The sequence below is a fragment of the Pinus tabuliformis genome, chromosome 1_1 (genome assembly GCF_031772625.1).
Source record: "Pinus tabuliformis cultivar Carrire ecotype Pingquan chromosome 1_1, CPIR1, whole genome shotgun sequence".
In the NCBI taxonomy this organism is placed as follows: Eukaryota; Viridiplantae; Streptophyta; class Pinopsida; order Pinales; family Pinaceae; genus Pinus; species Pinus tabuliformis.
The window spans coordinates 522,012,386-522,084,474 of record NC_142297.1 but is presented as its reverse complement, the minus strand read 5'-3'; the positions used below and the strand labels follow the sequence as shown (position 1 = coordinate 522,084,474).

Below are 72,089 nucleotides of genomic sequence, written 5' to 3'. Positions count from 1 at the left end.
GGCATCTGACTATCTGTGGTACACTGGTGGACTGCCAATTCGGCCCTAATCAGAGGTACGCAGGTGATTAATGGTGGAAGTGTGTGGGTACGCAGAGCAGAAAAATGAGAACTGTGTGGGTACGCAAAGCAGAAAAAGGAGAACTGCGTGGGTACGCAGAGCAGAAGAAGGAAAACTGCGTGGGTACGCAGCGCGACAGAGGTTCAGGTGCGTACGCACAGTAAAAGTACACGGTGCGATAGTATCTGTGGGTGCGTGGCTACAGTAGCAGTACGCGGCGCGATAGTGTCTGTGGGTGCGTGCCTACAGTAACAGTACGCAGCGAGATTGAAGAAACAGTGCGTGGGTACGCGGTGCAGCAGAAGGCTCTCTGCGGGTATATGTAGGGGAGCAAAAGGTGAAGTGCGTAGCGACGCAGGCCAGAGAAAGAAAAACTGTGTAGCTGTCTTAAGATCTTTTGTTGACTGAATTTTTCTATTGATAAGGTGTTCTGGGTTTAGTTTGTTGTTATTGTGGATCTGGTTACTGCAATTCACTGGGTGATTTACTTGTACTTGATGATAATTTGATGTTTATGGATCCAGTTTGAAAATTTATGAAAAGTGGTCCTTGAACGAAAAGAAGTAGGGGGTTGTAGCTCCCTTCCAGGAGAGACTGAAAACGAGAGAGAGTTGTAGCTCTCTGCAGGTTGCAACCTGCGTACTGGTAAAGGACTGCAGCAGTACAAAACCATTGTAGAAGGAGTTTCTAATTTGAAAGAAGATAGAGACATATTGCAGTAGGTGGTTTTCACCCACATTGGGTTTCCACCTTACATCTGGTGTTCTTTGGTGTGACTATCTGTTTTCTTTGTTCATGCTCATTATTTTATGGTACTAACATGCAAAAATAATTCAAAGTATAAATAAGGAAGATTTATTAAAAGAACTTGATAATACTGATTCACCCCCCCTCTCAGTATTATTTCCAACACATATTACACTTAGAAATTTGTTGTTCTGATCTGAGACAATGGAATTTGGGATCCCAAAGTACATCCATACTTGTTGAAAGAAGAGTTTAGCATTGGCTTTTGTTGTGATACTCTTCTTGTAGGATGCCATAATGGCCATCATAAAGAATCTGTCAACAACCATGAAAACACAGTCATTGTCATGCTTAGTAGAAGGGAGACTCAACATGTAATCCATGGAGATGGATTCGCAAGGTCAGCTAGGAGTAGGTAGAGGAGTATATCGGCCTTGCTTCTTGATGGTTTATTTGCCAATGGTGCAGGAAATGGAGGATCTAATGTACTTCCCAAGATCTTGACGAAGGTTGAACCAATAAAAATACTTCTACAATACTACCATTGTTTTCTCTACACCAAAATGTTGACTATAGTGCGCCTCGAAAATCATCTTGGCACACTCACTTGAAGGAACACAAATGTGTCCCAGGTGGCATAACATAGCATCTTGGAGGTGAAAATATGGAACTTGCTTACCTTCGAGGAGTGGCTAGTTATGAGCCTCATAAATGGATAATTATATGGGCTCATTTTGCCTCCTAACCTAGTCAAATCAACCATTCTCTTAGCTTATTACATGATTTTCTGATTATATTTATGCGTATAGAATGATTTGAGTTAGTTATGATGTTGTGAGGTCTAATATGTGTTTAATGCTGAGTATTGATGATTTTTGTGGTCAATGTCAAGGATCCAGTGGACAAATGGCAACAATAACTCGAAGTGGACAAAGGAGAGGACTTATAGGAGGGAACCCCCTCATTTATTACTCCTCACTTCGAATTTCCCTTCATTCATCTCATAGTACAAGCAACCAAGTCATGCATTAGCAGGAAGTCGAGAAAAGTGGAGGATAATTGATGTTTATCTCACGTTTTGGGAGCGAAGCCTCCTTGATTTTGAGGAAGCTATTGGGAGATTCATTTGTATAAGTAGAGAGGCCTAGGGCCTCACTAGGGAGTTGGTCGAATTTTTGTTGAACTTTTTTTGCAGCATTTCTTATGTAAACTCTGCTCAACTTCCAGCTTATTATCTTGTGACAGTTCATGTAATCTTATTATTGTTTTGAGAATAAAGATGGAATCCTTTTTTAGTTAGCACTGAGTCACCTCAGAGGGTTGAAGCTCCTGGGTTAGGGCCCAATCCAAGCAACCAAGATCCTCTTTACTTGTATTTGTATGTTTCATTTCAGTTTGTAGATTAGGTTGTTGTTAGATGCATTTGTTTTATGGTTAAGAATAGGTTGCTTTTGATGATTCAGTAGTTTGTTTCCATTTTTGCTTCTATATTAAGTTAAGTAGTGATAAAGAAAAGATCCAAAAGGCTAGCAGTAGTGCCTTGGCCTCTCTTCCTCCCTTTGGGACAATTATTTGAGGAAAAAACCCTCTTTCTACCCTAAAAACACAAATTTTCCTCATTCATAGGACTTCTAGTGTTTACAACTTTCTAGTTGGTTCATAGTCTAGTTTGCTTTGCTTCAGAACTTCTTCATCATGCTCATTTCCTTATTAGAAATAGTCTTCTTTCATGCTTTTCTTTCATGCAATGGTTATCAACATTTCCTTTCATAGATCATAGTTTACTTTGATGCAAAAACTCTGTTTTTTAGATGCACTTATTTCCTTGCTTGCTTAATCTCATTAGTTGACTATCAGTTTCTTATGTAGAAGATATCTTCTAGTATAAGTATAGCCTATCAGCCATTCCACCCTCCATCTGATCCATGCCCTATAGGTCACCCATGTGTCCCCTCAATTCTACCTTAGTTTCCTACATTTTCCATAGACTTTCCTCTCTCTCCTTGAGCAAATCCAATCATATTTCTCTCTCCTAATGATTCTTGGTAGACCCTAGGTGCCCTAACACTTCATCCCAACCTTCATCTACCTTCTCCACCTATTCTCCCACCTTCAAAATAGTGAAAACTGCTCTCGGCCTCCTCCTGTAGGCATCTTGAAGAACACTGTTTTTCCTCCTCTAGATTTCCTATGTCCTCTTGTAGATTTTCCTGTAGGCTTCCTTTTGAAGGCTAAATTTGGGAGAAGCCTCCAGAAGGCCACCTGAGACCTCCTAGGACCCATCCACACGATCCTACATCCTAAAACCGCCCTCCATCGCCACCTATTCGCTGCCACATTCACAAACAAATAAATTACATGCATGACAAATTCACATAAAAATACATAAAAATCCAAAAAGATTATTTTTGCTCATTTTCTCCCAGAAATAGCTTAGTTAGATGTTGTTTACTTCCTCAAGTATGTAGTGGCATTCCTTTCATGATTTTCGTAGTGATCTCTGAAAGAGTAGGATTAGTGGTTAACTAGGATTTCCTTGGTTTGCTTTACATTTCAGTCTTCCTTTCTGCAAGTAGAATAACATCAGTAGAGTAATCTCTCTTTTTCCTTTCATCGCATATAGATCTTCTTCTGGAATCCATAGAAGTTGGCTTGAGCTCCTGGTGATCTTTTGCCGGCTGACCAAGTGACAACCTGCAATAAGAACTAGTACTTGTGCATACAACACCATTGCTTCCAAGTTTGTTACAAACTACTGGGTTGATAAAAGTAAAGTAGGAAGCCCAGGAGTTGCAGCATTGTTGTTGCAATACTGGTGCTCACCACTTTTTGGCGTCATTGTCAGGGAAACGTCAAAGTATTATGTGATTACTACTTTCTTCTTCTTTCTCTTGCAACATTCCGCTAATAGTTTATTTCAGCAAAAGTAGAATAGACATTTCCTTTCTTTCAGTTATGCATTTCTTTTGCTTTCTTTTTCAATTCTACAATTTCCATTTCATAAAAAGTAGAATATTTATTTCCTTGCTTTCACTTCTGCATTTCCTTTCTTTCTTCTTTAATTCTGCAAATTTCATTTCAGCAAGCTCATTTCAGTTAGTTGCAATTTGTTTGTTCAATCAATTTCAGTTTTGTAGGTACTATCAATGTGGGGAAAAAGAAACAAAAACCAACCAAAAATATTTCCTTTCATGCCTCGTAGGAATAGAGATAATTCAGGAAAAAAATTTCCCAACACCCCTACTGTGCCACACAGCCAACCTTCTCTCCTCGTCCGTGGCTGGGATCAAGAAGAACCCTTAGGTGAATAGCCCGACATATTTGAAGAACCTATAGGGGAAGAAGAAGAATATAACATTCCTTTAGAACCAATGGTTGGACACAGAAATTCTAGGGGAAATGGACAAAGAATGTAGGGTACCTTTCCCATTCGAGAGACCAATGGGGACACCAAAATGAATAATATAAGCCCTTCCACCCTACCTCATTTCCATGGTCTGGCTACAGAAGATCCTGACACCTTCTTGTTTGAATTTTTTGTTATCTATCGAACTTATGACTATGCAGAAGATGAGCAAAAGTTGAAACTATTCCCTTCTACTCTCAAGGATGTAACATTGTGCTAGTTCATGGGATTACCTGGAAATAGTATCACAACTTGCGCTCAGATGCAACAAGCCTTTAATAATATGTATTGAGACTATTGTAGGTCAAAAGATACTAAAGAAGAAATTTTCCGAATGACTATAGGAAGTGATGAGTCCCTGGAAGACTATGAGGAAAGGTTCCAGCTCAGTTACAAAGGTGTCAGGTGTACACTTGACCCTGAGTCTCTGAGGATGGTTCTGCTCAGGGGAATTCGGGAAGATCTTTTAGACACACTCCATCTACTGGCCGGGAAGACATATACCAACTATCATATGAAGACATAAAGATTATTTTTAGAAACCATTCTAGAGCATCCAGAAAGAAAGGTAGGGGGAGTCAACCCATAGCCAGAACCTCTTCCTCTAACTCATCCATAAATTGAGAAATTGGAAACATGTTGGAAGACTTCAAGAGTGAGATGTTGCAGACTCTTTCCATGCAAATGGATACCTTGCATATCAAAAGGAAACAAGAGGAAGCAGAGAGGGCTTTGGCCATCTTTTTCCCTAGATGCACTAGGAGGCATCCTAGGAACGAATGCCCATTGAACTCTATAGAGGTTTGTTCAATCTGTGAAGGAAATCATTCCACAAATAAGTTCCCTTCCTTACCCGGACTTAAAGCTATATAGCAATAGGCTGAGGGAGTCACTGAACAACTCTATTACATAAACCAAAGAAGGCCGCATGGACCGAGACCATACCAGCAGGGGATGCAAGGGACATCCCAAGCATACTACCACCTCAACCAAGTCACTTCCATACCTTCTTGAGGTCCCCTTGCTCATCCTTCCTAGCCCACGCCTCCTCCTTGGTCCTTCACATCTGAATATCATGACCAACCAGCCAATCATTCATTTCAATCATATGCTCAACCATCACCTCAATGGAATGCACCTCATCAGGGGTGGAGGCCCCAACGAAACTCTCTTCCCACTCTTTTTCCTCCACCACCTGCCCAACCACAACTGTTACCTCCTACTCCTCCAAAGCAACCCCAAATGCTTACCCAGCCGAATCCGAACCCAAACAATAGACAGGCTCAACAAGTGTATAGTGGGGAACCATCATGCCCAACTTATGTTGTGGAGATTCAGGAGATCAACTTTCAATCGGGAAATTTCTACCAGATAGTCAGCCTCCACCTAGGGAGGTTGAGGAAGATAAAGAGGAAAGTGAACCAAAGGCAATTCCACCCTTTCCTGAGAGACTATTTGTGACAGTCCAGCCTACCCTAGAAGAAACTGAACTGCTGGGGGAATTGAAACATCTATGTGTAAAGATACCACTTCTCCAAGCCATAAAGGATGTTCATATCTACAATAGGTTGATTAAAGAGAAGTGCTTTAGGCATCCAATAAGGCACAAGAGAGATGCCCCAACCATCAATGTCATAGGGCAACTATCCGACCAGATGTTGGGGCGGGTAATCTGTCCAAAATATCTAGACCTTGGAAGCCCAGTAGTTGATGTCCACATCAATGGCACCATGATTCCACATAATTTGATTGGTTTGGGAGCCGCCATTAATGTTATGACAAAGGACACAATGCTCAAACTCAACCTTCAGGGCTCCTTTAGGAAGACCACAACCGTGCTACAATTAGCATATCGCTCCACCCTGACCCCTAAGGGGATTGTGGAAGATGTGATGGTCTCCATTGATTATTGGGAGTACCCTGTTGATTTCATAGTTCTCTAGCCCAAGGCAAAGCTCACCGGGTATCCTCTCATTTTGGGAAGACCTTGGTTGTCTACTGCCGATGCCTACATTAGCTGTCGAGCTGGGAACATGACCATAACGAACGGGCATATGTCCAAGTAGTTAATCCTATATCCTCCTGCCCAACCTTTGTTCGAACATGACCTACCTCTCTGTTTGGAGGAGGAAGATGAGGATGAAGTTTATTATACACTACTTTGTACATTAGAAATCGCCATCGGAGGGAAACAACAAGATGAGGATGATATGATTGAAAATATGATTCAAAATCCACCTCCCAGTGTATCACCTTTAGAGGACATAGTAAGAGAAACCCAATGCAGCCCCTCAACTGATCTCTATGTAGTCGAATCCACTTATATCCATGTTAAGAATATAGAGTTCGGTCTAGAAAGAACCTTGAAAATCAATCCATCCCTATCTGCTTCCTAGGAGAAGGAACTGTGTAGCCTACTGAGAAAGAACTTAGATGCCTTCACCTGGAGTTATAAAGGGATGAAGGGAGTGCACCCTTCAGTTTGTACTCATGATATATACATCAAGGAAGGTTGCAAGCTAGTCAGGTAGCCTCAAACGAGGATGAACCCAACACTTAAATATATTGTTAAGGAAGAACTGCAAAAATTGCTTGATGTGGGGTTCATCTATCCCATCTCTGACAGTGAATGGGTCTCTCCTTTGGTGCTAGTGCCACAGAAAAATTGTAAGTGGAGAATCTGTGTTGACTATTGAGAAAACAAAGCCACTAAGAAGTATCATTTCCCTTTACGTTTCATATATCAAGTGTTAGACGATCTGGCAGGGAAAATGTTATTCTCTTTCCTAGATGGGTTCAACGGGTACAATCAAATTCAGATCAGCCCAAAAGACCAAGATAAGACCACTTTCACTTGTCTGTGGGGTACCTTCACATATTGGGTCCTTCCTTTTGGCTTTTGTAATGCTCCAACCACTTTCCAAAGAGTAGTACTGAGTATATTCTCTGAATTAGTTCATGATGCAGTAGAGATATACAAGGATGGCTTTACTCCTTATGGCTCTGATTTTCAGGAAGCTTTATCTAACCTAGGAAGAGTTCTTGACAAGTGTATTGAGATGAACCTGTCCCTCAGTTCGGAAAAATGTGAATTTTTTATGACTAAAGGGACCTTGCTAGGGCATGCAATATCTCAACAAGGATTGCAGGTGGACCCCAACAAAATTGCCATCATCCAACGGGTCCCACCTCCTCAAAATGTGAGAGATGTCAGAAGTTTCCTAGGCTTAGCTGGATATTACTGAAGATTCATTAAAGATTTCAACAAGTTATCCTCTCCATTGTTTGGTATTTTGGGTAAAGATGTCGAATTCATATGGTTGGAAAACTGTCAAGAAGCCCTAGATACCTTGAAAAGCAAACTTGTGACTGCCCCGATTTTGAGGGGCCCAAACTAGGCCCTACCTTTCCACATTCACATAGATGCCTCTAACAAAACAATAGGAGTAGCCTTAGGACAAATCGATGAAAAGTTACCTTATGCCATATACTTTATAAGCAAAAACTTGTGAAAGGTAGAGTTGAACTATACGGTAACTGAGAAGGAACTCCTAGCTGTCGTGCATTCCTTAAACAAATTCATACATTATATCATAGGCTATCAAACCTTTGTGCACACAATTCATGATGCCATTAGATATTTAATGAACAAACCAGATGTGAATGCTCGCATGATTAGATGGTTGCTTTTACTGCAGTAGTTTGATTTGACCATTGTTGATAAGCTTGGTAAAGAAAATGTTGTTGCTGACGTTTTCTCTAGAATAAATTTGCCTGCAGGTGAAGAAGGAATGGTGGATGATTAGATGCCAGATGAACACCATTTTTCTATCTCAGTACTCTCTCCATGGTTTGCTGATATAGCAAACTACTTGGCTTCAGCATAGTTCCCACCGCACTTAACCTCAAAGGAGAAGAGCAAAATAGTGAGGAAAAGCATCCCTCTCACCTGGATTAGGGGAAATCTCTTCAAACTTGGCCCAGATCAGATCTTGAGGAGATGTTTCAGGGAGGAGGAAGTTTTTGAAATATTCCTGACTTGTCATGATAGGCCTTGTGGAGGTCATTTTGCAGCAAAAATAATTGCCTTCAAGATACTGCAAGTAGGCTACTATTGGCCTAATCTTCATCAGGATGTGAGGAGATATGTCAGCTAGCGATCGGTGTCAAAGGATGGAAAAACCCACTCCAAAGGATGAAATGCCAATCCAGCCTCAAGTGACCTTTGAGCCATTCAAGAAGTGGGGCATGGACTTTGTGGGGCCTATCAGCCCTCCTTCAAAATAGAAGCAATACATCATTGTGTGCACTGATTACCTGACAAAGTGGGCAGAGACAAAATCAATTAAAGCAGTGACAGAGGAAAAAGTAGTTGAATTTTTGAGAGAGAACATATTCTACAAGTTCAGGTATCTAAGAGAGTTGGTCATAGATCAAGGCAGCTAGTTCACTTCTAATCTGATTGAAGACCTACTCACACATCATAGAATCAAGCACAGGACTTCCACCCCTTACCATCCACAAGCCAATGGGCAGGTGGAGGTCACTAATAGAGCATTGGAAGGGATCCTGACAAAGGTAGTGAGCAGCAGTAGAAAAGACTAGGCGGACAGATTAGTTGAGGCCACTTGGGCCTACAACACAACATGGAAGACCACTACAAGGTTCACACCCTATGAGCTGGTCTATGGGAAGAAGGCTTCACTATCAATATAATTTGAAATCAATACCATGAGGATGTAAGCTCAGATAAACCTAGACCTTAGCCATGCACGTTAAGAAAGATTACTCCAACTCAATGGATTGGATGAACAGAGAATGCAAGCCCTTCTCCATACAGAGGTAGTTCAGCTTCAGAAAAAGATATGGCATGACAAAAACATCAAAGAGAAGAAATTTCAAGAGGGAGATTGGGCACTACTCTATGATTCAAGATATAAAGATTTCAAGGGCAAGCTAAGGACAAGATGGTTAGGACCCTACACTGTGGAGAAATTCAATGACAATGGCTCAGTTATGATTAGAACCATTGATGATGAAGCCATCCCCATGCTTGTCAATGGACACCGGTTGAAAATCTACAAGAAACCCCTCTCCAAGCAAGAGTTCATTGAAGGATTGAATAAGTCAGTGATGGTAGTGGAGCATATCTTAGCCTCCACTTCACCCAATCACTGAAGAGAAAGAGAAAAAAAAAGACAAAAAAATAATAAGGACTCAAGTGAAAACCTCCATGGGGCACTTGAGTCCCATAATTGGGTTGAAAACCTCTCCTTAGGCGGCCCAGTGGTATCAAAAAAAAAAGAGAAGAAAGAAAATAAGATCCCTGGGTGAAAACCTCCCTTGGAGGCACCCAGGGTAGGAAAAAAGGGTGAAAACCTCCCTGAGGTGCCCTGGTTGTTTTCAAAAAAGAAAAAAAGAAATAGAAAAGAGAAATAAAAATAAAAATGAATTTCCAGTTCTATTGCAGGTGCAGGAGGAGTACAAGAAGCAACAAAAGGTGCCAAAGGAGCTCTGAAACCAATACCAACACCTATCCTACCTTCCCCTACCTTTCTCCATCATTCTTGACATTATTTTCACCTCACTGTGCTCCTTTTTCGAAAACTATGTTTTCTACAGGAGGCCCTATGTTTTCTATAGGAGGCTCCTGTAGAAATTACAGAGAGACAGAAATGGATTTTAAAAGCAATTTGAGGAACAGGGAAGATTCATAAAGGATTTATAAATCCTCCTGTAGTCTTCAAACCTCTCTTCCATCATTGCTAGACCTACATAACATCCCAAGCAGCATTCTTCTCCGTGCCAAGGGAAAAAGAACAAAGAAATAGTTTTCTTAGAAAAAGAAAAGAACAAAAAAATAAAAAAGGAACAACACCATTCACCTCACCTGAAGCCTACCCCTTACCTCTCCATCTCTATCTGCATTTTTGGCATCATCCTCACAACTCCAAGCACAGAAAAAGCTAAAATTTCAAAGGGAGAAGCAGCTACAGGAGCTCCTGTAGGAATTCCTGTAGCAGCTGATCCCATTAAAATCTAGCATTAGCAGCATGAGGGTGCAAATCTAAAGGTTGAAGTAGACACCTGAAGATCAGATCTAGCTAGAAAGGAACATGCACACAACACAGCCATATATCGGTAATAAGACAAGCATGCATCAAAAGAAATAAAGGCATGAAGTAGAAGGAAAGGCCATAACACCTCACAGCAAACGCATTTGGATCCCAGGTAAGTGACTAACCTGCTCCTTTGTTTGCATTGGTATAATTAGAGAGCATGCAACTACAATGAGATGGTTGAGGCTAGTTGGGGTTGAGGTGGCCAGTTAACTTGGCCAACTTCATCCAGTTGACTTCACTCATCCGAAGATGTCACCACACATGCTCTTAGTCAAACTCAAGAGAGATGTCAAGGACAAGTAGTGGAGGCGGTGGGAACTCCGATGCAATCATGAGGGGTGACTACAAGGAAAGGGAAATTATGAAAAGGTAGGTGGGGAACAATGGTCCAAATGGGGCCAATGTACACTTGGCCAACTCACCTTCCATCACTAGAAATATCCATAAAAAGACATAAGTACTCCTCGCTGAAGCACTCTCACCACTTTCTCCTTCATTCTTTCCTCAAAACTCCACTCCTGCTACCTTCTCGTGCCCCTCTAAGCCTCGTACCCATTGTTCTCCACTGATCTCTCTAATATCCCTGCTCTTGGCATTCTACAGGAGAACTTACAGGTTCTATAGGAGAACTTATAGGTTCTACAAAAGAACCTACAAGAATCCTACAGGAGGGCTGGCAGTGTTCTACAGGAGGGCTAGTAAGCTATTTTGGAGAGGAAAAACACGGTTTTTAGCACAATTCTCAAGCTGCAGAGGTAGGTTCTTGGCATACCTCCATTGAATATCAAAATATATTAACAATGGTTTATTTTTTGAGGAGAAAATAGAACTGTTGGGTGGAGGAATTTCATAAAAGAATTTTTGCTTATTTCTTTAAAAAAAACACAGTCTCTATCTCTCTGTTTTCTTCAAAAAAAAAATTATCTCCATTTCCATAGTTTGTTTTCCAAGGAAGCATATACAAAATGACAAGAGGTTTTATGAGGAAGGAGCCCACCAACTCCTCCAGGCTCCATGCACACCCCCAAGTAGTGAACATATTCACAAGAGCGAATTGGATGAACTTTTTTGAGAAATTCTGAGGGTTTGATGAGGAAATTGCTCAAGAATTTGCCCACTCTTTGGTCCCTCACTCCAGAACACATGCCACTATCACTTTTAGAGGCCTTTCCATGGAGATAACCCATGAATTCATCAGTAGGGTCACTACCCTTCCTCTTGGGTTGCCTTGGAGCAAGGATGAAAAACTAATTGGCCAGGCTACCAAGAAAAACTTCTTCCAAAACAATGAAACCCCTATAGAAGATAAGAATGGCGTAACAAGAGCTAGCATACCATACCCTTGGGATGAGGTTAGCTATCAAATCATCAAGTATATTTCTTGTGAGGGGAGGTATATCATTGTCTATGGTTACCACATTAGAATCATGCAGGAATTAAGGTATGGCATGGACACTCTAGCCCCTCAAAAGCTCAACATTTATTACTTCCTCCTGTAGTCCCTGATTGACTCCAGTACTAAAGTAAAAGCAAGAAATCCAGACCAGCTAGCTCACCATGGGTTAATCAAAATTTTAGTGGAAGAAGCCCTCCATACCTTTACAATCCCTATAGCATGGGAAATTTTTCGAAACATGACTATTGAAGATGACCTCAAGGCCCTGACCTATGATATTAGCCCCATTGGTAGTGAGGAGGAAGAGCAACAAGGGGGAGAAGGAGAAGAAATGGTGATTTAGAGGAACAAGAAGGGAAGAAGGAAGAAACCAAAACAGAGAAGGGAGAAACAAAATAAATAGAGATAGAGAAAAAGACAGAAGGAGGAGAGAAAGGGGCAGAAATGACAGAAGTGTCTCCTAAAACCCCAGAAAGAGAGGCAGCAACTGCTCTCACTGCCCTCAGCGCCCCAATTAAACCAAAACAAAAGAGGAAGAGGCAGACCTCAATGTATTTCAGGGCTAGGAAGAGCACAAGGATCAAAATAGGGAAACCCTGGCCTTCTTATAAAGTTCCTATTGTTATTGAAGATTCACCCTCTACCCAAGGAAAAGAATCCCCTTCCAAGGCACCTATTACTTATGAAAGGGGGACCCCTAGATCTCCCAAATGGAAAGAAAAATTAGAACTATAGGACTCAAAAACAGTTCTACAGGAGGCACAGACTGTTCTACAGGAGACCCTATCAAAACTATAGGAGACTGAAAAACTTGAAAAAAGGGTATAAGGACAGCCACAGGGGAAGGAGGAAGAAGCAGAGGCACAAGAACCTGACCTCTAGCCTAGTCTTGGCTCTTACTAAAATCTTCTTGAGGGAGGGAGAATCATTCCACATTTTCAATTCCACTATTCTTTGAGTTGGAGAAAGAAATAATAAGGAGCCATAGGTGGATGAAAATAGCCAAATCCAAGGGATTTGAGGATATTTACGACATGGAGAACAAACTTAGAGAAATGGGTAGAGAATTAAGCATTGTTAGACACAGAGAAGAAATCACAAGAAGTCACTTGGAAACTAAAAATGAATTGCTAAGAAGACAGCTGCAAGAGTAAGAGACCCAACTGGCATGCATGGCCAGTTAGTCCATGGAGGCATTGCAATGTAGGACACCAGAAAAATCCTATGGCCAATATCTCAAAGACTAATGGATGCAATTTCAGATCAAGACTTTGCCACAAAGAGGCACAATGCCTTTCCAAGATTACAGGCAGTTTATGGACCTGTGTGAACAAAGCACATCAGAAGATAAGGCAAAGATGGCAGAATTCTATCTGCATAACATGGCCCTCATAGACATGAATGTGTGGGACCCCAACGATAGGCTAGGGGACCTACAACTAATGGCCATGGCCTCATGGATGAACCATGAAGAGTTAAATGCAGCATAAATAAGAAAGTTGATGATAAAGGAGCAGAATGAGCCCTTAATGATCAGAGCTGAGCCATCAGACCCCATGGAACTCATCAGCACAAATAACCTGCTTGCACATAATCCTCAGATTGCCCCTAGATATATCAGTGATCAGGCTCAAGCCATTGCACATTTTGAGGATATGGAAAGGTTACTGGGGGATGACTGTGTGCACGCTTGTATGAGGAGATAGAACACCTTACCACACAGTCTACAGATCAAGGAGTATCACTCCCCAATGAGGATGAAAGAGGCATTAAGGAGAGTGCTAATGTACAAGTGCTCCATGCAGAGGCTGCAGGTCAAATGGATTGGCCTCAAATCGAGTCCCCCACTGCTGTTAGGAATGCTAGAAGGTAGAAAAGAAGAAGAAGAGAAACATCAATGACAAAAGGTAGAAAGAAAGGTAGGATTCTATGACAAAGAGGAGGAGACCACATCAGAAGTATGGGATGCTAGGGAGGCCACCAGAGCCATCAAAGATGAGGAGATGGACTAAGTTTCTTAGAGGATGAGCAACACTTTCAGTAGGGGGGTGATGATGAGCCTCATAAATGGGTAATTATATGGGCTCATTTTACCTCCTAACCTAGTCAAATCAACCATTCTCTTAGCTTATTGCATGATTTTCTGATTAGATTTATGCTTATAGAGTGAGTTGAGTTAGTTATGATGCCATGAGGTCTAATATGTGTTTAATGTAGATTATTGATGACTTTTGTGCTCAAAGTCAAGGATCCAGTGGAAAAATGGTAGCAACAACTCGAAGTGGACAAAGGAGAGGACTTATAGGATGTAATACCCCTCGTTTATTACTCCTCACTTCAAATTTCCCTTCATTCATCTCGGAGTACAAGCAGCCAAGTCATGCATTAGTAGGCAGCCGCTCAAAGTGGAGGGTAACTGATGTTTATCTTGAGTTTTGGGAGCCAAGCCTCCCTGATTTTGAGGAAGCTGTTGGGAGCTTCAATTGTATAAGTAGAAAGGCCTAAGGCCTCACTAGGGAGTTGGTCAAATTTTTGTTTAACTTTTGCTGCAGCATTTCTTATGTAAACTTTGCTCAACTTCGAGCTTATTATCTTGTGATAGTTCATGTAGTCTTATTATTGTTTTGAGAATAAAGATGGAATCCTTTTTGAGTTAGCACTGAGTAACGTCAGAGGGCTAAAGCTCTTGGGTTAGGTCTCAATCCAAGCAGCCAAGATCCTCTTTAATTTTATTTGTATTTTTCATTTCAGTTTGTAGATTAGGTTCTTGTTAGATGCATTTCTTTTATGGTTAAGAATAGGTTGCTTTTGATGATTCAGTAGTTTGTTTCCATTTGTGCTTCTATAGTAGGTTAAGAAGTGATAAGAAAAGATCCAATACGCTAGTAGTAGTGCCTTGGTCTCTCTTCCTCCCTTTAGGACAATGATTTGAGGCAAAGACCCTCTTGCTACCCCAAAAACACAAATTTTCCTCATTCATAGGACTTCTAGTGTTTACAGCTTTCTAGTTGGTTCATAGTCTAGTTTGCTTTGCTTCAAAACTTCTTCATCATGCTCATTTACTTATTAGCAACAATATTCTTTCATGCTTTTTTTTCATGCAATGGTTATCAGCATTTCCTTTCATAGATCATAGTTTACTTTGATGCAAAACCTCTGTTTTTTAGATGCACTTATTTCCTTTCTTGCTTAATATCATTGGTTGACTATCAGTTGTTTATGCAGCAAATATATTCTAGTAGCAGCCTAGCATATCATCCATTCCACCCTCCATCTGATCCATGCCCTATAGGTCGCCCAATTCTCCCCTCAATTCTACCTTAGTTTCCTACATTTTCCATAGACTTTCGTCTCTCTCTTTGAGCAAATCCAATCATCTTTCTCTCTCCTAATGATTCTTGGTAGGCCCTATGTGCCTTAACACTTCATCCCACCCTTCATCTACCCTTTCCACCTACTCTCCCACCTTCAAAACAGAGAAAAATTCTCTCGGCCTTCTCCTGTAGGCCTCCTGTAGAACATTGCTTTTCCATGACTCACACAAAGATATCTCAAATCGTGAAATGACATCATAACTCAAGGAAACAAGGGTTTCCTCTAGTGGGGGAAGTGCTGGAAGCACAAGGATCTTCAGATCTGATCAGTGATAATCTCAGCAGAGTAATTCTCTCTCTTCTCTCCTACTTAAGGCCTTCCCATTGAAGCCTTTTTATACTTCTCCCAGAGTGGTTTTTTTGTTGGGAATTCATTGGGAACAATTGGGCCATGGGAACTAATAGGTAATCAATAGGTAAAACTCATGATCTCCACCCGAAATTAAGGAGATTTTTTTTTTTAAGTGTTTTAAGACATATACGCGGGTTGGGTATACATTGACCCATGTAAACACGTGTTTAGCTCAGAGCAATGTCACGTACAGGGTGTAAAACACTGTTTTTTAAGTATTTGGACCAAGTATAGAAGGAGGGGTTGCCCTGGGCCATAAATGCAGCATCACAAATATCAAGGGTGAGATTTGGAGCTATAACACTGTGTCCTCTTGTAGATTTTCCTGTGGGCTTCCTTTTAAAGGCCAAATTTGGGGGAAGCCTCAAGAGGGCCACCTGAGACCTCCTAGGACCCATCCACACCATCCTACATCCTCTCACATCCCGAAACCAGCCTCCATCACCACCTATTCGCTGCCACATTCATAAACAAATAAATTACATGCATGAAAAATTCACATAAAAATACAAAAAAATCCAAAAAGATGTTTTTTTTTGCTCATTTGCTTCTAGAAATATCTTAGTTATATGTTGTTTACTTCCTTAAGTATGTAATGGCATTCCTTTCATGAATTTCATAGTGCTTTCAGCAAGAGTAGGATTAGTGGTTAACTAGGATTTCCTTGGTTTGCTTTACATTTCAGTCTTCCTTTCTACAAGTAGAATAGCATCAGTAGAGTAATCTCTCTTTTTCCTTTCATCACATATAGATCTTCTTCTGGAATCCATAGAAGTTTACTTGAGCTCCTAGTGATCTTGTGCCGACTGACCAAGTGACAACCTGCAGTAATAACTAGTACTTGTCCATACAATAACGTCGCTTCCAAGTTTCTTACGAACTACCGGGTTGATAAAAGTAAAGTAGGAAGCTGAGGAGTTGCAGCATTATTGCTGCAATACTGGTGCTCACCAGCTAGTATGTCCTTCCAAATTCTGGATCACTCTTCTAAAGATGTGACTACCTTGAAGTATCGTTCCCACAGGAGTCGAGCAAAATGATCAACGCCGTGACTGGTGGTTGATTGAGGCAGTCTGCAACATTATTGGTGCTACCTTTCTTATAATTAATGTTCAAATGAAACTGTTGCAGGTATGTGGACCATTTATGGACATCATTCTGCAACTTCCCTTGTGTCTATATGAATTGCAGGGTTCAGTGGTTTGTGTGGATGATGATTTCCTTCCTAAGAATGTAATGCTTGCATTGGAAATAGGCTTGCACAATGGAATATATTTCTTTGTCATAGGTGGGATACTTTCATACTATGTATGAAAGTGTCTCACTATGGTAAGACAATGGATGCCCCTGGTGAGTAAGAACTACACTAATAGCATAGATGGAGACATCTGTATCAATCTAAAATGGCTATTGTGGGTCTGGTAATGTGAACACTGGGTAGAGAAGAGGCGATGCTTTAACTTGACAAACTCCTTATGTTGGGTTATAGACCAAAATAGCTTTATTTTCACTCCAACCTTCGTGACTTGACTTAACTTCCGAAGTGATATGAGAGAACCCCAACACAAACCTGCATAGAAATTGGCAAGACCCAGAAAGTTATGGGTCTTTGTTATAGTGGTTATGGTTGGCCAATCCTGAATGATTTGTATCCTGGCTGGGTCCACATGCACACCCTACTCATCAATGATGTACCCCAAATATTGAACTTGTTTCATGCCAAAAGTGCATTTCTCCAAATTAGCATGCAATTTGTGTTGTCATAGGGTTTGGATGACTTGTTAAATATGGTGGAGGCTCTCTTCCCAACTATAGTTGAAGATCAAGATGTCATCTAATTAAATATACCACCATGAATGCATTGGTGAATGCTCACATGTTGTCATCCATCAATCCCATGAAGGTTACGAGGTAATTCGTCAACCCAAAAGCCATGACCCATCATTCGAAAAGGCCCTCCTTAGATTTAAAGGCAGACTTCCACACAATGGGGGCTTCGATAAGCACCTGGTGATAACCGAAATTCAAGTCAATATTTCTAAAATATTCGACCTCTTTGAGCTGGTCCAAAAGGTCATCAATCTATGAGATTGGGTACCTATTTCAGATAGTGATCTTGTGTAACACCCTCCTCCCATATCTACCCAAGCAACTGGAAAACCATGGTAAACATGTGACGAGAGGCCACTATGATATGATTTGACCTCCTAAGTCACGTTAAGGAAGTGGAACCAACAAAAACACACCATACAAAATTCCACATCATATACAAGACCTTTAGGAACCAATACAATACTTTAGATAGCTTGCCTTGGAGTCCCATTGAACTTTTGGACAACTTAAACCTCAGTCACTCTCACAAGTTTATTTGGTAGTGACCAGAGACAAAATTTGTCAGTGCTATTCCAACAACTCTGGGATTTGAGCCACTTTTCCAAGGCCAGAGCCCAGGTCATTACCCAGAATTGAACCATCTCTTCAAATTAATAAAATAACATGGAAATGATAGAACTAAAGCAAAGACTTGTTCAAGACCTTAACTAGACCCCTACTAGCCATGATAGGCATTTCATCAAACATATTGTGAATATGTAACTTATAGGTGTAAATAACAAATTTGAGCATAAGGGTCTCATACTTAGTTGAGATTCATTAAAAACCATTGATTCCCAACACATCAACTGTCATTCCATCCATTAGGTCATAAATACATTGATCATTCAATTACAAGTAAAAACATTAAGATAGCCACACATGGACATCGTCATAAAACACATACATAACCAACATAATAGCAACAAAATAACTAATATTCAAAGTACATCCATATAAACCATATATAATCCATCAAAATTCTCATAGAAATACAAGGAGAAATAACTTTTCATTAATGATGCAAAATTCAAACCTGGGATGGGACTTCCACGTTCCACCCGATCGTACTATGGCTGAGCCAAATCTCTCTTTAGCCATTCACCCCCATGCCATATTCCAAGCATGAATGTGGGATCTCATAGAACACATCAATCAAAACTCATCTAGGGCTTCCATAGGCCAACCACCTCAACCAATAAAATAATGATTCCACCTCACGGTTGGACATCATAAAAACATCATCAGACTAGTCTCTATCCAAACCTTCTAGGGCTTGCAAAGTTTTTTTTCCAACCAAGGCTTCTAGGACTAGTAACTCAACCCACAGTTATCGTCAAACTTCCAAAGAATTTTTCCAACCAAGGTTTCCAGGACTAGTAACTTAACCCACCAAGGGTTTCCATAGCATTTTTCCAACCAGGGCTTCTAGGACTAGTAACTCAACCCAAGTTGTTACAACACTTCAATAGCGTTTGTCAAACCAGGGCTTCCAGGAAATGGAAAGGATAGGAAATTAACTATCAATGACGAAATTTGTCCAACTAGGGCTTCCAGGAAATGGCAAGGATAGGACCAACCAAAACAAATAATGAAAGTAAACCCAAAATCACCATGGCTATCCAGGAAATGGAAAGGATAGGAAATTCACTATCAATCCTGGCCATCCTCCATGCCAATGATAGATCGCAATCGAGAAACCACATGCATGTTCCATGCATGCCAAAAGTAGTGAAGGAAACATACATGCAACTCAGTACCTGCAAGAAACTCTAATGTATTTGTTGGATCCTGATGCCTTCTTGCACTTTCCTTCTCTTCCTTTTCCTTATTTCTGCAAAAATCCAAGTATGCCACACCCACCAAGAGTGCTCCAAGAAAAATCTAAGTTTCCAAGAGTATGAGAGAGAGAGAGAGAGAGTAATGAGAGAGCTCCAACACCAAACTGACAAAAGGTTACCAACTGATCCTCGTAAGCCTTTCTATGAATGAGGCCTCCATTTTCTTCATTCCCCATTATTTTCCTTCATTTTCCTCCTCACATGAAACTTGTGACCTTTCACCTCCTTTTTCTCCTAATTTCCATTATTTTCATAAATAATTGTGCCAAAAATGCCATGTTTCCTTTCCAAAGCCTTAGCCATTTCCTTTGCCAATTTCCTTAGTCATAACCAATCACAAGTGATCTCCATCACTAGGAGTTTCCCATTCAGCCTGGAATAAGTGCCCCATCATCCGTGGTTATTATTTTTCCTTTATTTACTTTTATTACATGTAATTTTCACCAGGTTTGTTACAGAACCCTCCCCTTTGGGGGAACACTGTCCTCAGTGTTTGACAACACCTATAACCACAAAATTGTTGTAAGAAAAATATTTTTTCAATGGAGCTTTATAACTTAGCTCAATGAAGTATTTACAATGGTTGACCTGCTAAAAAGTGACGAGGCTCATTAATGGGTAAATTATATGGACCTTATTGCATCTCCAACTTACTAAAATCAACTTTTCTCATCATTATTTACATGTTTTAATTATGTTTCGCTTAATGAGGAGAGTAAATATGAGATGTCATGTCTAGTGGTCTAATGTGTATTGATTCCGGTTTTTGGAGAAAATTTTGGATAATTAAAGTGTAGGAACTCGAATGGAGACAAGATCTGCCTACTTAACTCCTCACTCACTCGAAGATTCCTCAATCAAATCTCATCAGCTCGGAGTTGCAAGCAGCTAAGTCATGAATTTCATTGGAACCCAAGTTATTGATAGTTGAAGACCAGTTTATCTCAAGATTGGAGCCAAGCCTCCCTAAATTTAAGCAAGTTGTTGTTAATTTCATTTGTATAAATCAATATGCCTAAGGCCACATTAGGATTCAGATTTTTTGTTCAAGATAGCTAAGCAATTTTCAAGTTGAAGCATTGCAACCAAGCACTCTTGTGTATTTCTAATTTCTTTAATGAAAATGAGTAGCATTCCCTTGATCCAAAACTCAGTTGACTCAGAGGGATAAAGCTCTTGGTTTAGGGCCCAACCCTGTTGAAAATAATACTGAGAGGGGGGGTGAATCAGTATTGTCTAGCAATTTAACAAATCTTCCTTATTTGATCTTTGAATTATTCTTGCATATCAGTACCATAAAATAATGAGCATGAACAAAGAAAACAAATAGTCACACCAAAGAACACAAGATGTAAGGTGGAAACCCAATGTGGGTGAAAACCACCTGCTACAATATGTCTCTATCTTCTTTCAAATTAGAAACTCCTTTTACAATGATTTTGTACTGATGCAGTCCTTTACCAGTACGCAGGCTGCAACCTGCAGAGAGCTACAACTCTCTCTCGTTTTCCAGTCTCCTCCTGGAAGGGAGCTACAACCCCCTACTTCTTTTCATAAAGCATCAAATGATCAACAAGTATACAACAGTTACAGTCCACTACAGTTATCAGATCAGTAATCACAGAACTAACCCAGAACACCTTATCAACAGAAAAATACAGTTAACAGAACATCTTAAGACAGGGACGCAGTTTTCCCTTCTGTGGCCTGCGACGAGACGCAGTTCATCTTCTGCTCTCCTGCGTCCACCCGCAGAGATCCTTCTGCTGCGCTGCGTGCCGACGCACTGTTCCTTCAACTGCACTGCGTCCTGTTGCTCCAGGGACGCACCCAACAATACTATCGCGCCGCGTCCTTTTGCTTCAGGGACGCACCCAACAACACTATCGCGCCGCGTCCTTTTGCTTCAGGGACGCACCTGAACCTGGTCTGCCCTGCGTCCCCACGCAGATCTCCCGTTACTGAACTGCGTCCCGGACGCACCTGAGCCTGGTCTGCCCTGCGTCCCCACGCAGGTCTCTCTCTACTGCGCTGCGTCCCGGCGCACTTGCCCTTCACTGTACCTGCGTGCCTTCGGGTATGAATGATTCCAAGACTTTAAGAGTAACCCAAACACTCAGATCTACAGATCTGATCATGCGCCAAAGAGATCTTAGTCCTTCAGTAGATTCACCTTCTTTAGATCTAGACTAGATCTCACCCAATAAGATATTCAACCGAAGACATACTTAGCCAAATGATCTCCTTGCTTTATATAGGCAAGCTCCTCCTCAAAACATGGAACAATACCACGAGCCGACACCATAGAAACACAAAACCGTCGGCTAGATACCACACAAGAAACCCCCACGTGCTTTTCTCTGCCTTGAAATGTGTGCACTGGGTGGACGCACCCCCTGAACGGCTGGCCTGCGTCTCTGGACGCGGACCCTGCATGGTGTACCTGCGGGTACGCACCTTCTGAACTGGTTTCCTGCGTCCTTCTTAATTTTCAACAAACTGAGAGCCTTGCCACGGGAGTTGCCATCAAGTACAACATCTGTAACATACAGCCATACCAGAAAACATAATGCCAACAATCTCCCCCTTTGGACTTGATGGCAACCTCACAAACTTCAGCTTCATTCTCCCCCTTTGACATCAAGGGCAAAGGGGTATGCTCCCCCTAAGATCATGCTCCCCCTGAATATGAACCAGATCTGCAGCGACGAACCATAATCCACCATGAAAGAGATAGAGACATATTGCAGCTATTTCCAAGATCTCCTTCTGACCATCCTCCATAATGCCAACAATGCATTATGTGCTCCCCCTGAGCCTGTACCACCAATAAGAAGAGGTTCAACAATAAGATGATGCATCAACAACCCCCAGCTTTTGCCTGAGGTATTCAAACGTGTCCCTGGGCAATGGTTTGGTGAGAATATCAACAACTTGTTCCTTGGAAGGAACATACTCCAACTTGACTTTCTGTTCAAGCACTTGTTCCCGGAGAAAATGGTACTTGATTGGTATGTGCTTGGTTTTTGAATGCATAACAGGATTCTTTGAGATGCTGATTGCACTTGTATTATCACATAAGATGGGGATTGGTGGAGTACAAGTGATTTGAAAATCCTGCAAAGTCTGCATCATCCAAAGGAGTTGGGTGCAACAAGATGGAGCAACAACATATTCTGCTTCAGCTGTAGACAAGGCAATTGAACTCTGTTTCTTGCTGAACCAAGATACCAGTCTGGAACCCATAAAGAACGCACCACCACTTGTGCTTTTCCTGTCATCCACGCTTCCGGCCCAATATGCATCTGTATAAGCATGAAGAGTAAGATCTGTATCTCTAGGATACCATAAGCCATAATTTTGAGTCCCTTGAAGATATTTGAAGATTCTGTTCACTGCCTGAAGATGAGTCTCCTTCGGATTTGCCTGAAATCTTCCAACTATTCCAACTGCATGCATGATGTCCGGTCGGGTACCTGTCAAATAAAGTAAACTTCCAATCATAGATCTGTAGGTTGGTTGATGTACTACTGCAGATTCATCATTTGTACTGAGGCTACATCCTGTGACCATGGGTGTACATACTGGTTTTGCATCTTCCATGCCATATTTCTTCAAAATCTGTTTGAGATACTTGGTTTGAGATAAAAAGATTCCTTCTTCCTTTTGTTGGATTTGCAAACCAAGGAAATATGTCAGTTCTCCTAGTAAGGACATTTCAAATTCTTTCTGCATGACCGAGGCAAAGCTTTGACTCATAGTTTCTTCATTGCTGCCAAAAATAATGTCATCTACATACACAACAAGTATTAGCAATTTCTCATTTTCAACTTTTATATAAAGATTGCTATCTGCTGAACCTTTTGAGAACCCTTGTTGATGAAGATATTTGTCCAAGCAGTAGTACCAAGCCCTTGGAGCTTGTTTGAGACCATAGAGGGCCTTTTTCAATCTGCATACGAGGCTTGGATCATTTCCAAGAATAAACCCATCTGGTTGTTCAATGTACACTTCTTCTTCCAAGTCTCCATTCAGAAAGGCTGATTTCACGTCCATTTGAAATACTTTGAAGTTTTGAAAACTTGAGAGAGCAAGGAACATTCAGATGGCCTCAAGTCTTGCAACAGGAGCAAAGGTTTCTTCAAAGTCTATTCCTTCTTGCTGTGCGTACCCTTTACAAACAAGTCTGGCTTTGTTTCTAATTACTTCTCCATTTTCATTCAATTTGTTTTTGAAGACCCATTTTGTCCCGATAACATTCTTATCTTTTGGGTCTAGGAACCAGCTCCCAAGTGTTGTTCTTTTCTATCTGCTCAAGTTCTTCATCCATTGCTTTCACCCAACATTCATCTTTGCACGCTTCCTTCACATTTTGTGGTTCAGTCGAGGAGAGTAATGCCAAATAGCTTGAGGCTTCTGCAACTGTTCTTCTAGTTTGTACACTTGCTTCTTTCTGTCCCATAATCTGAGATTCTGGATGTTTTTTCTGAACATATCTGGATGGAGTCTTTTCTTCTATTATTGTTTGCTCCTCTGGTTCTTCTTGAGGTTCTTCTTCTTCATCATTCTGTCTTTGAGGGTAGCCTTCATCTTCTTCGATATCTTCCCGATGTAATTGCCTAGGAATGTCTCCCTTCTCATCAACCACCACATCAATGCTATCAACAATTCTGCCAAGTCTTTTATTGTAGCACTTGTATGCTTTGCTATGTGGAGAGTAACCAAGAAGAATGCCTTCATCTGCTCTAGGTTCAAGTTTGCCAAGCTGCTCATCAGTATTCTTGATATAGCATTTGCTCCCAAAGATTTTGAAGTGCTTTACCGAAGGAGTTTTACCACTCCAGATCTCATGAGGAGTTTGAGTGCTATTTACCCGGACATTTGTTTTATTGAGAATAATAACCGCAGCATGTGCATCTTCACCCCAGAAAGTTGCGAGAGTTCCTGATTCATCAAGCATAGCACGAGCCATTTGTTGGATTGTTCTGTTCATTCTTTCCACAACTCCATTTTGCTGGGGAGTTCTTGCTGTAGAGAATTCTCTTCTTATCCCATGTTCTTCACAGAAATCGAAAAATTCATTTGAAGTAAATTCCCCACCTCTGTCGGATCTGAGGCACTTAATTTTGTGACCTGATTCATTTTCAACCAAGGCTTTGAAGGATTTTAATTTTTCGAATGCTTCATCTTTGTGCTTCATAAGTCCTAACCAAACAAACCTGGAGAAATCGTCAATGAATAATATCAAGTATTCTTCTCCTCGAGGTGTCATTTTTCTGAAGGGACTGCATGTATCTGTATGAACTAGCTCAAGAGGCATGCTAGCTGATCCTTCTTTCTCTGGAAAGTTAGTTCTGGTTTGTTTTCCAAACTGACATGATTTGCATATGGTGTTGTCAGGAATTTTGATATCTGGAAGATCGCGAACTGCCTGATATTTGCATGCTTTCCTTATTTTTGGGAAGCTTAGATGTCCCAACCTTCGATGCCATAACCAGTGCTCTTCATCCTTGCTTAGATAGCATTGTTGTTGTCCTTCTTCAAATATGTACAGATTATTTGGAGTTCTTTTGCCTTTGAGCACTGTTTTACCTGTATCAAGATCACGAACAAGACATCCATTTGATCTGAATATAACCTCGGTTCTTTGATCACACATCTGGCTGACACTTAGTAGATTATGCTTCAATCCATCAACATACAAAACATTTCCATCCTTGACCTTTTCTTTTAAAGGAGCAATACCTTTTCCTTTTATACTTGCAGGAGTATCATTTCCAAAAGAGACTTTCTTTCCCTTTTCTAAAGTAGAATAAGACTCAAGTTTTTCTTTATCACCTGTCATATGCTTCGAACATCCACTGTCAATGTACCATAGATTTTCCTGTCCCTCTGCATAAAATGCTATCCCACATCTTTCTGTTTGAGGTTCCTTTATTCTCCATGTTTTGGTGCTTGAGACTTGTTCCTTTTTCTGCTCTTGTTCCTTTCTCTCCTGAAACCTGCTCCTGCATTCAGAGTCTTCATGACCAAAATTATTGCAAATAGAACATTCAACTTCATTTTCAAGAGCCGAAAAGTTGTTATAGGTCCTTTTTGTAATCCCTGTCATACTTCTTTGTTTTTGAGCTTCCCTAGTCATGATTGTTTTATATGCAACACATTGAGCTGCTTTGTGACAAAAGTTATGGCAAGAAAAGCATTGTCCATTGAAGAAGCTTCTGCGGTTATTGAATCTACCAGCCAACTGATTGTAATTTCTATTTTCATCTATTCTTGAACCAAACTAAGAAGATTTTACTTGTGGCTGGTTGTAGCTTTTGTTCACACTTAAGATGGATTTCCCCTGATAGTTTCTGTTTGTAATTCGTCCCTGCTTTACCTAATTATCTTCATTGTTCTTCTGCTCATTTCTTCTTGCCGCATCAAGATAACTTTTTGAGGTGGATGCTTGAGAGGTTTCTCCATTATAACCCAAACCTGTCTTGTTTAGAGGAGACCGCTGCACATTGATAATCTCATCCAAAGTTTCAGATCCTTTGACAAACTTAAGATTAATAGCTTTTGTTTTCTCAATTTCTTTTCTGAGACCAACAATTTCACCTTCTAGTTTTTCAAGATGTTTTTCCTTTTCATCAATTTGAAATTGTAGAGTATCAATGATCACATTCTTTTCTTCTATACATCTCTTGAGTCTAGTAATTTCATCATAGAGGTTATCCACATCTACAGCATCCTCATAATCATCATCTTCAAATGCCATTAACAACTTATATTTATTACCTTGTTCATCTTCATCACTATTTGATAAACCATCACTATCTTCATGGGTGTAGTAGCGTTTCTTATTTGTACTTTGTTTCTTGTTCCATCTAGCAGGTTCCTTTCCTTTATCCTTATAGGGACATTTTGCAGCATAATGACCTACTCTTCCACAAGCAAAGCATTTGAAAGGTAGCTTACCTCTGAACCTTCCAGAACCCCTTGGAAGATTTCTGACAAAATTTGATTCTTCTTCCTCTTCTTCTGGAACATGGCTTGCTTCATAATAATCTTCTTTGCCCGATGCCTTGAAAGCAGCTTCCCTTCTATCTGATGGACCTCCCTTTCTCATTTCATAAGCAGTTAGAATTACATGTAGCTGAGACATAGTGAGAATTCAGAGATTTTCCTTTTCTTCTATTGCAGACACTTTAGATTCAAACTTGGGGGACAATGATCTTAGAACCTTTTCAATTACTGTAGCCTCTTTTATTTCTTCACCCAAAATTTTCATACAATTAACAATCTCATCTACCCGAAGGAAATAATTAGCCACACTTTCATCATTATACATCTTGAGAGTCTCATACTGAATCCTGAGAGTTTGAAGTTTAGCACGTTTTACCTGTTCATCTCCTTCATAGCTTGTGACCATTTTGTCCCATATCTCTTTTGCGGATTTGAAGTGCATTACCTTCATGAATTCTGTTTGGGATATACTTCCTAATAGAGTACTAACTGCTTTCGCATTTGTTTCATACTTCATCTTCTCCGCTGCATCTGTAGGAGTAGCTGAAGGAAAAGCGTAGCCTGTTTCTACAATGTCCCAAACTTCTGTACCAAGAGATTGAAGATATGCAGTAACTCTTACCTTCCAATAATTGAAGTTTGTCCCATCAAAAACGAGTGGCCTGATTGATGCTTCTCTCTCGTAGTTGCTCATGATTAACGATCTACCTTCAAGTGATCAAGCTTCTCTGAAGGACCTGCTCTGATACCAATTGTTGAAAATAATACTGAGAGGGGGGGTGAATCAATATTATCTAGCAATTTAACAAATCTTCCTTATTTGATCTTTGAATTATTCTTGCATATCAGTACCATAAAATAATGAGCATGAACAAAGAAAACAGATAGTCACACGAAAGAACACAAGATGTAAGGTGGAAACCCAATGTGGGTGAAAACCACCTGCTGCAATATGTCTCTATCTTCTTTCAAAGTAGAAACGCCTTTTACAATGATTTTGTACTGGTACAGTCCTTTACCAGTACGCAGGCTGCAACCTGCAGAGAGCTACAACTCTCTCTCGTTTTCCAGTCTCCTCCTGGAAGGGAGCTACAACCCCCTACTTCTTTTCATAAAGCATCAAATGATCAACAAGTATACAATAGTTACAGTCCACTACAGTTATCAGATCAGTAATCACAGAACTAACCCAGAACACCTTATCAATAGAAAAAATACAGTTAACAGAACATCTTAAGACAGGGACGCAGTTTTCCCTTCTGTGGCCTGCGACGAGACGCAGTTCATCTTCTGCTCTCCTGCGTCCACCCGCAGAGATCCTTCTGCTGCGCTGCGTGCCGACGCAATGTTCCTTCAACTGCATTGCGTCCTGTTGTACCAGGGACGCACACAACAATACTATCGCGCCGCGTCCTTTTGCTTCAGGGACACACCCAAAAACACTATTGCGCCGCGTCCTTTTGCTTCAGAGATGCACTTGAACCTGTTCTGCCCTGCGTCCCCACGCAGATCTCCCGATACTGAACTGCGTCCTGGACGCACCTGAGCCTGGTCTGCCCTGCGTCCCCACGCAGGTCTCTCTCTACTGCGCTGCGTCCCGACGCACTTGCCCTTCACTGTACCTGCGTGCCTTCGGGTATGAATGATTCCAAGACTTTAAGAGTAACCCAAACACTCAGATCTACAGATCTGATCATGCGCCAAAGAGATCTTAGTCCTTCAGTAGATTCGCCTTCTTTAGATCTAGACTAGATCTCACCCAATAAGATATTCAACCGAAGACATACTTAGCCAAATGATCTCCTTGCTTTATATATGCAAGCTCCTCCTCAAAACATGGAACAATACCACGAGCCAACACCATAGAAACACAAAACCGTCGGCTAGATACCACACAAGAAACCCCCACGTGATTTTCTCTGCCTTGAAATGTGTGCACTGGGTGGACGCACCCCCTGAACGGCTGGCCTGCGTCTCTGGACGCGGACCCTGCATGGTGTACCTACGGGTACGCACCTTCTGAACTGGTTTCCTACGTCCTTCTTAATTTTCAACAAACTGAGAGCCTTGCCATGGGAGTTGCCATCAAGTACAACATCTGTAACATACAGCCATACCAGAAAACATAATGCCAACAAACACTAGTAGCAAAGGTTCGTCTTTTTGTATATGTATGCTTAGGTTATACTCATAGTTAGTTGTTAAACTGATTTTGGTATTGTTAATTTGAAAGTATTGGTATATTTAATTCGTTTGCTTCCATTTGTGGATAGTGTTATAGACATTTTTGGGCACTTCAACCCCAAGTATAAAATGTCCATAAACCAAGGGCTCCTAAGTCCCTAAAAGTGTTGTTCTAACCCCTAAAGGAACAAGGTCAACTGATTATAGCTTCTCCCAGAAGTTCTCCATGAAAAACTGCTCAGAACTGGTCAAAACAGGATAATTTCAGCTGCTCCATAGGCAAAGTGTGTTGCATCTCACCTAAATACACTGTGTGGGTGCATTTCATTTCAAAAATCCCTTCTATGGGGTGCGATGGGCGAGAAGTGACAAATGGCAGTGTCATTCCGCGAGGTGGAGAGGCATGGAATCTTCCAGAAACTTCTCCTATGACACTTGCCTCTCTGAATTTGACCAAGGATGAGTAAGAGATCATCAATCTCCAAGTGGAAGCAATAGAGACAAGACACTAATCAAATCACAAGATGAACCATCTCCCTTACAGATATCTATATATGGATCCCTCATCCCAGAGATCCACGAGGCTGGAATTTTGCATATTGTAAGGAATTGCTGTTGGTTTCTTGAGACAACATCATAGTGTTGGGTGATCTAAGCTTTGTATGAGGTGAAGAAGGGCTTACTTGCTGAGAGGATGATGCTGGGTCAGAACAACTGGTTGTAACTCCCTTGGCTCTTTCTTGTTTATCAATAAAAGCTATTCAAGTTTTCCTCCATACTCTTGTGCCATTTATGTTTTATGCATTTGTATGGTCAATTTACATATGATCCTAGATTGTTTATGATTATAGATCCATGTTCTTGTCTAGTGTTATGCTATTGTGATCCTATAGGCACTCTGTGAAGCTGGGCGTACAAGGGAGCAAGTAGCGAAAGACTATCAAGAGAGAGAGGAATCGAACTAGGAGATTAGCACAAGACAGAGGTTGGTCTTCTTTGTTCTTCTCTCATCTATATTTCATAAAGTAAAAATGAAAGTAGCTTTACTTTGTTTGTTTCTAAGGTAGCTACCACACCTTAGTGGGATAAGCAGTTCTGTGTAGACACTTTTCCTTGTAACAGATAGTTCTAACAAAATCATTGTAGTGAAAAGAATATATTCCAAAAAGGATGATAGCAAGTGGTTTTCACCTCATTTATCCCTTGCAAGGATCATGGTTTGAGGAACACTTCTCATACAGCCCAAAAAGACAGAATTCTTGTTTTTTGTGAAATCTAGGGTTTTCTTGCTAATTACGTCATTATCTTTCATTTTCATAGATAAGCTTCAATTGGTATTTTCTGATCTCTTAGGTTCTGCATTGATCTCATCTTGCTTCCATATTGGTTTCAAGCACTTCCATGCATGAATTTAGCAAGTAAATGGTGACAACTCTGTTTTTTCCTCTATTTGAATAAACCCTTCTTGTCTTTGATGAGTTTATGTATGAATGTCAAGAATGATGTTTTTTGTTGTAGGAGATTCTAAATTATAGGGATACCTCATCTCATCAGCCTCATCCAAACCATATCCACCCATGACTTCCAAAAGTCACTAAGGTCTCAATTCGAATTCTTGTCTTATGAGGAAAACTTGCCATCTCCGTTGAGAAAATCCAACCATCTTAAAGCTTTGGATTTAGTTCTAAGTAAGTACCTACCACTCACATGCCTTATTTCCTCCTCATTCACCATTTCCAAGCTCCATCCCACCTTCTGGACCATTCCCCAAGCTTTCGCTCTATTCCTGTAGTAAAATAGGGGATCATGTGGGTGAGATAGTACTTCCTATAGACATCTTGTAGGAAACATGTAGTAAGCTTGTTTTGAGCTCGATTTGAGAAAAAATATTACTAAAGGCCTGGATTAGGTCCCTAATTTCCCTCCAAGTCATATGAACCATTATACTCATTTTCCTTCACACCTATCTCCCTTGCTAAAGAACCAAGTAAGATTAACATTTACATTTTTCAAGCGAAAATATAAAAAGAAAAAGTTATTTTATATGTATTCTTGCACATAGTAGTTAGCACTCTCTAGATCATATTTCATGCTTAGATTAGTTAAAACCTCACATGTTTTCAAGTAGGGTTCTTTTGCAATAAAAGTGTGTTAGAAATTAGATAAATGATTTCATGTTATTTTGCAAGCATTTCGTTCAGTCTTTCTGTTATCTCAAAATCAAGCCCTAGAAGGCTGCAAACCAGGAAGACTTCAAGTAACTGTTTCAAACCAATGTTTTAGCTAAGGCTTAGCCTCCTTAGCCTGAGAGGGCTCTCTCAAAGGATTAAAGGTTTCTAATTATGATCAAGATGGCTAACTCTTTGTGAAACAAATAAAAATGAAAATGGTGGAAACAAAATTAACAAGTATCCATTAGGCTTATGAAGTCATATGTGATTTAGTATTAACAGTAGAATTGGCTTTGCATAAAAGTCAAGGCATTCAGATTTCAATATAAATAGGGCACACCAAACACAAGGAAGATAGTCTACGAGTCTGTGAAGGAAATTAGAACACTGCAAGTGATTTCTAAGTAATCAAATACTCATAACACTGTGGATAACATGAAAAGACAACAAATGAAACTCATACATTGAACTCTCTATGATTCTTGAGAAGCATAAGCCAGCACTGTATTGCCAAAAAAATGGAGTCTTTACATAAGCCAAATATCAGATATTTTTTACATAAATTTGCAACCCCTATTACCTTTTTCTTTCTCCTATATATAGAGTTCTTCTACCTAACTGAGATTCCTCCTCAAGCATGAGGGGAACTCGAAATATACTTCTAATGACACCTATTCAACTTTTAACTGCCTATTAAATATAACAAACTGCTACTAGACTTTATAGAGATCTAAATCAAATAGGTGTCTAACTCCACATTATGCTAATAATAGCCTTAATTACAATCATTCTCGTTCTTTGAAATGTGGTCCTATTTAGTTTGGCTGTGGTGGGTGTTCAAAGCTCCATACTAGTCCTCAATGTCACATCTTCTCCATTGCCCCTGAAACATAGGAAACTACCCCTATTTATCAGCCTTTGGTTTTCCTAAAAAATGTTCGAATCCAATGAACCATGCCCTTCATCTTTGATTATCCAAAATATATCTGAATGCCACGTCCTTGATGTGCTGTCAACCTCTTTCCTGTGTGAAGGAAAAAACTTCTTCAAGTTGTCTGACATATCTTGGACTGTAGTAAATGTGATCACTTTATGACAAAAAGTTTAGAGTTGGATTTGAATACATGTTTCCTCCACCTGTCTTGACCTTATTGAAAGTTGATACCTTTTGATGATCCCTTGAAGATATTCCCTTTTCAAAAAATTTCCACTTGTATTTCAAAATCGGTTGACTGAGATTAGATTGTGTAGCTTCAACAATTTCGTAGTGCGCTACGAAACTGTTGTGCGTTAGTCACCTTCTTCGACAGTCTCGTAGCGTGCTACGAAACTACTGTGCAGAAAACACAGTTTCAACCAAAATTTTGCTATTTTAAGCTTCTTTCTATTTAAATTTTCTTCAACTGCTCCAAGGCCTTTCAAAACTGAATGGAAATGTATGATTCTTCAAGAAAGATTATACCAAGCAAAACCATCAAAATTTGAAACATAGCCTTACTTGAAATGGGATTTCTTTAAGGAGATTCTTTCTGCTGGCCTAACTGTATCTTTAAGTATTCAATTTGTTTCTTCATGCCTCTAATCCCAACTCTCGGATGTAGTTTTCACTGGAGAAGTACATTGCAGAATCAATACGCACAATTAATATACTAGGAATTTTGGAGACATCAAGGTATTGTTCAATATTCCTGAATATATTTGTTCCAGGAATTCTCCCATGTAGGGCTGTACGTGGCCTTGTCACTTGTAGAAGAATTTTTCCGAAGGATAAGACGACTGCAATCAAGAGTCCATATCCGATAGATGCAAACACTACACCAAAAAATTCTCCCATGCAAGCAAGAAAGTCTAGCTTATCAGTTTTCCAGATGAGAAGTGCTGCCTTGATGTCAATCAAACTAATAACTGCAGCAATAATAATTGAAGCAAAGATTGCATTTGGAGTATATTTGAAAAGTGGTGTGATCACTATAGTGTCAAAAGAACCACAAATGACATCACAACATTGGAAACTGCTGACTGACAGCCTGCATTATAAATCATTGCTGAACGTGAGAAGGACCCTATTGTAACATAGCAAGAAGTCAATGAGCCAGCTATATTCATAACACCCATTACTAGCATTTCTTTGTTTCCATCCAAGTGATAATCATTCAAGGCTTCAAAAGTTCTTCCTACAGCAACGCCTTCCGTAAGAGCAATCCAAGCAGCCACAAAATCAATTTTAAGGCCTTTCGCAAGAAGACATCCACTGAAAGTAAGTTCAGATACACAAGATGGATTTATTCCCTTTTTTATATGATTTACAATTTGTACACCGCGTTTGTCTGCACGAGTTAAATAGACAATGAGAGTTGCCAATATGACCGAGGTTAAAGGAGCCACATCAGGCACCCAAAAAAGGTGCCTGTATTTCTTGCCAATATATTTTGCAGTGAGAAGAAAAATCAGAAAGAATACTCCAATCAAAATAGTTTGCCAATTTCATCCATGATGAACTGCACCCCATACAGACTTCATTACAGAGATTATATCTGTATTTTTAGTGAATTTTTGTATGCCAAGCAACCCTTTCAGCTGTTGTAGTGCAATTGTAATGGCTACACCTCCCATGAAGCCAACAATTGAAGGATGTGATAGAAAATCAACCAGGAAACCAAGCCTGTAGATTCCCAGCAGTGCCTGAAAAATACCAGCAAAAATGTTGATGTGAAGATAAGTTGGTGGTAATCAACAGACTTAATATCGTCTATTTCATTCCTGACCAAGGTGCCCAACAAGATGGAAACAATGGCTACTGTACCAATGGCAATAACCCTGGAGCTTCCCATCACAGCATATACCAATGGTGGTAAAAAGCTCGAATAAAGACCATATTGAGGATCCATGTTAGCTAACTTTGCATAACCAATATCCTGAGGAATGTAGAGGCTTGCAATTATTAAACCTGCAACCAAATATCCTTTTAATTGTATTAAACGAAACAAATGCAACAAGCATGATTGTCTCAGGATCTTTTAGTAACCGTTCTCGTTCTTCTCCTATTTTCGTAACCAAAGTGTCAATTTCTGTTGTGTAAAAGTCAATGGCATCCACTCTTTCACCCCAAAAATCGAGAAAACCTTCCTTTGTTGTGGGCCTCTTTTCAAGATGTCTTGAATACTTGATCTGGTAGTAATCAAGCCAGTTTTTGAGTTTCTCCTTCTTCTTAACAAGCTTGGCAAGCTTATTTGCATTGTAGACAACTAATTGTCTCATCGGTATTTGGAGGCACATTTCTGACTAGGACACTGAATTCATCGGCACGACGACGTTGTGAAGCCAAGAAATGCAGCCTCATGCTTGCTATTTTGTCATACTCTACGTAAAGCACAAAACATGTCCACGCTGAAAACACATACGCCATTAATAGATGAGCCCAAAACCTTTAAGAACCACTCTGGACATTTGATACTGAAAGTCTGTCAATGTCACTAAAGACCAACTTTTTCTTTAAGTTTACTAAAGTCCCTCCTGTGGCATTTACTGGAACAAGGATTGCACAAGCAAGAATTTCCAAAGCGTGTTTTCAAATGTTGAGGACTTCCAAGACAACAGAGCCGCCCCCCAACCATAATTCCAATGCATGTACAAAGGGCCTGTGCTTCATTCATGCTATGTGTTGTCAGGATAACTGTTGTTATTCAATTTTCATTATAATCACGAGCAAAGACATATGGCACACAGAGTGCTGTCAAAAGCTTTACGAGTATTGATGATAGAATTTGGCGAAGCAACCATAATCCACATAAGAAAGAAAACCCATCTGCTTTGACTTGATATAGCTAAATACATGGAAGAGTTTTACTCTCCAGTGTTTCAGTTTTTCTACGAAGATCAGAGGCAATTTCAGTGGCAGTGGTCATCACAATATCATAGTGGCTCTGAACTCCGATGCAGTCAAAAAAACTCAAATATCAAATAAGACAAATGATTGGCTACATTGGAAATTTCACATTGATTGAGCTGAAAGAAGTTTGAATTGAAAGGGTAGGTAGGTAGGAAAATGCAAATAAGCTCAAGGTTGACTGAGCATTTTTCAGTAGATGTAGATTTCTTTCTCCTACAGTGATCATCAAGCATAAGACCAAGGTGAAGGCCCAAGAAGCTTGAAGAGGATGCTTGTCAAGCAATTGTCTGTTTGTCATAAGAGGATGAAGCACTGCACCTGCGAGTTCTTAGCATACTACAGGAGCACACTATCCCAAGTGGAGCCACCTATTATCACCTAAGAAACAATTTCTAAATTGTTCACATCAATTTGATTGTAAAGGTTTGGTGTTAGTCCGAGTTTAGTTTTCTTTTGAAACAGGGCTTTCTTTAGTGACCACCATGCTCTGCTTCAACTCAGCAATGTTTTCTTCAATTCTGCGGCTTCCAATTACCCATGGCATTAAGTGCAACGATCTTTATGCCTTCAATATCGGATGTTATGTCATTTGGGCTGCGGCAGCTGGAGTTGGATATTTAGTGGACTATTTGAGAGTTCATAGCTTGAGAGTTCTTTTCATGAAGTTCATAAAATGGTCTTTAACAGTTCTGAAAAGTTGTATTCTTCTATCATTATGGATCATCGTGACACTTGTTTCATCAGACCTTTGTTTGATCTTCTGGTGGTAGTCTCTTTGTGGGTTCTTGTGGATAAAAGTCCCATGTTTCTTCTCTATCAACATTGGGTTTTTAGGCTTATATTTCTTAAGATATGGACAAAATTGGTATTTCTGGGTCAAATGGCACTCCTTACAGATGACAGTTGGCGAATAAAGTTCAAGCAAGTCAAAGCAGATGGGTTTTCTTGCTTACGTAGATTATGGTTGCTTCGCCAAATTCTGTCATCAATACTCGTAAAGCTTTTGACAGCACTCTGTGTGACATATGTCTTTGCTCGTGATTATAATGCAAATTGAATAACAACAGTTATCCTGACAACACATAGCATGAATGAAGCACAAGCCCTTTGTACATGCATTGGAATTATGGTTGGGGGGCAACTTTGTCGTCTTAGAAGTCCTCAACATTTGAAAACACGCTTTGGCAATTCTTGCTTGTGCAATCCTTGTTCTAGTAAATGCCACAGGAGGGACTTCAATAAACTTAAAGAAAAAGCTGGTCTTTAGTGACATAGACAGACTTTCAATATCAAATGTCCTGAGTGGTTCTCAAAGGTTTTGGGCTCATCTATTAATGGCGTATGTGTTTTTAGCGTGGACATGTTTTGTGCTTTACGTAGAGTATGACAAAATAGCAAGCATGAGCCTGCATTTCTTGGCTTCACAACTTCGTCGTGCTGATCAATTCAGTGTCCTAGTCAGAAATGTGCCTCCAGATACTGATGAGACAATTAGTTGTCTACAATGCAAATAAGCTTGCCAAGCTTATTAAGAAGAAGGAGAAACTCAAAAACTAGCCTGATTACTACCAGATCAAGTATTCAAGACATCCTGAAAAGAGGCCCACAACAAAGGAAGGTTTTCTCGATTTTTGGGGTGAAAGAGTGGATGCCATTGACTTTTACACAGCAGAAACTGACACTTTGGTTACGAAAATAGCAGAAGAACGAGAACGGGTACTGAAAGATCCTGAGGCAATCATGCATGTTTCATTTGTTTCATTTAATACAGTTCAAAGGAGATTTGGTTGCAGGTTTAACAATTGCAAGCCTCTGCATTCCTCAGGATATTGGTTATGCAAAGTTAGCTAACATGGATCCTCAATATGGTCTTTATTAGAGCTTTTTACCACCATTGGTATATGCTATGATGGGAAGCTCTAGGGATATTGCCATTGGTCTAGTAGCAGTTGTTTCCATCTTGTTGGGCACCTTGGTCAGGAATGAAATAGATGATATTAATTCTGTTGATTACCACCGACTTATCTTCACATCAAAATTTTTGCTGGCATTCTTCAAGCACTGCTCGGAATCTGCAGGCTTGGTTTCCTGGTTGATTTTCTATCACATCCTTCAATTGTTGGCTTCATGGGAGGTGCAGCCATTACAATTGCACTACAGCAGCTGAAAGGGTTGCTTGGCATACAAAAATTCACTAAAAATACAAATATAATCTTGTAATGAAGTCTGTATGTGGTGCAGTTCATCATGGATGGAATTGGCAAACTATTTTGATTGGAGTATTCTTCCTAATTTTTCTTCTCACTACAAAATATATTGGCAAGAAATACAAGCGCCTTTTTTGGGTGCCTGTTGTGTCTCCTTTAACCTCAGTCATATTGGCAACTCTCATTGTCTATTTAACTCCTGTAGACAAATGTGATGTACAAATTGTAAATCATATAAAAAAGGGAATAAATACATCTTCTGTATCTGAACTTACTTTCAGTGGAAGTCTTCTTGTGAAAGGCCTTAAAATTGATTTTGTGGCTGCTTTGATTTCTCTTATGGAAGGCGTTGCTATAGGAAGAACTTTTGCAGCCTTGAATGATTATCACTTGGATGGAAACAGAGAAATGCTAGCAATGGGTGTTATGAATATAGCTAGCTCATTGACTTCTTGCTATGTTACAACAGGGTCCTTCTCACGTTCAGTAGTGAATTATAATGCAGGTTGTCAGTTAGCAGTTTCCAATGTTGTGATGTCATTTGTGGTTCTTCTGACACTACTAGTGATCACACCACTTTTCAAATATACTCCAAATGCAATCTTGGATTCAATTATTATTGCTGCAGTTATTAGTTTGATTGACATCAAGGCAGCGCTTCTCATCTGGAAAACTGATAAGTTGGACTTTCTTGCTTGCATGGGAGCATTTTTTGGTGTAGTGTTTGCATCTGTTGAATATGGAATCTTGATTGGAGTCGTCTTATCCTTTGGAAAAATTCTTCTACAAGTGACAAGGCCACGTACAACCCTACTTGGGAGAATTCCTGGAACAAATATATTCAGGAATATTGAGCAGTACCCTGATGCCTCCAAAATTCCTGGTATATTAATTGTGCGTATTGATTCTGCAATGTACTTCTCCAATGAAAACTACATCCGAGAGCTGGGATTAGAGGCATGAAGAAACACATTGAAGACTTAAAGATATAGTTAGGCAAGCAGAAAGAATCTCCTTAAAGAAATCCCATTTCACGTAAGGCTATGTTTCAAATTTTGATGGTTTTGCTTGGTATAATCTTTCTTGAAGAATCATACATTTCCATTCAATTTGAAAGGCCTTGGAGCAGTTGAAGAAAATTTAAATAGCAAGAAGCTTAAAATAGCAAAATTTTGGTTGAAACTATGTTTTCTGGAATAACACAATAGTTTCGTAGCGCGCTACGGAACTGCTGAAGAAGGTGACTAATGCACAGCAGTTTCGTAGCACGCTACGAAACTGCTGAAGCTGTGCAATCTAATCTCAGTCAACCGATTTTGAAATACAAGTGGAAATTTTTTGAAAAGGGAATATCTTCAAGGGATCATCTAAAGGTATCAACTTTCAACAAGGTCAAGACAGGTGGAGGAAACATGTATTCAAATCCAGCTCAAAACTTTTTGTCATAAAGTGATCACATTTACTACAGTCCAAGATATGTCAGATAGCTTGAAAAAGTTTTTGCCTTCACACAGGAAAGAGGTTGACATCACATCAAGGACGTGGCATTCAGATATATTTTGGATAATCAAAGATGAAGGGCATGGTTCATTGGATTTGAACATTTTTGAGGAAAACCAAGGATGATAAACAGGGGTAGTTTCCTATGCTTCAGGGGCAATGGAGAAGATGTGACATTGAGGACCATTATGGAGCTTTGGACACCCACCACAGCCAAACTAAAAAGGACCACATGTCAAAGAACGAGAATGATTGTAATTAAGGCCATTATTAGCATAATATGGATTTAGACTCCTATTTGATTTATATCTCTAGAAAGTCTAGTAGTAGTTTGTTATATTTAATAGGTAGTTAAAAGTTGAATAGGTGTCATTAGAAGTAGATTTCGAGTTCCCCTCATGCTTGAGGAGGAATCTCAATCAGGTAGAAGAACTCTATATATAGGAGAAAGAAAAAGGTAATAGGGGTTGGAAATTTATGTAAAAAAGCTCTCATATTTGGCTTATGTAAAGACTCTGTATTTTTGGTAATACAGTGCTAGCTTATGCTTCTCAAGAATCATAGAGAGTTCAATGTATGAGTTTCATTTGTTGTCTTTTCATGTTATCCACAGTGTTATGTGTATTTGATTACTTAGAAATCACTTGCATTGTTCTAATTTCCTTCACATACTGGTAGATTGTCTTCTTTGTGTTTGGTGTGCCCTATTTATATTGAAATCTGAATGCCTTGACTTTTATGCAAAGCGAATTCTACTGTTAATACTAAATCACATATGACTCCATAAGCCCAATGGATACTTGTTAATTTTGTTTCCACCATTTTCATTTTTATTTGTTTCACAAAGAGTTAGCCATCTTGATCATAATCAAAAACCTTTAATCCTTTGAGAGAGCCCTCTCAGGCTAAGGAGGCTAAGCCTTAGCTAAAATATTGGTTTGAAACAGTTACTTGAAGTCTTCCTAGTCTACAGCCTTCCAGGGCTTGATTTCGAGATAACATTTTGGTGCATCTGCTGGGAGTCTAAGTATTATTCATTCCTGAAACCAAGAGACTGAACTTCTGAAGGTAGCAGGAGCTCAGAAGATTTTCGAGGCTGCAATCTACCTTGGCGACTCCATTGTTGAAGAATTTGAAATTCATAGATTCATGGTGATTCCACTGGAGTTATGAAGGACCCAGATGCTACCATTCTTATTTCAAGGTATGTATGCATAAATTTTTCAGGAATTCATGGTTTCCCAAATCATTTTCCCAAGGATGCTTATTTTCTAAGGAATGGCCCAAAATTCAGTGGAGAAGATTTGAGTTTAGCTTTGAAGCATATATAAGATTTTTGTGATTTTACCGAGATTCTTAGAGTTAAACATGAGGATGTTTGCATTATGTTGTTCTATGATTCATTTCAAGGGAAATGTAAACGGTGGATTGAAAGCTTTCCTACCAAATCCATTAAGTCATTTGAAGACTTTTGGCTTATGTTTTTGGAGGAATGGTTAGATAGATCAGATGTGGTGGCAAACTCTCCTTCAATTCAAGGTTTCAAACAATGGAATAATGATAATATTAATGAAGAAATAGATGAAAATTTTTCTTTGTCCTTGTCTTCTTATCTAAAATCATTTCAGTGCAAGATAGAAGATAAGATGAAATTTTTGGACGAAGTTACTAAGGACATTGAGAAAGACATTGAAGGTATACACGGTCAAATTCAATCATATAGTCTTCATGGTTATGATCATTCTTTTCAAAAGATTTCTATGGTAGAACACAAGGAGAGGGTGTTGCTTCCTTTCTCTTTCGTGATTAAGGAAGAGTACATTGTTATTGAAGATTAGTTTGCACCACCAGAAAGTTTTCTTGAAGAGGATGCTTGTCAAGCAATTGTCCAAGAAGCCCAAGAAGCTTGAAGAGGATGCTTGTCAAGCAATTGTCCGTTTGTCATAAGAAGATGAAGCACTGGACCTGCGAGTTCTTAGCGTACTACAAGAGCACACTATCCCAAGTGGAGCCACCTGTTATCACCTAAGAAACAATTTCTAAATTGTTCACATCAATTTGATTGTAAAGGTTTGGTGTTAGTTTGAGTTTAGTTTTCTTTTGAAACAGGGCTTTCTTCAGTGACACCATGCTCTGCTTCAACTCAGAAATGTTTGCTTCAATTCCACGGCTTCCAATTACCCATGGCATTAAGTGCAATGATCTTTATGCCTTCAATATCAGATGTTATGTCATTTGGGCTGCGGCAGCTGGAGTTGGATATTTAGTAGACTATTTGAGAGTTCACAGCTTCAGAGTTCTTTTCATGCAGTTCATAAAATGGTCTTTAATAGTTCTGAAAAGTTGTATTCTTCTATCATTATGGATCATCGTGACACCTGTTTCATCAGACCTTTGTTTGATCTTCTGGTGGTAGTCTCTTTGCGGGTTCCTGTGCATAAAAGTCTCTTGTTTCTTCTCTATCAAGATTGGGTTCTTAGGCTTATCTTTCTTAAGATATGGACAAAATTGGAGACTTTTTGGCTCAGCTGCTGCTCTATTTGCAGACTGTGTATATTTTTAACCTAATGCAGATTTCTACTTAGACAACTCAAGATTCATGAAGAGTTCTTGTATGTTCTTGTTATGATGGCATCTTCCAATACTTACATTGTAGTGGTGTTTAGTTATGATACTTAGAATTCATCAATGATGCTCTGACTTCCTTCATAGATAAACTAACTATGTTTCATTGTTTTGTATTTTCATTTCTGCACTTGAACTCTATAATGCCTTGACTTCCATGCTAGGTATAATGATTTGGCTTCACTATTCAGGATTCAAAGAGAGTTTTTAGTGTCATATTGTCTCATGGCTTTCCTTTTTCACTTACTTGCAGTGGTATGAATACATGTTACTTAGAACTCATCAATCATGCTCTAACTTCCTTCATGTATTTATAAACTGTGTTTCCTTGCATTGTATCTTTGTTTTGTTGATGGATAAAAACTCTCTATGCCCTGACTTCATGTTAAGCTGATCTTGATGTGGTACTGAAACATACTTTGACTCCATAGTCCAATGGTATCCAGCCTTCGTCTTTCAACCTATAAACATATACAATTACAAACCATAGAGTTAGCCATCTATTCATATCTTTAATCTAAATCATTAACCCTTTGAGAGAGTCCTCTCAGGCTGAGGAGGCTAAGCCTTAGCTAAAAGATTGGTTTGAAATAGTTACACCGAGATAGTATGATCAACAGCCTATCAGAAATAACAAGAGAGTCTGCAATAGAGTTTTGGTCTCTAGTTTTGATACTAAAAGTATGAGCCTGAAACGTTTCCAACATATCCAACACTAAGTTTCTATATGCCCTCACCCTTACATCCTTGGTTTGATAAGCACCTTCCACTTGTTTTATTACCAATTCAGAATCTCCACAAACAACAATGTTTCTAGCTTTCAACTTTAACAAAGCTTCTAATCCCAAACTCAAAATGAAGCCCTGGAAGGCTGGAGACCAGGAGGACTTCAAGTAACTATTTCAAACCAATCTTTTAGCTAAGGCTTAGCCTCCTTAGCCTGAGAGGGCTCTCTCAAAGGATTAAAGGTTTTTTATTATGATCAAGATGGCTAACTATTTGTGAAACAAATAAAAATGAAAATGGTGGAAACAAAATTAACAAGTATCCATTGGGCTTATGGAGTCATATGTGATTTAGTATTAACAGTAGAATTGGCTTTGCATAAAAGTCAAGGAATTCAGATTTCAATATAAATAGGGCACACCAAACACAAAGAAGATAGTCTACAAGTATGTGAAGGAAATTAGAACACTGCAAGTGATTTCTAAGTAATCAAATACTCATAACACTGTGGATAACATGAAAATACAACAAATGAAACTCATACATTGAACTCTCTATGATTCTTGAGAAGCATAAGCCAGCAATGTATTACCAAAAAAACAGAGTATCTAATGTGATAGAAAATCAACCAGGAAACCAAGCCCGCAGATTCCCAGCAGTGCCTGAAAAATACCAGCAAAAATGTTGATGTGAAGATAAGCCGGTGGTAATCAGCAGACTTAATATTGTCTATTTCATTCCTGACCAAGGTGCCCAACAAGATGGAAACAACGGCTACTGGACCAATGGCAATACCCCTGGAGCTTCCCATCATAGCATATACCAATGGTTGTAAAAAGCTCGAATAAAGACCATATTGAGGATCCATGTTAGCTAACTTTGCATAACCAATATCCTCAAGACTGCAGACGCTTGTAATTGTTAAACTAGCAACCAAATCTCCTTTGAACTGTATTAAATGAAACAAATGCAACAGGCATGATTGCCTCAGGATCTTTCAGTTTAGCTTGTCATTGGGCCATGGAGTCAAGGTGTGTTTCAGTACAACAATGAGATTAAATTCACGTGGAAGTCAGGGCATAGAGGGATTTCACATAAAAGTAGAATAGAGATATAGTGTAGGAACACAGTCCACAAATACATGAAGGAAATTAGAGCATCTTCAAATGAGTTCTATGTAACATGTATCTGTACTACTGCAAGTAAGTATAGGAAAGAAACCATGAAGAAAATCAAACATTAAAAACCCTTGCTGAATCTTGAGTAGTGAAATCAACTCCTTATATTATCCTGAAAACATACAGTCACATACAGTAACACAAAGTCCTCTATTTCTTTGAGAATTTCCAACCCTTAATACATTATTTCTTCTCCCATATATAGAGTTCATATATATTCCTTCCTCAAGCATGAGGGGAATTCAAATTCCTCCTAATTTGACACCTATTGACACTTAAAACTAACTATTTAATACAAAGGACAACTAACTAGGAGTCCTAGAGACCTAATACAACTAGGAGTGTAACTCCTTATTATGATTACAACAACCTTATATAAAAATTTAAAACATTCTTTGACACCTAAAATTCCATGAAGTCGAATTTGATGGTGCTCATAACCTTCCAGCTGGCCCTTGATGACTCATCATTTTGTTGTTCCTAGAAACTAGGAGACTATCCCTTGCTCTGTTCTGGCTGAAACATAGGTCTTGGGACAGAACTCATAACTTCTAAAAAAAAATGTATTTGGAAAAAATGAAGGAGGCTTTTGTGAACCAATCCATGTTGAACAAAAAACTCTCTTTGTTTCTTGAAACATCTTTCCTACCGCCCAGAATGAGTCTTTGAAAAACAGGTGTTAAACAGGAGAAATATGTTTGTGAAAAACTGCACCTACAGCAGTTTCGTAGCGCAAGTTTTGTCATCCATTTCTCCCAGATCATAATGGATTTGAAGAAACTGAATTTTTTTTTTATATATTTCATTAGGTTAGGAATAAAAACCTCTTTCAATTTTCCAAAATATTCTTTCAATTGCTCTAGAGACCTCCTGGAAGTTGACTACTTAAAAGAGTTTTTCTCCTGAAAAAGGCTGCTTCAGTGATTTCGTAGCGCAAGGTTTGGTATGTGTATATGTCTTCATTTCTTGAATTTACCTTTTGATTAGGGCTCAAACTTCTCAAGTGATCTTATTACACCTCTGCAGCAACATCCCTTTCAAAATAATCCTCTCTTTCTTTCAAGGTAGATCCTCAAAAACAAAACTGTCACCTTCAGCAGTTTCGTAGCGCGCTACGAAACTGCTGTGTGAGTCAAAAACACATAGTTCTCTTTTTTAAAATTGTCTTTCTTGGGATTTCAGTGACTGCAGATATAACCTCTGGAGAGATTGGTAATTCAAGCACTCCAACCTTTGAATTAAATACTATGAAATTGGAAGCAAATTCTTTGGTGACTTGCATGTGACCTCCTTGAAGTTTTTCGCAGAGTCTCCAACAGCCAACCTATTTGAAAGCTTGTTCAATATTAGACACCTGCCTGACCTATGATCCTTCTTTTCTGTAAACAACTCCATGGAATTCCTGCAAGATGAAAATTGAAAGAGCTTGCACCATCTTAATCTCGATCATTGCCTCGCTTGAAATGAAAATGGAAGCTACTTCACGTGGACTTCAAAGAATTCTGATTAAGTGCTTGTCAATTTTCTTCTCATAGATGAACCCATACATAATAATAACTGAAAATACTTGGCTCCTTTTTTGAAATTTGAAACTTGAGTGCACCAAGGCACTTAACTAACCTAATGATAATAATGAGCAGTTGAATGTGATAGGCAAGGTGTATGGATTGACAATTGATGATGAAAATCTAACAAATTCTAGTAGATTTGACAGTTGGATGACATTTGAAATGGATCTGCATGAATCCCTGATTTCGTAGCGCAGCCAGTGCAAATTCTGGGTTTTGCGCTATGAAAACCCCTAGACAGTTTCGCTGCGCATAAGAACTTTGAAATAGGATTTACATATGGAGCTTAGGTGTGATGTGAGACCAGTGATGGATGAAAACAGAGTGTTGACCTTTATTTAAACATACCAACAAGACTCCTAGGACTTAGACACTAAAGAAAACATGGAAAAATTAAACCTAGACTAACACCTAACCTTTACAATCAAACTGATGTGAACAATTTAGAAATTGTTTCCTAAGTGATAACAGTGGCTCCACTTGGGATAGTTTGCTCCTGTAGTAAACTAAGAACTCGCAGATCCAGTGCTTTATCCTCTTATGACAAATGGAAATTTGCTTAACAAGCATCCCCTTTAAGCTTCTTGGGCCTTCACCTCAGGCTTAAGCTTGATGATCACTATAGGAGAAAGAAATCTATATCTACTGAAATATGCTTAGTCAACCTTGAGCTTATTTGCATTTTCCTACCTACCTACTCTATCAATTTCCACTTTAGGTCAAGCAACATGATCTTTCCAATAAAGCCAATCAATTTTCCTTTCTGATATTGGAGGCTCTTGACTGCATTCAACCTCAAAATAACCATGATAGTGAGATGACCAAATCAACTTATAATGTATATGATCTTCATAATGCAAATGAAAATGAAATACTGATGTGCAAAACTTTGCCATGTATTCATTTATAGGGTCAAAGAAAGCATGGTTATTTTGATAATCATCATAACATTCTATCTCTTCAAACAACTGATCCTCAGCCACACAAAATTCCTTTGATGTGCTATCAAACTGCCTTTCTACATGATTCTCATAGACAATGTAATTTTCCTTACTATTGTGATCTTTCTTTGAAGTAAGCTGCTGCAAGGAATTACAAAATTGAACAACCTTTTCCTCTGCCTGAGGGCTATAAAAGATATTTTCCAGTACTTCTTCTTGATGTTTGCAGTCAATTTCATACTCATAATGATCTAAATCCTGACAATCTGTTGCACCTCTACATCAATCTCAGAGGATGTAATATGATTTTCATAAGTAAACCCCTGCTGATCTTCATGCTGCATTTCATGACATGTTATACTTTCTTCTTGGTGTTGAAATGCATTGTTATGAAGAGCCTCTAAAATTTCTTCATCCATAAATTCATCATCATCATAACAATCCTCCAAGTACTGAATAAGACTTAAAGAATGTCTACAACAATCTTTGAGCAACAATAAGGAAGGATGACATTCTTTATACATCTCATAGAATTCATCATGAAAATTAGCAAGCGAATATATTGAACCATTTTCCAAACCTTTATACCAAGACCATGCTTTTCCTTCTAAAGTGGTCATAAACATCTTCATCAGACAATCTTCAGGGAAATGAACCTTAAGGATGCAGACCAGGAAGACTTCAAGTAACTGTTTCAAACCAATCTTTTAGCTAAGGCTTAGCCTCCTTAGCGTGAGAGGGCTCTCTCAAAGGATTAAAGGTTTTTGATTATGATCAAGATGGCTAACTCTTTGTGAAACAAATAAAAATGAAAATGGTGGAAACAAAACTAACAAGTATCCATTGGGCTTATGGAGTCATATGTGATTTAGAATTAACAGTAGAATTGGCTTTGCATAAAAGTCAAGGCATTCAGATTTCAATATAAATAGGGCACACCAAACACAAAGAAGATAGTCTACGAGTATGTGAAGGAAATTAGAACACTGCAAGTGATTTCTAAGTAATCAAATACTCATAATACTTTGGATAACATGAAAAGACAACAAATGAAACTCATACATTGAACTCTCTATGATTCTTGAGAAGCATAAGCCAGCACTGTATTACCAAAAAAACAGAGTCTTTACATAAGCCAAATATCAGAGCTTTTTTACATAAATTTCCAACCCCTATTACCTTTTCCTTTCTCCTATACAAAGAGTTCTTCTACCTGACTTAGATTCCTCCTCAAGCATGAGGGGAACTCAAAATCTACTTCTAATGAAACCTATTCAACTTTTAACTGCTTATTAAATATAACAAACTGCTACTAGACTTTCTAGAGATCTAAATCAAATAGGAGTCTAACTCCATATTATGCTAATAATAGCCTTAATTAAAATCATTCTCATTCTTTGACGTGTGGTCCTTTTTAGTTTGGCTATGGTGGGTGTTCAAAGCTCCATACTAGTCCTCAATGTCACATCTTCTCCATTGCCCCTGAAACATAGGAAACTACCCCTGTTTATCGGCCTTTGGTTTTCCTCAAAAATGTTCGAATCCAATGAACCATGCCCTTCATCTTTGATTATCCAAAATATATCTGAATGCCACGTTCTTCATGTGCTGTCAACCTATTTCCTGTGTGAAGGAAAAAACTTCTTCAAGCTGTCTGACATATCTTGGACTGTAGTAAATGTGATCACTTTATGACAAAAAGTTTAGAGCTGGATTCGAATACATGTTTCCTCCACCTGTCTTGACCTTGTTGAAAGTTGATACCTTTAGATGATCCCTTGAAGATATTCCCTTTTCAAAAATGTTCCACTTGTATTTCAAAATCAGTTGACTGAGATTAGATTGTGCAGCTTCAGCAGTTTCGTAGCGCGCTACGAAACTGCTGTGCATTAGTCACCTTCTTCAGCAGTCTCATAGCGTGCTACGCAACTGCTGTGTTATTCCAGAAAACACAGTTTCAACCAAAATTTTGCTATTTTAAGCATCTCGCTATTCAAATTTTCTTCAACTGCTCCATGGCCTTTCAAAACTGAATGGAAATGTATGATTCTTCAAGAAAGATTATACCAAGCAAAACCATCAAAATTTGAAACATAGACTTACTTGAAATGGGATTTCTTTAAGGAGATTCTTTTTGCTGGCCTAACTATGTCTTTAAGTCTTCAATTTGTTTCTTCATGCCTCTAATCCCAGCTCTCGGATGTAGTTTGCATTGGAAAAGTACATTGTAGAATCAATACACACAATTAATATACCAGGAATTTTGGAGGCATCAGGGTACTCTTCAATATTCTTGAATATATTTGTTCCAGGAATTCTCCCAAGTAGGGTTGTACGTGGCCTTGTCACTTGTAGAAGAATTTTTCCAAAGGATAAGACAACTACAATCAAGAGTCCATATTCGACAGATGCAAACACTACACCAAAAAATGCTCCCATGCAAGCAAGAAAGTCCAGCTTATCAGTTTTCCAGATGAGAAGTGCTGCCTTGATGTCAATCAAACTAATAACTGCAGCAATAATAATTGAAGCCAAGATTGCATTTGGAGTATATTTGAAAAGTGGTGTGATCACTAGTAGTTTCAAAAGAACCACAAATGACATCACAACATTGGAAACTGCTGACTGACAACCTGCATTATAATTCACTACTGAACGTGAGAAGGACCCTGTTGTAACATAGCAAGAAGTCAATGAGCCAGCTATATTCATAACACCCATTGCTAGCATTTCTTTGTTTCCATCCAAGTGATAATCATTCAAGGCTGCAAAAGTTCTTCCTATAGCAACGCCTTCCGTAAGAGCAATCAAAGCAGCCACAAAATCAATTTTAAGGCCTTTCGCAAGAAGACTTCCACTGAAAGTAATTTCAGATACAGAAGATGTATTTATTCCCTTTTTTATATGATTTACAATTTGTACACCGCGTTTGTCTACACGAGTTAAATAGACAATGAGAGTTTCCAATATGGCCGAGGTTAAAGGAGCCACAACAGGCACCCAAAAAAGGCACTTGTATTTCTTGCCAATATATTTTGCAGTGAGAAGAAAAATCAGGAAGAATACTCCAATCAAAATAGTTTGCCAATTCCATCCATGATGAACTGCACCCCATACAGACTTCATTACAAGATTATATCTGTATTTTTAGTGAATTTTTGTATGCCAAGAAACCCTTTCAGCTGTTGTAGTGCAATTGTAATGGCTTCACCTCCCATGAAGCCAACAATTGAAGGATGTGATAGAAAATCAACCAGGAAACCAAGCCTGCAGATTCCCAGCAGTGCTTGAAGAATGCTAGAAAAAATTTTGATGTGAATATAAGTCGGTGGTAATCAACAGACTTAATATCGTCTATTTCATTCCTGACCAAGGTGCCCAACAAGATGGAAAAAACGGCTACTAGACCAATGGAAATATCCCTACAGCTTCCCATCACAGCATATACCAATGGTGGTAAAAAGCTTGAATAAAGACCATATTGAGGATCCATGTTAGCTAACTTTGCATAACCAATATCCTGAGGAATGCAGAGGCTTGAAATTGTTAAACCTGCAACCAAATCTCCTTTGAACTGTATTAAATGAAACAAATGCAATAGGCATGATTGCCTTGGGATCTTTCAGTACCCGTTCTCGTTATTCTGCTATTTTCGTAAGCAAAGTATCAATTTGTGCTGTGTAAAAGTCAATGGCATCCACTCTTTCACCCCAAAAATCGAGAAAACCTTCCTTTGTTGTGGGCCTCTTTTCAGGATGTCTTGAATACTTGATCTGGTAGTAATCAAGCCAGTTTTTGAGTTTCTCCTTCTTCTTAACAAGCTTGGCAAACTTATTTGCATTGTAGACAACTAATTGTCTCATTGGTATCTGGAGGCACATTTCTGACTAGGACACTGAATTGATCGGCACGATGACATTGTGAAGCCAAGAAATGCAGCCTCATGCTTGCTATTTTGTCATACTCTACGTAAAGCACAAAACATGTCCACGCTGAAAACACATACGCCATTAATAGATGAGCCCAAAACCTTTGAGAACCACTCTGGAAATTTGATATTGAAAGTCTGTCAATGTCACTAAAGACCAGCTTTTTCTTTAAGTTTACTAAAGTCCCTCCTGTAGCATTTACTGGAACAAGGATTTCACAAGCAAGATTTTCCAAAGCGTGTTTTCAAATGTTGAGGACCTCCAAGACCAACCATAATTCCAATGCATGTACAAAGGGCTTGTGCTTCATTCATTCTATGTGTTGTCAGGATAATTGCTGTTATTCAATTTGCATTATAATCATGAGCAAAGACATATGGCACATAGAGTGCAGTCAAAAGCTTTACAAGTATTGATGACAGAATTTGACGAAGCTCCCATAATCAACGTAAGCAAGAAAACCCATCTGCTTTGACTTGCTTGAACTTTATTCACCAGCTGTCATCTGTAAGGAGTGCCATTTGACCCAACAATACCAATTTTTTCCATATCTTGAGAAAGATAAGCATAAAAACCCAATCTTTATAGAGAAGAAACACGGGACTTTTATCCACAGGAATCCGCAAAGAGACTACGACCAGAAGATCAAACAAAAGTCTAATGAAATAGGTGTCACGATGATCCTTAATGATAGAAGAATACAACTTTTCATAACTATTAAAAACCATTTTATGAACTGCATGAAAAAAACTCTGAAGTTGTGAACTCTCAAATAGTCTACTCAATATCCAACTCCAGCTGCCATAACCCAAATGACATAACATCCGATATTGAAGGCATAAATATCGTTGCACTTAATGCCATTGGTAATTGGAAGCCGTGGAGTTGAAGCAAACATTGTTGAGTTGAAGCAGAGCATGGTGGTCACTGAAGAAAGCCCTGTTTCAAAAGAAAACTAAACTTGGACTATCACCAAACCTTTACAATCAAATTGATGTGAACAATTTAGAAATTGTTTCTTAGGTGATAACAGGTGACTCCACTTGGGATAGTGTGCTCCTGTAGTACGCTAAGAACTCGCAGGTCCAGTGATTCATCCTCTTATGTCAAACGGACAATTTCTTGACAAGAATCCTCTTCAAGCTTCTTGGGCCTTCACCTTGGGCTTAAGCTTGATGATCACTGTAGGAGAAAGAAATCTACATCTACTGAAAAATGCTCAGTCAACCTTGAGCTTATTTTCATTTTCCTACCTACCTACCCTATCAATTCAAACTTCTTTCAGCTGAATCAATGTGAAATTTCCAATGTAGCCAATCATTTGTCTTATCTGATATTTGAGTTTTTTTACTGCATCAGAGTTCAGAGCCACTATGATATTGTGATGACCACTGCCACTGAAATCGCCTCTGATCTTCGTAGAAAAAATGAAACACTGGAGAGTAAAACTCTTCCATGTACTTAGCTATAGGATCCCAGAATACATGATCAGCTTGATGATTTTCTTAACTTTCTGGTTGTGCAAACTAATCTTCAATAACAGTGTACTCTTCCTCAATCACGAAAGAGAAAGGAAGCAACACCCTCTCCTTGTGTTCTACCATAGAAATATTTTGAAAAGAATGATCATAACCATGAAGACTATATGATTGAATTTGACCGTGTATTCCTTCAATGTCTTTCTCAATGTCCTTAGCAACTTCATCCAAAAATTTCATCTTATCTTCTATCTTGCACTGAAATGATTTTAGATAAGAAAACAAGGACAAAGAAAAATTTTCATCTATTTCTTCATTAATATTATCATTATTCCATTTTTTGAAACCTTGAATTGAAGGAGAGTTTTCCACCACATCTGATCTATCTATCCATTCCTCCAGAAACATAAGCCAAAAGTCTTCAAATGACTTAATGGATTTGCTAGTAAAGCTTTTGATCCACCGTTTACATTTCCCTTGAAATGAATCATAGAACAACATAATGCAAACATCCTCATGTTTAACTCTAAGAAGCTTGGTAAAATCACAAAAATCTGATATATGCTTCAAAGCTAAACTCAAATCTTCTCCATTGAATTTTGGGCCATTCCTTAGAAAATATGCATCCTTGGGAAAATGATTTGGGAAACCATGAATTCCTGAAAAATTTATGCATACATACCTTGAAATAAGAATGGTAGCATCTACGTCCTTCATAATTCCAGTGGAATCACCATGAATCTATGAATTTCGAATTCTTCAACAATGGAGTCGCCAAGGTAGATTGCAGCCTCGAAAATCTTCTGAGCTCCTCCTACCTTCAGAATTTCAGTCTCTTGGTTTCGGGAATGAATAATACTTAGACTCCCAGTAGACGCACCAAAATATTATCTCAAAATCAAGCCCTGGAAGGCTGCAGACCAGGAAGACTTCAAGTAACTGTTTCAAACCAATCTTTTAGGTAAGGCTTAGCCTCCTTAGCCTGAGAGGGCTCTCTCAATGGATTAAAGGTTTTTGATTATGATCAAGATGGCTAACTCTTTGTGAAACAAATAAAAATGAAAATGGTGGAAACAAAATTAACAAGTATCCATTGGGCTTATGGAGTCATATGTGATTTAGAATTAACAGTAGAATTGGCTTTGCATAAAAGTCAAGGCATTCAAATTTCAATATAAATAGGGCACACCAAACACAAAGAAGATAGTCTACGAGTATGTGAAGGAAATTAGAACACTGCAAGTGATTTCTAAGTAATCAAATACTCATAATACTGTGGATAACATGAAAATACAACAAATGAAACTCATACATTGAACTCTCTATGATTCTTGAGAAGCATAAGCCAGCACTGTATTACCAAAAAAACAAAGTCTTTACATAAGCCAAATATCAGATATTTTTTACATAAATTTCCAACCCCTATTACCTTTTTCTTTCTCCTATATATAGAGTTCTTCTACCTGACTGAGATTCCTCCTCAAGCATGAGGGGAACTCGAAATCTACTTCTAATGACACCTATTCAACTTTTAACTGCCTATTAAATATAACAAACTACTACAAGACTTTCTAGAGATCTAAATAAAATAGGAGTATAACTCCATATTATGCTAATAATAGCCTTAATTACAATCATTCTCGTTCTTTGAAATGTGGTCCTTTTTAGTTTGGCTGTGGTGGGTGTTCAAAGCTCCATACTGGTCCTCAAAGTCACATCTTCTCCATTGCCCCTGAAACATAGGAAACTACCCCTGTTTATCAACCTTTGGTTTTCCTAAAAAATGTTCAAATCCAATGAACCATGCCCTTCATATTTGATTATCCAAAATATATCTGAATCCCACATCCCCGATGTGCTGTCAACCTCTTTCCTGTGTGAAAGCAAAAACTTATTCAAGATGTCTGACATATCTTGGACTGTAGTAAATGTGATCACTTTATGACAAAAAGTTTAGTGCTGCATTCGAATACATGTTTCCTCCACCTATCTTGACCTTGTTGAAAGTTGATACCTTTAGATGATCCCGTGAAGATATTCCCTTTTCAAAAATTTTCCACTTGGTGCGTTACTCACCTTCTTCAGCAGTCTCGTAGCGCGCTACGAAACTGTTGTGTTATTCTAGAAAACACAGTTTCAACCAAAATTTTGCTATTTTAAGCTTCTTGCTATTTAAATTTTCTTCAACTGCTCCAAGGCCGTTCAAAACTGAATGGAAATGTATGATTCTTCAAGAAAGATTATACCAAACAAAACCATCAAAATTTGAAACATAGCCTTACTTGAAATGGGATTTCTTTAAGGAGATTCTTTCTACTGGCCTAATTGTATCTTTAAGTCTTCAATTTGTTTCTTCATGCCTCTAATCCTAGCTCTCAGATGTAGTTTGCATTGGAGAAGTACATTGCAGAATCAATACGCACAATTAATATACCAGGAATTTTGGAGGCATTAGGGTAATGTTCAATATTCCTAAATATATTTGTTCCAGGAATTCTCCCAAGTAGGGTTGTACATGGCCTTGTCACTTGTAGAAGAACTTTTCCAAAGGATAAGATGACTGCAATCAAGAGTCCATATTTGATAGATGCAAACACTACACCAAAAAATGCTCCCATGCAAGCAAGAAAGTCTAGCTTATCAGTTTTCTAGATGAGAAGTGCTGCCTTGATGTCAATCAAACTAATAACTGCAACAATAATAATTGAAGCCAATATTGCATTTCGAGTATATTTGAAAAGTGGTGTGATCACTAGTAGTGTCAGAAGAACCACAAATGAAATCACCACATTAGAAACTGCTGACCGACAGCCTGCATTATAATTCACTGCTGAATGTGGGAATGACCCTGTTGTAACATAGCAAGAAGTCAATGAGCTAGCTATATTCATAACACCCATTGCTAGCATTTCTTTGTGTTCCATCCAGGTGATAATCATTCAACGCTGCAAAAGTTCTTCCTATAGCAATGCCTTCCGTAAGAGCAATCAAAGCAGCCACAAAATCAATTTTAAGGCCTTTCGTAAGAAGACTTCCACTGAAAGTAAGTTCAGATACAGAAGATGGATTTATTCCCTCTTTTATATGATTTACAATTTGTACACCGCGTTTGTCTACATGAGTTAAACAGAAAATGAGTGTTGCCAATATGACCGAGGTTAAAGGAGCCATAGAAAGCACCCAAAAAAGGCGCCTGTATTTCTTTCCAATATATTTTGCAGTGAGAAGAAAAATCAGGAAGAATACTCCAATCAAAATAGTTTTCCATTTCCATCCATGATGAACTGCACCCCATACAGATTTCATTACAGAGATTATATATGTATTTTTAGTGAATTTTTGTATGCCAAGCAACCCTTTCAATTGTTTTAGTGCAATTGTAATAGCTGCACCTCCCATGAAGCCAACAATTGAAGGATGTGATAGAAAATCAACCAGGAAACCAAGCCTATAGATTCCCAGCAGTGCCTGAAAAATACCAGCAAAAATGTTGATGTGAAGATAAGCCGGTGGTAATCAGCAGACTTAATATCGTCTATTTCATTCCTGACCAAGGTGCCCAACAAGATGGAAACAATGGCTACTGGACCAATGGCAATATCTCCAGAGCTTCCCATCAAAGCATATACCAATGGTGGTAAAAAGCTCGAATAAAGACCATATTGAGGATCCACGTTAGCTAACTTTGCATAACAAATATCCTAAGGAATGCAGAGGCTTGCAATTGTTAAACCTACAACCAAATCTCCTTTGAACTGTATTAAATGAAACAAATGCAATAGGCATGATTGCCTCAGGATCTTTTAGTACCCTTTCTCGTTCTTCTGCTATTTTCGTAACCAAAGTGTCAATTTCAGAATGTAAAAGTCAATGGCATCCACTCTTTCACCCCAAAAACCGAGAAAACCTTCCTTTATTGTGGGCCCCTTTTCAGGATGTCTTGAATACTTGATCTAGTAGTAATCAATCCAGTTTTTGAGTTTCTCCTTCTTCTTAACAAGCTTGGCAAGCTTATTTGCATTGTAGACAACTAATTGTCTCATCGATATCTGGAGGCACATTTCTGACTAGGACACTGAATTCATCGACACGACGACGTTGTGAAGCCAAGAAATGCAGCCTCATGCTTGCTATTTTGTCATACTCTACGTAAAGCACAAAACATGTCCACGCTGAAAACACATACACCATTAATAGATGAGCCCAAAACCTTTGAGAACCACTCTGGACATTTGATATTGAAAGTCTGTCAATGTGACTAAAGACCAGCTTTTTCTTTAAGTTTACTAAAGTCCCTCCTGTGGCATTTACTGGAACAATGATTGCACAACCAAGAATTTCCAAAGCATGTTTTCAAATGTTGAGGACTTCCAAGACAACAGAGCCACCCCCCAGCCATAATTCCAATGCATGTACAAAGGGCCTGTGCTTCATTCATGCTATGTGTTGTCGGGATAACTGTTGTTATTCAATTTTCATTATAATCACGAGCAAAGACATATGGCACACAGAGTGCTGTCAAAAGCTTTACGAGTATTGATGACAGAATTTGGCGAAGCACCCATAATCCACGTAAGCAAGAAAACCCATCTGCTTTGACTTGCTCGAACTTTATTCGCCAGCTGTCATCTGTAAGGAGTGCCATTTGACCCAGCAATACCAATTTTGTCCATATCTTGAGAAAGATAAGCCTAAAAACCCAATCCTGATAGAGAAGAAACACGGGACTTTCATCCACAGGAACCCGCAAAGAGACTACCACCAGAAGATCAAACAAAGGTCTGATGAAACAGGTGTCACGATGATCCATAATGATAGAAGAATACAAGTTTTCAGAACTATTAAAGACCATTTTATGAACCGCATGAAAAGAACTCTGAAGCTTTGAACTCTCAAATAGTCTACTAAATATCCAACTCCAGCTGCCGTAGCCCAAATTACATAACATCCAATATTGAAGGCATAAGATCGTTGCACTTAATTCCATGGGTAATTGGAAGCCGTGGAATTGAAGCAAACATTGTTGAGTTGAAGTAGAGCATGGTGGTCACAGAAGAAAGCCCTGTTTCAAAAGAAAACTAAACTTGGACTAACACCAAACCTTTACAATCAAATTGATGTGAACAATTTAGAATTTGTTTCTTAAGTGATAACACTTTCCTTCATGCAATAGACAACATTTGTTTTCTTCCAATTAGGGTAAATTTCCCTTCTCCAAGTTGGTAATTAGACTTCTTCTAGTCAATAGAAGGTTAGTTTGAGAAACCCTAGTGTCCTACCACCCTAGCTCAACAGTGACAAAGAGTATACCAATTACATCGATTTGTGTATACAACACTATCACCTCCAAGTTTGTACGAACCCCAGGTTGATGAAGTAAAGTCAGTAACCCCAGGAGTTGTAGCATCCTTGCTACAATACTAGTGCTCATCACTTTTTGGCGTTGATTCTCGGGAGGTTTCTGAGTAGATGTGATTTCTATTTTCTTTATTCCTTTTCTCATCTCTTTCTTTCTGCAATTAGTTGGATTCAGTAAATAGTTGCAATTCAATTTTGTTTTCTTTCAATTCTGCAAGTAGTTTAAAATGAAAAAGGAAGAAAAAATCCTTTCATGCCTCGTAGGAATAGGGATAACTTAGGAAATTTCTACCAAATACCCCCACCACTTCAAACAACCAACCTTCCCTCTTCTTTGGTGGCTGTGAGTTAGAGGACCCCTGAGGTGAACAACCAGATATTTTTGAAGAGCCTATAGGGGAAGAAGAAGAAACCATTCCAGTTGACATAATGGCTAAAAATAGAAATGAAAGGGGATATAGAGAAAGAACTGAGGGTGATTTTACCATCAAAGAAACTAATGGGGATGCCAAGATGAAAAACATAAGCCCCTCTGCTCTTCCTCACTTCCATGGTCTGACCTCAGAAGATCCAAATAATTTTTTGTTTGAATTTGATGTCATATGCAAAACTTATGTTTACACCTCTAATGATCAGAAGTTGAAATTATTCCCATCCACTCTCAAGGATGCAGCCCTACGCTGTTCATGGGTTAACCTGGGATAGTATCACCACTTGGGCTCAGATGCAATAGGATTTCAACAACAAGTATAGGGACTACTATAGGTCCAAAGGTACAAAAGAGGAAATTTTTAGAATGACCTTGGGACATGATGAGTCCTTAGAGGATTATGAGGAAATATTGCAGCTCAGCTATAAAAGGGATAGGTGCACACTTGATCCTAAGTCACTTATGTTAGTCCTTATTACGGGGATCAGGGAAGACCTTCTAGAAACCCTACACCTACTGTGAGGAGGGGACATCTACCAGTTACCTTATGATGATATCAAGATAGTTTTCAAGAATCATTATAGGATAGCTAGAAAGAAGGGTAGGGCTAGTCAAGCAGTGGCCAGTTAGTCCTCTTCCAATACATCCATAAAAAGTGAAATAGGGAACATTTTGGAAGAATTTAAGAGTGAAACGCTGCAAACCCTTGCTCTACAAATAGACATTATGAAAATCAAACTGAAGCAGGAGGAAGCAGAGAGAGAATTATCCACCTTATGCCCTATATGCACAAGGATGCACCCTTGGAATGAATTTCCATTGAACCTTATAGAAATATGCTTGGTCTGTGAGGAAAACCACTCCATAGACAAGTGCCCTTCTCTGCTTGGATTAAAAGTTGTGTATCAGGGAACTGAAGGGGTGACTGAACAACTCTGCTACATTAATCAAAGGAGGCCTCATGGACCTCGACCATACTAGGAGGGAATATAAGGGTTATCGTATTCATATTACAACCCTAATAAAAACACATCCATTCCCCCTTGGTGCCCCCCAGCTCATCCTTCTTAGTCTACACCTTCTCCCTGGTCTTTTGCACCTCAATATCATTCCCAATTATCCAACCAACCATTTCATCCATATACTCCACAACCTCAATGGAATGCACCAACCCAGGGTTGGAGGACCCCATAGAACCAAGCCCCAACTTTATTGCCTTCACCTCCATCTCAACCACAACTCCTACACCCTGCTCCACCTAAAAAACTTTGTATGTCTGCCCAACCAAACCCAAACCTGAAAAAAAATATAGGCATAGCAGGTTTACAGTGTAGAAGCATCCTACCCTGCCTATGCTATGGAAATTCATGAAATTAACCTTAGGTATGGGAGAGTGCTCTCGGATAACAAAACTCCATATCCACCTAGGGAGAGTGAGGAGGAAAGAGAGGAAAGTGTTCCTTGCATGAATCCACCCCCGCTTTCTTGAAAAATTAACCCATCCAGTCCAGCACACCTGAAAGGTAACTAAACTTCTAGGTGAGTTGAAAAAATTGTGTGTTAAAATCCCACTTCTCCAAGCTATCAAAGATGTCCCCATTTACAAAAAGTTGAACAAAGAGAAGTGTTTCAAACATTCAGGGAGGTGAAAAATAGACACCCCTACCATTAATGTCGTTGACAACTATCTGACTTAATGCTGGGTTGGGTAATTTGCCTGAAGTATTTAGATCCTAAGAGCCCTGTAGTAGATGTACACATCGATGGCACCATTGTGCCCCATACCCTAATTAATCTTGGGTCTATCGTCAATGTAATGTCTAAGGACACTATGCTCAATCTAAATCTCTAGGGATCATTAAGGAAGACCACGACAATCTTTCAGTTTGCAGACTGATGCACAATAGCCTATAAGGGGATTATTGAGGATGTGATGGTTTCCATTGATTCTTGGGAATACCCTATGGACTTCTTAGTTCTCCAGCCTAAGACAAAATTCAATGGTTATCCTCTCATCCTTGGGAGGCCTTCGTTAGCCACTTGTGATGCCTACATAAGTTGTAGGGCTGGAAATATGACTATAAAAAATGGGCATCTATACAAGCATTTGGTCATGTACCCTCCTACTCAGCCATCCCTAGATCATGAATTACCTTTATGGCTAGAATAGGAGGAAGAAGATGAAGTCTACTCCTCCCAAATATATACCCTAGCAAATTCCATAGGAGGAGGACATTGTGATGAAGATGACTTGATTGATCACATCCTCCAAAATCAAAACCCCAACACCATGTTTCTGGAGGAATTAGTGAAGGAATCCAACAAAAACCATCAAATTGATTTATGCTTAGCTGACTCGAACCCTACTCATGTCAAGACAATAGAATTCAGCCCTGAAAGAGAATTGAAAATTAACCCCTCTCTCTCTTTACACCAAGAAGAAGAGTTATGTAACATGTTAAGAGAGAATTTAGATGCCTTTGCTTGGAATTACAAAGAAATGAAAGGAGTGCACCCCTCGGTGTGTACTCACCAAATTTACATCAAGGAAGGTTGTAAACTAGTCTACCAATAAAAAAGGAGAATGAATCCAGATCTCAAGGATATAGTCAAAGAAGAGTTGCCGAAGTTGTTTGGTGTAGGATTCATTTACCCTATCTCATACAGTGAGTGGGTGTCTCCTCTGGTGCTGGTTTCAAAGAAAAATGGAAAGTGGAGGATTTTTGTTGATTATCGAGAGCTAAACAAAGCCACAAAGAAGGACCATTTTCCTCTACCTTTCATTGACCAAGTGTTAGATGGTCTAGCAAGAAAGAAGTCCTTCTCTTTCTTGGATGGATTCAGCAATTACAATCAAATCTAGATCAGCCCAGAAGACCAGGATAAAACCACCTTCACCTGTAATTGGGAAAATTTTTCTTATAGGGTCCTTCCTTTTGGTCTATGCAATGCCACTGCCACTTTCCAAAGAGCAGTCCTGGGTATCTTTACAGAGCTAGTCCATGATGTAGTAGAAATTTATATGGATGAATTCACACCCTATGGGTGTGATTTCCAAGAGCCTCTCTCTAACCTGGGAAAGGTGTTAAACAAATGCATTGAAATGAAGTTATCCCTTAGTTCTAAAAAATGTGAGTTCTTGATCACTGTAGGGATTGTTCTAGGTCACTCAATATCCCAAGAAGGACTGCAAGTAGACCCAAATAAGATAGCCATCATCAAAAGGGTCCCGAATCCACAGAAGCAGAGGGATGTCAAAAGTTTCTTATTGTTAGCCAGATACTATAGGATATTTATAAAAGATTTCAACAAGTTAACTTGGGTTATTGGCCAAAGACTTCGAATTTTTATGGTCAGAAAGTTGCCAAGAAACACTGGACACCCTAAGGGACAAGTTAACTATTGCACCTATTCTCCGAGGCCCAAATTGGGCTCTTACTTTTCACATTCATGTCGATTCCTCTCACAAAGCTATAAGAGAAACTCTAGGCTAGATAGATGATAAGCTACCTTATGCCATTTATTTCGTGAGTAAGAATTTGTTGAAACCCGAGTTAAACTACACAGTAATTGAAAAAGAGCTCCTAGCTATTGTACATTCATTGAATAAATTTATATATTACATTACTAGTTTCCAGACATTTGTACATACCGCCCATGCTGCAATTAAATACTTGATGAAAAAACCTGATGTAAATTTCCAGATTATTATATGGTTACTTTTATTGCAACAATTTGATCTAACTATTATTGATAAGCCTGGAAAAGAGAATGTATTTGCATATTTTTTATCCAGATTGACTTTTCCTATAGGGGAGGAAGGAATGGTTGATGATTTGCTACCAGATGAACATGTCTTCACCATTTCAATTCTCCCTCCATGATTTGCAGACATAGAATACTATTTGGTATCTACACAATTCCCTCCAAATTTTTTCTCCAAGGAGAAGAGCAGAATCATAAGAAAAAGTGCCCCATTCACTTGGATTGGGGGCAATCTCTTCAAGCTAGCTCCAGATAAAATTATGAGAAGATATGTCAAGGAGGAGGAAGTCTTTGAAATCCTTCTGGCCTGTCATGATGGGCCTTGTGGAGGTCACTTTGCAGCCAAAAGAACAACATTCAAGGTACTACAAGCTGGCTATTACTGGCCCACTCTCCACCAAGATGTAAAAATATATACCAACCAATGTGATCGGTGCCAAAGGATGGGGAAGACTACCCCCAGGGATGAAATTCCCCTACAACCTCAAGTTAATTTCAAGCCATTTGACAAGTGGGGCATGGATTTCATCGGTCCCATTGACCTCCATCTAGATAGAAGAAGTACATCATTGTGTGCATCGACTACTTAACAAAATGGGCTAAAGCCAAAGCTATCAAGGTAGCAACAGAAGAAAAGGTGGCTAAATTCTTGAGGGAAAATGTATTTTATAAGTTTGGATACTCTAGAGAGTTGGTCACTGATCAAGGAAGTTAATTTACATCTGCCATGATTGAAAATATATTAAGCCAGCATAAGATCAACCACTGATATGAAATTGATCTAAGACAATTAATAAGGTATTACAGACTCATGTGCATGGATGTGCCTATGTTATTTTATGCAACGGATTGATAAGATTGCGAAATACACAGGCAATGAAGCAGTTAAAGAAAACATAACAAGCAAACATATAAACAGTACAAGTTTAATAAGGAGTTCACCCAATACTCCTGGGCTACATCTCCTAGTCCAACCTTCAGTGGTGGCCTCTCTATTATGTTTTCAAAGTAGAGTTTTTACAACAGTGAGATCAATTTGAGTCTCATTCAACAGATATAAATCAGTAGGACTATACTTGGATTCCCCAAGTCTCTGGAGTACACAGACTCTCCTCACTGAACTCTTGACCTCTATTGGTCATAGTATTATGAGCCCAATTTGAGATTCATACATGACAGGCATATAGAAAGGAGTTTTCTTGAACCTCTCAAGTCTTCTCTGGAGTGCAAAGACTCTCTGACTCTCTTTGTCTCTATCTTAACTCTGGCTGGATGCTACCTTTGCTTCTGTAGGTCAGCTCGGCTTCTTCTCTCTGCTTTCATCTTACTGCCTACTACTTACTGCTCTTAGCTTGCTTCCCTCTCTGTCAATTTGTGGCTTTAAAGCCAATCTGCTTCCTGACTGTTCGCTTGCGCTTCTCATCCTTCCAGTTCCCCTGGCTCTTTCCATTTGAATCCCTCTGTCCTACGTAATCAGTCACTGTATAACACCTCACAGGGATGTGGCCACCTATTTCATAATGGATGAGTGTCAATTCTCTTGGACATATTTTAAGCAACCGTTTTTTCGTTAACTCCAAGAATTCCCTCGAAACACGACCTTCTGGTAATGCATCATCCATATCGAACTTCGAATCCTATGTGACCCCGCTTCATAACCTTGTCAAATCTAGTCATCCATCAGAATGAATCTCCGTCGTTGATCTGGGGGCCCAAGATCTGACAGTCATCATTCATATCGGGCAGCTAATTAGCATGATGTTTACCTATCTGATGTGAGCGGTTTCTCTCTCCCCTGCCGAGACGCGTGGCAATCGCTGTGTGGCATCGGGAGGAACTTGGTTGAAACTGCTTACTACTCGATGCCCATCCTATATCCTGTCATTTTTGTGGAATCCCGCTCTGACGGAACCAAAACATTATTTTCCGCGTTTTATAGTTATTTCGGGTCCGGGCGCTTAGGGTTTCTCTTCACTGAAAGGTTTGTTGCTAATTGCATATCAGAAACTACCTCTGCTTCTTAAATTTGTCCTTGCATTTGCTAGTTGGTGTCAGCGCACGTTACCATGGTCCACCACTCTACGCGTTAGATCAACGACCCTCATTGATCTACGCTAATCACCATTGCAACTATTTGCAGATTCCTTCCGATAGCTTGATCTTTATAAGACTTTTAATCTTTGGCATGATTTTTAAAGAGTTCATGAAAACTTAGAGAGTGTTCTAGGATCCATTATGGATCACGTCTTCCCACTGAAAAAGCTTTTGGAACACAAAAATTTGGTTTTTAACCATCAAGAAAGTGAGGATATAGATTCCTCGCTTGCCCAATTTCTATCCATCTTGCACTGCTTTGTTTTGAACCTTTGAGTCCAATCCTAAGGTACTGAACATCCCCTCTGTGCGTAGTTCTCACCTTCTTTTCCAAAACTGTATCTTCCTGCAATTCATTGAGATATTTACGTAACTTATCATCAATAGAAGGCAATTGACTCTGCTCTTCAGGATCTTCAAACAATGAAGGTTCAAACAGTCTCAAGCTTTCTGCATTAACTACTAAAATATGTGCATGTAAGTTGGCAAATCAAGGCGAAAAGCATTCTCACTGATTTTGTCAAGTATCTTGAAAGGTCCATACCTTATCAGCTTCAGCTTCTTACCTTCACCTTGCATTCTGTCTTTGCTGATATACAGCCAGACTTGATCACCAAATTGGATACTATGCTCAATCTGATGCTTATCATGCCTTGCCTTGTACTTGGCTTGGCTCCTTTCCAGCTATTCCTGTACTGCCTGGTGAATCTCTTGTATTTGTTCAATGAACTTAGTTTCCTTGTCCACATCACTATGTCCATCAACTGCTATGTCTTTACCAAAGACAAAATCCAAGGGAGACCTTGGTATGAAACCAAAATAGGTTTCAAAAGGAGATCTCTGTGTAGAAGAATGTTTTTCCCGGTTGTAAGCATGTTGCACATAACAAAAATGTTCATCCCAAATCTTGGGATGCTTGCTACAATAGCCTCTGAGCAACTGGATCATTTTCCGGTTGACCACCTCTATTTGGCCATCTATTTGTGGATGAAAGGCTATGCCCTTCTTCAACTGGGTGTCCATCAATTCCCACAGACTTGACCAAAACTTTCCAACAAATTGGGAATCTCAATTAGATAAAATGGAAGTGGGTAATCCAAAAAGAACCCATACATGCTGAAAGAACAACTTTGTTGTTTGTTCAGCTATAATCTGTTTATTACAAGGTATTAAAATACATATTTTGCTAAACCTATCCACAACAACATATAAATAATCATGACCTTTTCTATATTTAGGCAGTCCCACAACAAAGTCCATTGAAACACTTTCCCAAGGATGAGAAGGAACTAGTAGTGGAGTGTACAAGCTTAGTTTTCTATTGTTGGGCTTGCTTTTAGCACACATGGTACACCCTCTTACATATCTAGAAACTATTTCATTCATTTTGGGCCAATAACAAAATATTTGCAGTTGTGCAACTGTTTTACTTACACCAAAATGACCTGATATTAGAGAAGTGTGTGCTTCTCGAATTATCTTTACTCTTTCAGTTTGAGGAATGCATAACTTTCCAAAATGATACAAGAGTTGGTCCTTAACATGATAATCCAATTCTTCTACTTGTTTTCCATGACTTAAAGTTGCATATACATCTTTAAAATCTATATCTTGAGCATATTGTTCAATGTAGCTTTCATGCAATACTAAATTATGCTTAAGTATAGTAGATGCATTTATGATTGGTCTGGACAACATATCTACAACTTTATTGTGTATGCCCTTTTTATATTTGATGACAAGATGAAACAGTTGTAGAAAAACCATCCACCTATCGTGTCTTGATTGGTGAAACTTAGTTTGTGAGTGTAAATATTGAAGTGGTTGATGATCAGTATGTATAACTGTCTCTTTTCCCATTAAATAATGTTTCCACTTTTTCACACTCTGTACTAATGCATACAATTCTTTATCATATGTGGGATAATTAACTATTGAAGAATTAAATGTCTCAGAATGATAACATATGGGTTTACCGTGCTACATCAACACTTCTCCCATGGCATAGTCACTGGCATCCGTTTCAATCTTAAAGGGTCTTTGAAGATTGGGTTGTGCTAGTACCAGTGCTGTTCTAATCTTTTCTTTTAAGGTGTTGAAGGCTTTCTGCTATTTTCCTCCCCACTGAGACACCTTGTTCAATCTTGTTAAAGCATGTAAGGGAGTTGAAATCAAGGAAAAGTTAGCAATAAACTTCCTCCAATACTGTGCTGCTCCTAGGAAGCCTCTAACTTCTATAGTAGATTTGGGTTTAGGCCAGTTTACAATAACTGCAACCTTAGAGGGATCTATCTTCAATTCACCACCCCCTACAATATGACCCAAATAATTCAAAGATGTTTTGCCAAATTCACATTTTGATAGCTTAACATAAATATTTTCTCTTTTCAAAAGATCTAGGGTCTGCTTTACATGCTTCAAATGTTCTTCCCATGTTTTACTAAATATAAGAATGTCATCTAGATATATAATGACAAAATCATCAATAAAATGCCTGAGTACATCATTCATTACTCTCATGAAAGTAGCAGGAGCATTAGTTAAGCCAAAAGGCATAACTAACCACTCATACAATCCCTGCTTTATTTTGAAAGAAGTCTTCCATGCATCTTGCTCTGCAACTCTGACCTGATTATAGCCACTATGCAAGTCCAACTTGCAAAAGTAAACAAATTCTTTCAACTAATCTAATATATCATCTATGCGAGGAAGGGGATAACGATTTTTGATCGTTTTCTTATTTAGTGCTCAGTAATCAATGCACATTCTCCATGAGCCATCTTTATTTCTCACCAAGACAATTGGAGACCCACATGGTGATGTGCTAGGTCTTATGAACCCTTTCTTGAGTAGCTCGTATACCTGCTTCTTGATTTCTACATTCTCTAAAGCGAACAACCTGTACATTCTGATGTTAGGTAATGGATCATCTTGCTTCAAATTAATATCATGTACTATTTCCTTTTTGGGTGGTAGACCTTTAGGTTATTGAAATAGCATATCATATTCTGAAACAACTTTTTCTAAATCATCTTGTTGTTTAGCATCACAGCCTTCAAATACATTGGTTTTATTAGGTTCCTTTTCCTTTACAACCATCAGTAAAAATTGTTTGCATGAATTGACAATTATTTTCATCTGCCCTGAGTTTATGAGAGTATAATTATTCTTGAGTTTATGAGCTCTTACAATATATTCAATTCCATCTTTAACGAGTTGAAACTTGTTTTTAGCTCTATAGAAAATGGCTTTTCTGTCATACAAGTAAGGACTTCCTAAAACAATTCCACATATATCCATGGGAACAATATCTAATTCAACCTCATCTACAAATGTTGACCCAAAAGAAAACCTAAGTTTACATTGTCTAATCACTTGTAGCTTTGCTTTATCACATACTGAACCCAACAGATATGGCTTCTTGTGAGGTGTGGTTAGTAATCCCAGCTTCTTTACAATTGCTTCAGAAATTAAGTTTACTTCTAAGCGACTTTCAAACAGAGTATCAATCTTTTGATTCTTGGAAATAACTCTAATATGAAAAAGCTCATGCCTTTTCCTGTCATTTTCTTCATTATCAGCAGATTGTGTAGAATTACTAGTAGATGCTTCAGAATTTTTACCTTTTATACTTGTGGTTGTGATCGTTGTTTCATCCCCTAATTCTGACCCCAAATCCTTCTGAATAGTTGCACCAGTATTCTTCTTTTTTCCATCGTACTTCTTGGGCCTCAACTCTGGATGTAGAATCTAGAAGTGTTCATCATCATGCCCATCCTTCTTGCAGTAAGTGCATGAAGGTTTGGTCTTTTGTACAGTGTTTGTCTTCCTCTCTTTCCATTTCTGCTTTCTCTTTTCCTTGTTCTTGCTTGCAGTGGGTTTTGATGATCTCCCAACTTCTGGGTTCACATTCTTGCCTCTAGCCTCTAGATGTGTAGACTGAACAAATACCTCCTCTATGCTAGTGGGATTAAACATGAGAATGGTGTGATCTAAATAGCTATGTATACCACCTATATACTTTAGTAGCATTTTAGGTGAGTCTCAAGAAATTCCTAGAATCAAAGCTCTTTTTCTAAATTCTTGGGTGTAGCTTTGTACACTTTTCCCTTTTAATTGGTGACGAGTTTGCCAACTCATCATAGCTTGCTGCATATAAGCTAGTGGATAGAATTGTTTCTTAATGGCAGAAACAAATTCATTCCAGCTAAAAAGAATTTTACCATGCTTCTTCAATTCATCTTGTGTCCTGCCTTCCCACCATACCAGGGCGGTGCCTCCAAGGCGTAGGCTAGCCAACTGAATCTTTTCCTTTCTGAATCAATGTTCTACACTTTGCAATGTACATCAATCTGTCTAATCCAATTATCTAGCTTTTCTCCATTCAATTCTCCGTCATAAACTAGCAAATCATACTTCACATCTAATTTAATCAAAGAAGGTTTCTTCTTTTTCTTTTCAGGGATTTCTTTATGTGAAGAATATGATGATGAAGGTGATGATGGGGGAGATGGTGGAGAGGGCTTTTCTTCTTTTCCTTTGCCTTCTGGGTTGGCAACTAGAAGAGGTTCTTCTACTCCTTTATCTTGTTTGGAGCTTGATGACTCTTCACCTCTACCTCTCTTAAATTCTCTATACATTTCTTCTACCATGGCTCTCATGGTCATGAAACTCTCCATGAACTGGGAGTCTAATTCCAAGGGACTTTCTTCTGCCATTTTCCTCCTAGGATAGACTCTTCCAATTTTTGGGTTAGCTTCAACCAACTCTCCTTCTCCTAATTTGAGCTTTGTCCTAGTTAGCATTCAACAAAAACACAAGCTTGTCTAACCTTAGCAACCTAGAGCTTTAATACCAGTTGATCTGAAATTGGTCTAAGACAATTAATAAGGTATTACAGACTCATGTACATGGATGTGCCTATGTTATTTTATGCAAGGGATCGATAAGATTTCGAAATACACAGGAAATGAAGCAGTTAAGGAAAAAATAACAGGAAAACATATAAACACAACAAGTTTAATAAGGAATTCACCCAATACTCCTGGGCTACGTCTCCCGGTCTAGCCTTTAGTGGTGGCCGCTTTATTATGTTTTCAAAGAAGATTTTTTACAATAGTTAGTTCAATTTGAGTCTCACTCAACAGATACAAATCAATAGGACTGTACTTGGATTCCCCATGTCCCTGGAGTGCACAAACTCTCCTCACTAAACTCTTGACCTCTATTGGTCATAGTAGTATGAGCCCAATCTAAGATTCATACATGACAGGCATATATAGAGGAGTTCGTTTGAACCTCTCATGTCTTCTCTAGAGTGCACAGACTCTATGACTCTCTCTTTCTCTGTCTTAACTCTGGCTCGATGTTGCCTTTGCTTCTGTAGGTCAGCTCAGCTTCTTCTCTCTACTTTCAGCTTACTGCCTACTACTTACTACTCTTAGCTTGCTTCCCTCTCTATCCGTTTGTGGCTTTAAAGCCAATTTGCTTCCAAACTATTCGTTTCTACTTCTCAGCTTTCCAGTTCCCCTACCTCTATCTGTTTGAATTCTGTCCTACGTAATCAGTCACTGTATAATGCCTCACAGGGAGGTGGCTACCTATTTCATAACAGACGAGTGTCAGTTCTCTTGGACATATTTGAAACAATCATTTTTTTCCATTAACTCCAAGAATGCCCGCGAAACATGACCTTCTGCCAATGCATCATCCATATTAGACTTCAAATCTTATGTGACCCCACTTCATAACCTTGTCAAATCTAGTCATCCATCAAAACGCGTCTCCGTCATTGATCTGGGGGCCCCAGATCCGACGATCATCGTTCATATTGGGTGGCTAAGTAGCATGATATTTACTTGTCCGATGTGAGCGGTTTCTCTCTCCCCCTGCCAGGATGCGTGGCGATCATTGTGTGGCATCGGGAAGAACTTGGTTGAAACTGCTTACCACTCAAAGCTCATCCAATATCCTGTTGGTTTTGTGGAATCCCGCTCCAACAGAACTGAAACATTATTTTCCATGTTTTATAGTTATTTCGGGTCCAGGCACTTGCGGCTTCTCTTTATTGAGAGGTTTTCCCTATGATATGTGATTAGCGACTACCTCTGCTAATCGCATATCTAAAAGTACCTCCACTGCTTAAATTTGTCCTTGCATTTGCTAGTTGGTGTCAGCGCATGTTACTATGGTCTGCCGCTCTATGCACTAGATCGACAACCCTTGTTGATCCCCGCCGATCGCCATTGCAACTGTCTACGGCTTCCTTCTGATAGCTTGATCTTAAGACTTTTAATCTTTGGCATGATTTTTAAAGAGTTCATGAAAACTTAGAGAGTGTTCTAGGATCCATTTTGGATCAAGCACAAAAAATCCACTCCTCACAACCCATAGGCTAATGGGAAAGTGGAAATAACCAACCGAGCATTGGAAGGCATTATGACCAAGGTGATTAGCAGCAGCAGAAAGGATTGGGAAGATAGATTGGTGGAGGCCACCTAGGATTACAATACTACTTGGAAAACCACCACTAGCTTCACTCCTTATGAGCTAGCCTATGGGAAGAAATCCCTATTTTCCATTGAATTTGAATACACCTTAAGTATGGCAGCACAAATGGATCTAGATATCACAAAGGCACAACAGGGAAAATTACTCCAGCTGAATGGGTTAGATGAATTTAGGATGCAGGCCCTCCTCCACACATACTTGACTCAACTAGAAAGGAAAATTTGGCATGACAAAAATATCAAGGACAAACTATTTCAATAAGGCGACCTAGCCTTGCTGTATGACTCTTTGTACAAATATTTCGAAGGAAATTTAATGACCAAATGCTTGGGACCATATGTGAGATAATAACAATTGATGCAAAAGGTATCCCTTTGCTTGTCAATGGGTAGAGGTTAAAGGTTTGTAGGAAGCCCTTATCGAAGAAGGAATTCATTAGTAGCATCATCAAGGAAGTGATGGTGATTGGAGAAGTCTCAGCTTCCACCTCGCCAAGTTCTTAGAAAAATAAAGAAAAAAGAGAAAAATATAAATAAAGGGACCTAGGTGACAACATCCACGAGGCACCTGAGTCCAACTTTTGGGTTAAAAACCTCTTGAGGCACCCTGAGAGTATTAAAAAAAAGAGAGAAAAAGAAGAAGATAGCTTGGTGAAATCCTCCTTCAAGGCAGCCTAGTTGTCCTTTCAAAAAAAAAAGAAATGAAAAGAAATGAAAAGAAGAGAAAAACATACAAAAATAACAGTTCTATTTTTGCAAGTTTGTAGGAATATGATGTGCACAGGCACAGATCACATTAGGCCCTACCACAAGACATGTTTTCCTTCATCCATATCATCTCCTCCATACTCCCCATGCTCTTCCATCCATACTAAACTCCAGATTCCAATTCCAGGCAATTCTGTGTTTTCTACAGGATTCCCTGTAATACTATAGGAGTTTCCTATAAGTTTTAGAGGAGGCCTTGAAAAAGGTAAAGGAAGGGCAGTCCAGTGGAAAAATGGTGGCCCAAACTTGGTTTGGCTTATGAAAAGAGCCATTAAAGTCACCATACCTCAGCCAACACCCTCCATGACTATGTCACCACTATACCCATCAAAGAAATCAAGTTAGAAAATAGAAAAAATAGAAAAAACATCAAAAAGATACATGCCACAACAACATACCTCATCTTCCACTCGATAACCACATCCTCCACTCATTCCAATACCCACTCAACTTCAGAAGAAAATAAGAGATGCAAAAGTTCAAGAAAAAGGCAGCTACATGACATCCTGTAGGAATTCCTGTAGCAACCTATTCCCTTAAAAAAGACCACAACAACTCTGATCCAACTTCAGCACAAGGATCATAGTGATGAGGAAGCTCATCCAGAGGTCAGCAGCAACACAAGCTAGCACTTTTACATCATCAAGAGAGAAACTCATCAAAAAAATAGAAGAAAAAGACACAGTTGAAGAATATACAACAAGGTCAATGAAAAATGAATTAGCAACACTCTCCAGCATGCATCAGTGAAGCAAAGGACCAACATGTATGACATCTCTCCAATACTCCCTCATAGGTATGAATATGATTAAACCGTAGGAATGAGTTTGGAAGTTGATTTTATAAGCAAAGGTGGCCAATTAACTTGGCCACCCTTGGTCAAATAACGAGAAGAAAAAGGGTTAGTCAACCCCACATGTGGCAAGTTCACATCAAAAAAAGGGGAATGAATAAAAAAACTGGTTAAGTTACAGAGAATGAAAGTGGGAGATGATTACAAGGAAAGGTGATGTGATGAACCTATAGTAGGACCAACGGTCCGAAAGTAGGTATTTGTACTCAGCCAACCAACACATAAACCAACGAAATCATCCACAAATAGAAATAATCACTGACTCCCATGCGAAGTGCTAGTTATTTCGAAAAGATAAAGGTAGAGGAAACTTTGAGGAGTCATTGAAAGAAAATTTACTCTCGGAATCCCTATAGTGGCAACCTACAAGAAATAGTTAGCATCTACAAAAAACAAGAACACCTACAAGAAACTACAGGAAGGCTACAAAATACAAAGAGAATTACCACAAAGAGTTCCAAGAGGACACCGAGGGAAATCAATTCAAAAGTTCTCATTACTAGAGCATGGGAAAGGGAGGTAGTTGCCATCCCTTCTGTGTTTTTCATCTAAAAAGAAGAAATCCTCCTTTCTTTTGAGTATTTTCTATACACATAAAGGTAGAGAGGATTATGTGAATTTTAGTGAAGGATAAAGTGTAAAACCGCATCACTTACTAGAGTTTTTAAACTATAGCCACCCAAATCTCACTCAAAAAAGAATTGCTAGAAAATATGACAGGAGTTTTCAACAAAAGAGATCCCACCAACACAACCAGAATACACCAGCATCCTCTTGTGGTAGAAATCTTTGCAATGCATCAACGGATGAGGTTCTTTGAGCTACTAAGGGGATACAATGATGATGTGGCTAGAGAATTTGCAATGGCACTCATACCTCTCACTAGAGCAAATTCCACTACCATAGTGAAGGGTTTGTCAGTGGAAATTACCCCTCATAGTATTAGTAGGATAACTACAGTCTTCCTAGGGTTGCAATGGAGAAAAGAGGACAAGACTAACAACACTCTTGCAAAGAAAAGTTCTTTTTTGGAAGGAGGAGAACCATATGAAGAGAAAAATCAGGTTAAACGGGAAAGCATTCCTTATCCTTGGAATGAGGTGAGTTACCACATCATTATGTATGTTTCCTGCAAATGTATTGTTGTAGTGGCTACAACCACCCTCCAAATTTTTTCCTTAGCTTCGTTTTGGAGCCTCCCTACCCACCTTTCACAACACCTTGTCTTGCTTCGTTAAGTACAAAAGCTTCACTATTTTTCTTGCACAAGATAGCCTATTGATCAAAGCTTGATGCATTCCCCTCACAAGCTAATCACCCCAACTTGGTCCAACTACAGGTTGAGCAACTCCCCCAAGAAATTGCGCAATTCTGGAGGGAAACCAACCTTCCCTCTATAAATTGAGCAATTATGTCTAGCAACTTGCTAGACTCCAAAATTACGTAATCCTGCTAGTTAGGCTCCACTGATAAAGCTATGCAATCCTTCCGAGCAAGCTTGCTCAGCCCAGGAATTGCGTAATCCTGGGTAGCAGTCAGCTGATCTGCCAAGGAATTGAGTAAATCTCTTGGGTAGCGAGCCCAACTCCCAACCAGAGATGCACATTTCCTCCCAGTAGTTGAGCAGCCTCATGCATGAGTAGTTCGGTTGAACAGTTCCACTCAGGACCAGGGAGACTTGACTTACATGCATGGCTTTCTTTTTCCGAGAATAGCAAAAGGCAACATGCAAAAA

General features: G+C 39.0%; 4 pseudogenes; 1 reads left to right on the top strand and 3 right to left on the bottom strand.

Annotated features, from left to right (window-relative positions):
- Nucleotides 1-32,106: 32,106 nt before the first annotated feature.
- Nucleotides 32,107-33,499, bottom strand: LOC149214090 (high affinity sulfate transporter 2 pseudogene; annotated as a pseudogene).
- Nucleotides 33,500-36,200: 2,701 nt separating this feature from the next.
- On the top strand, nucleotides 36,201-37,595 carry LOC149214089 (high affinity sulfate transporter 2 pseudogene; annotated as a pseudogene).
- A 9,750-nt stretch (nucleotides 37,596-47,345) lies between these two features.
- Nucleotides 47,346-48,740, bottom strand: LOC149214088 (high affinity sulfate transporter 2-like; annotated as a pseudogene).
- A 4,212-nt stretch (nucleotides 48,741-52,952) lies between these two features.
- On the bottom strand, nucleotides 52,953-54,328 carry LOC149214087 (high affinity sulfate transporter 2 pseudogene; annotated as a pseudogene).
- Nucleotides 54,329-72,089: the final 17,761 nt, after the last annotated feature.